The 72,089-nt window shown below is 42.7% G+C and overlaps 1 protein-coding gene across 1 annotated transcript; it reads left to right on the top strand.

Moving 5' to 3' along the window:
* The first annotated feature begins 37,737 nt into the window (after nucleotides 1-37,737).
* On the top strand, nucleotides 37,738-68,593 carry LOC147466191 (serine carboxypeptidase-like 42). The gene is made up of 10 exons (XM_086524572.1): nucleotides 37,738-38,458; nucleotides 38,717-38,824; nucleotides 44,711-44,803; nucleotides 45,031-45,123; nucleotides 66,740-66,825; nucleotides 66,929-67,210; nucleotides 67,317-67,447; nucleotides 67,556-67,654; nucleotides 67,770-67,887; nucleotides 67,998-68,593. Exons 1-10 carry the CDS (start codon nucleotides 38,185-38,187, stop codon nucleotides 68,157-68,159), a joined length of 1,446 nt encoding a protein of 481 aa, XP_086380698.1. The 5' UTR covers nucleotides 37,738-38,184; the 3' UTR covers nucleotides 68,160-68,593.
* Nucleotides 68,594-72,089: the final 3,496 nt, after the last annotated feature.

The raw sequence follows: 72,089 nt of genomic DNA, 5'->3' as shown, positions 1-72,089 counted from the left end.
TGATCAAATCTCACCAAATTAAGACCAGCATAGGGGCAAAAGACTCCACAAAAGGATCACTAGCTATAGGAAGCATCAAAATTTCAAAATTCACAAAGTGGCAGTGACCACGTACATGTCTAAACGAGACAAAAGTGGTGCCTATTGACACCTACCATTCTAAGGATCCCAAATACCCCCTCCATATTCAATTTGGATATGGAAAAGACCTTCAAACTGGCCATGGACTAAAATCCAAGTTTAAATTGTGGTTCCAAAGTGAAACAGGGGCCAAAAAGTGTCCAAACACTTCATATGAGGGGTATATACACTCATCAGACAATGGTCAATAAGTAGGAAGTGACTAGGCAAAAAAATACTTACAATGCTACATTAGAGTAAGAAAATGTACCAATTTCTTTTGAATGACCAATGTTTTTGTCTTATAAGACTATTTCTCTCTTTTTTATTGTGCACAAATTTAAATAGTATGCATGCTTAGAATCATGTTTGTGATGACGACGTCTCTCAAACACCAAGTAGAATGTGTCACTCTACTTGGCAGAATGAAATAGACTAAAGAGCATACATGCTTGCGGTAGCTACATCTCCCAAGCACCAAATGGATTAGTCCTTGATCTTGGAAAGATGTCGTAGGGTAAAAAGGGATCCTCTACCCGCTAAGCAAGATTGACTAATGACTAAGGCTTTATCTCTTCTACCTCATGGTCAAGGAGGACTATGATTTCAAGAGAGAGGTAATGTCATAAAATCTAATATCTAAACAACCCAAATGATTTTCTCATATTAAATTGATCATTTAATGTGGGAGAATAAACGGGAAATGGGGTTAGAATATAGACATGTCCTTACAGATATATCTCAATACGGGACCAATGGTAAAGGGGTCCAAATGAGAGATGGTATGTCAAAGAGCAAGGCTAACCAATGGAGCTTAAAAGACCTTAGGGTTAGCTTCATTAAAGACCTTTAATAGTTAGTGTTAAAAGTCCTTTTACCTTAGGTAAAAGGAGCTAGGGTTGTGCTTGAGGTGGGAACCCGGCCCAAGCTTGAGGTGCTTGTCATGCCTAATGACTGAGATGCTTGAGGTGCTTGAAGTGCTTGATGATTGAGATGCTTGAGGTGCTTGTCATGCTTGAGATGCTAGGGTTGTACTTCAGGTGGGAACCCAACCCAAGCTTGAGGGTCTTAAGGGTTGTGCTTGTGGTGACAATTGGGCCAAAGGTTGAAGGTCTTGAGGTGTCACAAAAGTCAAAGCGTATCCCTACTAGGAGGGGGCGAACCATGCAAGAAGGAGGGGTGGTTGCTTGACCACTCTCTCTCTCTCTCTCAAAGGGCACCCCTTGCCCAAGAGGCAATTAGGACACATGTCAAGCCCCTAGCTAGGTTACCCTCAAGGAGTGTCCAAAGCCTATTGGTTGGCCTCCCAAGGGGTCCAATGATAATTAAGTAGATTTAATTAATTGTTTTTGTATTTATCAATTCCTCTCTCTCAAAGGGGAAAGGGGGACATTGTCCCAAGACTAGCATGCTTTCATGGTATGACTCTTGCTTGTGATTGGCTAGGCCTGGAGGGGTCCAATGTGCTTCAAGCTTGAGCTACAAGGGGGGGTCGACCAAAGCAAGCTAGGGGGTTTCTTGAGGGGTATACTCTCCCACACACACTCACACACTCTCTCATTGTGTATTGTGCAAAGTGCAAGAGCTCCCTCCCCTTCTCTAAGCAAGTAGAGAGGTTGAGAGCCTACACCAACACTCTTGGCTATGGAATGCAAATCCAACCAAGAGCCACGCTTCAATGCTTAAACTTGCCATCTTCATTACTATGATATTATGTATGCTAGCAAGAAGAGTGATGATAAGTGAAGAACTAATTCTTTCTCCTATGAAATGTTTCTTCTTCCTCTTCCATACCCTCATTCCCTACTAGCTCTCTCCACCTTCGAAGGTGTTTGAGGTCTTGGGAATGAGACTTGGGATAGTTCTTTCCACAAACTTTATGTTATGCTTGTGATGCATGAAGCTTTCCATATTCATTGCATCACCTAGGTCACGAGGAACACAAAAATTGTATTGTAACAAGTCTCTCTTGATGCGAGAAACTATAATACATTGGAGGGGGGACCGGCTCCACATAAATCCGATCCTCAATTGTTGTCATGTTCTCTAAATTCTCTCTCTTGCAAAAGTATTGTTCTTGCCAAGTTAACTAAATGCTATGTTTATGTTGCTACCATCAATTAAGTTCACCCGTTATGCACACAAAGTAATTTCACAAAAGTACTTTCTCTAATTTCCACTACTGTCAAAGTTAATAGGCCATTTCCATGACATTGGTATCAGAGCATTTGGTTTCGCTTTTCTTGCTTAAGAAGAGAGGTCCTTAAGTAGCCTATAAATGGTTGATTTTGTTAATTATATTAGGGTAAATGGGACTGGGATCTATTATCGGTTTTGTTGAGTCCACTCTGTGGTATATGGTGCACACCTCGGGAAATTTGGACTTAATAATGGGGTCTTTTTAGACTTGCCTACAACTTTACCAGTATTGAGCCATAAGAAGTCCAAAAGGAGCTAGCCTCAGCAACTCTCGAATATTAGACCCACTACACTCCTCTCTATAATGAACCACTTCGAGCCGTGGGTGTAGATACTTAAGTGCTGATTTTTAAAGGCTAAGAGGAGTGGCAACTAAGGTTTTGAATTTCCAAAGCATATACTAAGTAAGGGCACAAATTTTGTTAACATGGCTGACAATAACTAAGAGAGTAGAATGAACATTGATAGCTTTGATTTTTCACATTAAGGTGCTAATGATGATGCCCCCATGTTTGTCAATTATCTCATTACTAGGTTGCAGCAAGCTATGGGCAACCCTGCTTTGCAAGCCGAAGTTACTCAACAACTTCGTGCTTATGGGATTTCCCTTCCTCTCCAAGAGAAGAGAGAGCTTAGGAGGCCTCTTGAAGAGACCCCCAAAAGAAGGCTCTCTCCCATATGAGACTGGGAGTCCAAAGAGCAAGAAATCAATGAAACTTTCAGTTCCTCTGAAGATGTGGCTCCACGAAGACGGCGGTCTAGATGATCGCCAACTCCTCCCAAGAGGAAACGTTCAACCCATAGTCCTTCTCCTCGTCGCTCCGAAAGGGAAGAGAGGAAACAAAGGAAGAAAAGGGCAAGAAAGAGGTCACCCTCTTCTCCTTCTTCTTCACTTTACTCTTCTTCCGAAGAAAGATATGGCTATTCTCCTAGAGAATACAAGAGGGGAGGACATCGCAAAAAATACCCTGCATGATGAAGGTTACAAAATCTCAAGAAGTTCAAAGAGGGAGGAAAGAGTATTTCTTTTCTCACCTATGATGGCACCTTTGGTGCCATCAAAAAGGTATTGGCCTTCATCTAGCAATTTGATGCGGCCTTTGGAGACGAGGGCTTCACAAAGTCCTCCAAGTTATGCCATGTAGCGATGCACTTTCAAAAATTGGCTCGTCAATGGTGGTCTAGCCTTTGTGGCAACGGTGAAGCCCCAAAGACATGAAAAACTCTACAAGTTTCCTTCATAACGCAATTCCTTGCAAGCGATGCAAAGGACAAAGTGCTTACTAAATGGCACAATTTAAAGCTTCTCTCTCATGAGTCTATCCACAAATATATAGGAACATTTTGGGCTTTACATCTCAAGGCTACTATCTTCCAAAAGATAGACTCAAGGGATAGAAAGCCTCCATTGCTCCCTTGATTGGGAAGTTGAGGCTTCATGTCCAAAGCTATGTTGACAAAGAAGAATTTTTCATCTTTCCTCTCCAACATGAGGATGCTATCCTAGGGGCATCATGGTTTGATCGCATGGCTGACAACATGAAGTTCCTTGAAAGGAGAATCTACTTCACCTACAGGGGAAAGAACATGTATATAGATGCTAGTGAGTGTGGTCGTACTATACCTCTTGTAAATCCTCCTGCTTTTGATAAATCAATGAAGAGCTCAGTTTCTACGTACATGATTTTTATCGACAAAGAGTCCCTAAAAAATCCTAATATTTCATTAAATGTAAATGGTAGGAATCAAGAGTTAGACTTGTCTAATTTTCTAAAAGGATTCTAAGATGTGTTCATCAATGATACCCCTATGGATTTACCTCCAAAACGAGGGGATGATGACCATCACATTGAGCTCCTTCCAGGAAGCTCACCGCCTAACAAGCCTCCTTATCGAGTTTCTCAAGCTCAACAAGAGGAGATCATGAGAAAAGTACAAGAATTGGTTGACAAAGGGATGGTGAGGCCTAGCTCCTCTCCCTTTTGTTCTCCAGTCCTTTTAGTGCAAAAGAAAGATGATACATACCGTATGTGTGTGGACTATCGAGCACTAAACCATACCACCAACAAAACAGATTTCCCGTGCCTCGGGTAGAAGGTATGTTTGATAAGCTACAAGGCTCTACCTACTTCAGTAGGATTGAACTTAAAAGTGGCTATCATCAAATAAGGATATGGATAAAGATATCCTAAAGACCACGTTTCGCACAACGTTTGGTCTTTATGAATATCTAGTCATGCCCTTTGGCTTGATTAATGCACCAGCCACGTTCAATCGTCTAATGGAGAATTTTTTAGACCCTATGGAAAATTCACTAGAGTGTTCTTTGATGATATCATCATCTACTCCAAGTCCTTGGAGGAACATAAGCAACATCTCCAAGTAATTTTTCAAGCATTGAGGGAGAACAAGCTTTTTCTCAACCAAAAGAAAAGCAAATTTTTCCTTCAAGAGATTCAATACTTAGGTCATATTATCTCTCAAGATGGTATCCATATGGATCCATCAAAGTTAGAGGTAATAAAAGCATGGCCTAATCCAAGGAATCTACATGAGCGAAGAAGCTTTATTGGTATGTGTGCATACTATAGACGCTTCATAGTAAAATTTTGTCAAATAGCAAGACCACTACATGACTTAACTAAGAAGAACGTTAAGTATTCACGGACTGCTAAGGAGAAAAATGCTTTTGACAAGATTAAATAGAAGTTTACCTGCCAACCAGTCCTCAATCTTTCGGATCTCTCAAAGCCATTTGAGGTCCAATGTGATGCTTGTGGTGATTGCCTTGGAGCAGTCTTTCTTCAAGAAGGGCATGCCATAGCATATGAGAGTCGAAGGCTCAATACAGATGAACGTGTATTAGGCATTTATAAGAAAGGGCTTTTAGCTGTTCTACATGCCCTAGACACATGGAAGCATTATTTATTGGGGACTCCATTTATTCTATGAAACGACCACCAAAGTCTCAAGTACTTCATGACACAAACCAAGCTTTTCGACAAACAAATGAGGTGGGTAAATTTTCTTTCGCAATTTAATTATTGTATTGCTCACATTGCTGGTAAGCACAATCAAGTGGCCGATGCACTTTCACGGTGACCAAAATTTAATGCGGTGTCTATAGCAACTCACAATGGTCTATCTTCTATGATAAATGAGTATGCTACTGACCCTGACTTTAGAGACATAATGTTAGCCCTTGCTTTGGGGAAGAAAGAGGAACCATTCACCTTGCAGGATAGTTATCTTCTCCACGACAATAGGCTATGTGCTACCCACTCCCTTTGTGAGAAAGTTATGTATGAATCCCATGCTCCTACCAATGCGGGGCATAGAGGCATTCAACCTACTCCCCGAGGAGAAGAAACGTACTTCTATTGGCCTACCATGAAAGTGGACATATAAGAGTGTGTTTTAAAACGTGTAGTATGCCAAAAGACCAAGTATGATAGAGGGAAGCAACCTGGATTACTCCAGCCATTGCCTATCCCAAATTCACCATGGGAGAGTATATCCATGGATTTCATCTTTGGATTACCCAAGTCTATCCATGGGAATAATATGGACAATAGTTGACTGGTTAGCAAGCAAGCACACTTTATTTCTGTCAAAAAGACCATTAAGGCACACCACAATGGGAACTCTCTTTATATCACATATTTTCAAACACCATGGATTGCCAACATCCATCGTGTCAGATAGAGATCCTAGAATGACCAGTAATTTTTGGAAAGGTCTCTTTGAAAATCTAGGAGCAAGATTGAATTTCTCTTCGGCCTATCACCCACAAACGAATGGCCAAAGTGAGATAGCCAATCTTACAATACTCGATCTACTAAAGACTTATGTTACAGAAGTAGATCAAGGCTCACGATGAGAAAAGTACTTACCTCTTGTAGAGTATGCCTACAATAATACTGTACATACTTCTACGAGAAAATCACCTTTTGAAATAATTGAGGGAAGACCTAAAAGTCCCTTGCTACTTAAAGTACATGGGAAGATCTTTGTTGTCGATGAGTATAGCCGTGACCTACAAGAGTCTTTTTAAAAGATTAAGGAGGCTATATCCATCTCTCAACAAAGGCAAGAAGTTGCTGCTGACAAGCACAGAAGGGCCTTACGCTTCAAAGAAAATGATTGTGTCTTACTCAAGTTTCCCAAGGCTCGATTGAGGCAAACGATGGGCAAAAATCCTATGGGCCATCAAAAGTATTATGCTAAGCTAGCAAAAATATATTATGGTCCTTTCCAAATCTTGAAGCCCATCAATGAAATGGCTTATCAGCTCAAGTTGTCTACACCACCTGTTTTGCTATTTTTACCCTATCAGCCAAATCTGATGTGATTTTTGAGTTTTTCTTTCAAGCAAACTTGAGAGCAATGTCCCAATGATGCACAATGTCACTGATCACTTTTTCCCAAAAATGGTCTCTGGGGTACATGGATCGCGATCCATGTTCCTCCATAGATTCTAGCCAAACTTTCTAGATTGCTTCTAAAGAGTCTATTGATGCCCTTGATCCATAAATTTTTGGATTTGGATCACTTTTGAGGTCTCTACCATCAAATTTTCAGAATTTCATAGTTATGGTCATTCCGACCAGAATATGGTTTTCGCACTTTTTCCCTCAATCTTTTAGCCCAAATTTAATGGTGATAGTTCATACTTACCCTACCCCTAAGTACTAGAATGAAACATGAAACAAAAACAAACAGAATGGTACAAAATAAAGTCGAAATGGAAAATAGAACGGCACTCTGAAAGCATAGAGAAAATCGAAGAATGAAATGCTTTTGGCTATCTCACTCACAATCCTCTTTACCTCTTGAGAACAGATCTAGCAAGTCCTCGACTTGTAGACTCTACCAAGCACTAAACTTCGTGGCTAGGTGCTTCACTGCTAAAGTGTAAATGGAATGGAGAGACAAATCTTCAAAAAAGAACGCTCTAAATACGCACTAGGTCACTCACCATCTAAAGATCATATCCCCGACAGCGGCGCCAATGTTAGCGGGTCGCTGCAATTGACGTCTTTAGCATAGCAATCTGGCATTAACATAATGCCAATACTTAGGGAAGTGACTCGGATGGGGCACGGAGACTCTTTGAGGTCGTCAATCTCAAGAAGTGAACCTTAACAAAAGTAAACACACTAACTCAACAAGCAAGCCAACACTCAATGATCATGTAAATCTGCCTATGTCCTTTCTCACAGCTCTAGGTCATCACACCATTTCGACACTCAAACGGACACAAAATGCAACAAAACTTTAAGAGGAGGTCTAGGAATCCTAGGAGCACTATCCTATTAAGTTTGGTCGCAATCAAACAGGGTACCAAAATCACAGTCCATCATAGAAAAAGGTCCTAAAAACTGCAACAACAGATCAATCCAAAAATGTCGCCCTATGGTCTAAGAACACTCTCCTATGGTCAAAACGACTAAATACAATGATTTATGCACTCCAATCTAATGATTAGGCTCACTAACGCATAGACGGAAACCTCCACAAACTAACAATGCTTACACTTGAATGAAAGAGCAAAGAGAGAGGAACCCAATGCACATTTTGGAATTGAAAATGGATTACCCAATCATTAGTTGTGATGATTACAAGTTGGAGCTACTTCATAGCTTGTGCATACGTTTTCAGAGCTCCTTTCTTCTCTAAAGAGAAGCCTCATGAGTGACACTCTCTCTTTCCCTACCCTTGCACACATGATGCCACCATCTCCAATAGGAGGTTCCTTTTGGAAGAGAAGCAGCACATAGTGGACACTAAGGAGTTGTCTATATAGTTGTAGCTCAGTGATCCAAGTAGGAATGGCAGTGAATGTACCCAGATGTTGTTGCGTATATACAAACCCCCCTTATTGTAGGGTTTTACTCAGCGATGCCTTGGAGGCCATAGGCCATTGTCTTGGATCGGTGTGCTGCTTAGCTTATACCTTAGTGTAAGCATAGCACAAACTAAATAGTCGAGAGAGAGCGAGATGCAATGATCTGGATGGGCAGATCTAGCTATTGAAAGGACAAAGAGGAAGAGAGGGCGATCGCAGCATGGATGAAGGCACGGTCAGAATGAGAGGGGGTTGTGCAGGAACAACAACAAATCAGTGGCCTTTCCTTTTACTAAAAACCCTTGGGGGAATCCACTTGTCTAATTAATGTTAAAGTTTAGAATAGACCTAGTAGAATAGGGTGGTACCATTTTAATTTTTTGTTTTTTTTTTTTAAGGGGGGGGGGGGGGGGGGGGGATTTTTAAACTCTCTCTTTTTTTTGTGATCCTTTAGAGAGGCTTTTTATACTTTTCTTTTTAAAAGTGTTCCAAAAAATAAAATCTCCCTCAAAGGGTGTGCACCGTGGCACACCTTTTGAGAATTTTTTTTTTAAACTACAAAAATTGAGAGAGAGAGAGAGAGAGAGAGAGAGAGAGAGAGAGAGAGAGAGAGAGAGAGAGGTTTTAAAAATACAATTTTCTTAACCGGTGAAAATAAGGGCAAACTTGGATTTCTTCTCATTTTTAGATACAAATTTGAAGCTTTTGCCGATAATTACATTAAAACTTGTGTAAATTTTTAAGTTTTCCTAGAAGCAAGCTCAAAATCTAGCCGAGATTTTACAATTTCAATCGTTTGAAATACAATGGAGAGTTTCAAAAAAAAAGTCCATTCACTTCTGTATTTTAGAATGGCTTCTAAGTCTCTTTTCACACTAGGGCGCCTGCCCCACCCTCCTTTTGTAGATGGCCGTTACTATTGCTGTCACACTAGACTTGAAAAAAAAGCTGCGCATTTTTCTCAGTGAATGAGAGTAGCTCAGGTGGTTAAACCTTCGGCTTAGACGATATCTGTCAGGGGTCGATGCCTCTGAAATGAACTCGCATGTGCACTTTTTGCAGTTGGCCACTGCTTGGAGAAATTGGCCGAGGGTACAAGGCCATCCCTTTAACAAGGGGTGGAGGCCAAATTTTTCCTTTTCACTTGCAAATGGCTGGTTTCCACCTCCGCATGGCCTTCGATTCACTGCCCTAATGTGTCATGGACCTAAGAAAAATCACTCTTCTCATTCAAAAGTACTATGAACTCTTTCTCTCTCTCTCTCTCTCTCTCTCTCTCTCTCTCTCTCTCTCTCTCTCTCTCTCTCTCTCTCTCTCTCTCTCTCTCTCTCTCTCTCTCTCTCTCTCTCTCTCTCTCTCTCTCTCTCTCTCTCTCTCTCTCTCTCTCAGATGGAGAAGAGGGCTCAACAATTAGGCTTCTGACAATATTAAAAGTCTAAAAAATGAATAGACATTATCTCAAGGAATGTTACACTTTTGTGAATTTTGAAATTGAATATCACTCAATAATTACGCTTTTGACACATGGCACTTCTCAAGCCCTCATTCTCCCTCTTCTCAAGGCCGTCATTACCTGTCTCTCTCAATTATAAGAGTTAGATACTATGCATAAAATAAATATTCTCTCTCCCTCATTTTCTTGCCTAACTTATAATCCTCACCTAAACGTATGCTTTGCCTAGCTTGTGCAGCACTGCACCTTGAGGCTTGTCCTACTCCTCTAGTAGCTTCCATCTAAGCCTACATTCACGAGAAGATGTACACACACGCACACACACACACAGAGGAGACACAGTTTTGTGTGCTATGGTCAAACAGAGAAGAGAGTGCATTTGTAGCAAGAGAGCAAGAGAAAGGGGATGCAAGAGGAGAGATAGAGAGTGTGCGGCATATCGATGCCCTACAAATCATGGAGTCAAAGCCACATAAGTCAAGTCTCTTGAATAAGGACGTGAAGATAAGAATCGGCACACATTGATCACTATTCTATTAGGCTTTGAAGGTGGATTTGCATATGCTAGAGAGAGAGAGAGAGAGAGAGAGAGAGAGAGAGAGAGAGTATAGAAGAAAACTATAGACATGGTCCCTAGGTGGCATGCCTCCCTTTGCTTCATCCTTGATATTGAGGATGGGACTCAAACCACACCACATAGGACAACATGGGCCTATGCGGTATAAATATTCGCTCGGATATTGATTTGCTCAAAAAATGTCGCTCAATGTATGGTAAGACTCTCGCAATAGATTCCATGTTTCCAAGAAGGGTTTTCAATATAGAAGCTTCTCCACTCATACCTCACTATGCTGAGTGCGTAAGTGTCTTTTGGAATTCCTCCTTCACTTACCACTATACTATAACAACTTCGACTCTCATGCTCACATATACGAGCATGAGTGACACAACGTAATTATGCTCAACTCTTCCAGGTTGAGCAGTACCTAGAATAACTAAGACGCTTAGACCATAGAGAATATTACGTGAAGGTTTGGGACTAAAGTCGCGCTCATTTAGTGGCTTAGCGGCCTAACTTTGACTATTATACCATGTATTTTTAATGGTGACTTGGATGTCATAAAAACTAATATCTAACCAACCCAAATGCTTTTCTCATGTTAAATTGATCACTTAATGTGGGAGAATAAACGGGAACAAGGGTTAAGATATTGAGATGTGCTTATCGATCTATCTCAACAAGGGGCCAATAGAAAAGGGGCACAAATGAGAGATGGTCTATCAAAGAGCAAGGCTAACCAATGGAGCATAAGACCTTAGGGTTAGCTTCATTGAAGACCTCCAATAATGTGTGTAAAAGTCATTTGACCTTAGGTAAGCTAGGGCTGAGCTTGAGGCAGGAACCCGACCCAGCTCAAGGTGCTTGTCCTGCTTATCATGCTTGATGACTAAGGTGCTTGAGGTACTTGATGATTGAGATGCTTGATGGTTGAGGTGCTTGAGATGCTTGAGGTTCTTGATGACTGAGATGCTTGAGGTGCTTGACATGCTTGAGATGCTAGGGTTGTACTTGAGGTGAGAACCCATCCCAAGCTTAAAGTGCTTAAGGGCCAAGCTTGTGGTGGGAACTGGGCCTATGCATGAGGGGCTTGAGGTGTCAATAATTCAAATATTCAATCCCTACAAGGAGGGGGTGAGCCCTACATGAGGGGTGATGAGAGAGAACACCCACACACTCACACAAGGCATGCATGGTACAAAGAAAGCAGAAGGGACACTTGTCAAGTTCCTCCTCATGTTGCCGTCATGGTGTGCCTGAAGCCTATTGGTTGGCCACCCAAGGGGTCCAATGATAATTTAGGAGATTTAATTAATTGATTTTGCATTTATCAAGTCCTCTCTCTCAAAGGGGAAAGGGGGACACTTGTCCCAAGGCTACCCTTGCTGCTTGTAATGACTCCTACTTGTGATTGGCTAGGCCTGGAGGGATCCAATGAGCTTCAAGCATGAGCTACAAGGGGGGGTCAACCAAGCAAGCTAGGGGGTTGTTCATGGGGTATACTCATCCACACACACCCACAAACACTCTCATTGTGTGCTATGCAAAGTGCAAGAGCTCCCTCTCCTTCTCCAAGCAAGTAGAGTTTAAGAACCTACAGCAACACTCTTGGCTATGGAGTGCAAATCCAACCAAGAGACATGCTTCAATGCTTAAGCTTGCCATCTCCTTCTTCTTCATTACTATGCTATTATGTATGCTAGCAAGAAGAATTATGATAAGTGAAAAACTAATTCTTTCTCCTATGAAATGTTTCTTCTTCCTCTTCCCTACCCTCATTCCCTGCTAGCTCTCTCCACCTTCGAAGGTGTTTGCGGTCTTGGGACTGAGGCTTGGGATAGTTCAAGCTTTCTTCAAGTTTATGTTATGCTTGTGATGCATGAAGCTTTCCATCTTCATTGCATCACCTAACTCACAAGGAACACAAAGATTGTATTGTAACAAGTCTCTCTTAATGGGAGAAATCTTAATACAAATGTTTATTCAAGGGGGGACCCGCTCCACATAAATCCGGTCCTCAACTGTTGTCATGTTCTCTAAATTCTCTCTCTTGCAAAATTATTGTTCATGACAAGTTAACTAATTGCTATGATTATGTTGTTATCTTCAATTATGTTCACCCGCTATGCTCACAAAGTCATTTCTCAAAAATACTCTCATTAATTTCCGCTACTCTCAAGTTAAATAGGCCAATTCCATTACATTGGTATTAGAGCATTTGGTTTCTCTTTTCTTGTTTAAGAAGAGAGGTCCTTAAGTAGCCTATAAATGGTTGATGTTGTTAATTATATTAGGGTAAGTGGAACTGGGATCTATTATCGATTTTGTTGAGCCCACTATGAGGGATATTGTGCACACCTCGGGAGCTTTGGACTTAATAATGGAGTCTTTTTAGACTTGCCTACAACTTTACCATTATTGAGCCATAAGAAGTCCAAAAGGAGCTAGCCCTCGGCAACTGTGTTATGTTAGACCTACTCCTCTACACTCTATAATTAACCACTTTGAGCCATGGGTGTAGATACTTAAGAGCTGATTTTCAAAGGCTAAGAGGAGTGGCAACTAAGGTTTTGAATTGCCAAAGCATACACTAAGTACATACATAAAATTTGTTAACATGGCTGACAATAATCAAGAGAGTAGAATGAACATTGATAGCTTTGATTTTGCACATGAAGGTGCTAACAATGGTGCTCCCATGTTTGTGAATTATCTCGTCACTAGGTTGCAGCAAGCTATGGGCAACCCTGCTTTGCAAGCCAAAGTTACTCAACAACTTCGTGCTTATGGAATCTCCCTTCCTCTCCAAGAGGAGAGAGAGCTTAGGAGGCCTCTTGAAAAGACCCCCAAAAGAAGACTCTCTCCCATTCGAGAGGAGGAATCCAAAGAGCAAGAAAGTAATGAAAGTTTAAGTTCCTCTGAAGATGTGGCTCCACGAAGACGGCGGTCTAGACGATCACCCACTCCTCCCAAGAGAAAAAGATCAATACATAGTCCTCCTCGTCACGCCGAAAGGGAAGAGAGGAAACAAAGGAAGAAAAGGGCTAGGTGGAGGTCACCCTCTTGTCCTTGTTCTTCAGCTTCCTCCTCTTCCAACGAAATCTATGGCTATTCTCGTAGAGAATACAAGAGGGGAGGACATTGCAAATTATTTCCTGCATGGCAAAGGTCACAAAAGCTAAAGAAGTTCAAGGAGGGAGGAAAGAGTATCTCTTTTCTCACCTATGATGGCACCTTTGGTGCTACCGACAAAGTGTTGGCCTCCATCCAGCAATTTGATGCGGCCTTTGGAGCAAGGGCTTCACAGAGTCCTCCAAGCTACGCCATGTAGCTATGCACATCCAAAAATCAGCTCGTCTATGGTGGGCTAGCTTTCATGGCAATGGTGAAGCCCCAAAGTCATGGAAAACTTTACAAGTTTCCATCATGAAGCAATTCCTTGCAAGCGATGCAAAGGACAAAGTGCTTACCGAATGGCACAACTTGAAGCTTCTCTCTCATAAGTCTATCCACAAGTATGTATTCAAGTTTTGGGATTTACATTTCAAGGCTACTGTCTTTCAAAAAATAGACTTTGCTGAGCAAAGGCAGCAATTCTGTGCGGGATTACCTGAGGAGATGGCCGAATACATCAACTCTCAACGGCCTGGTACTATTAGCGAAGTAATACATCACAGCATGGTTGCTTCACGCATCAATTTCCATCAAGGGGCTAGACGCAATGTCAAGCCCCTCGAAAACAAAGACAAAAATGATGCAAAGGGGAAAACCAATGTTCAAAATTCTTCCCAAAGCACTTCCAATAACAACAGCAACAATTGGTCCAAGGAGAAGGGAGTTTACAAAGGTAAAAGAAAACTCTCTCGTGAAGAGCTTGAAGCTTTTCGCAAGGACCATAAGTGTTTCAAGTGTGGGAGCAAGGACGTGGCTATCGTTCTTGTCCCAAGAAGAATACTCGCAATGAGACTCCTAGGGCTTCCACCATTGAAGCTCAAAAAGAGGATGCTCATTGCAAAGGATCATCACTTTCCTATGCTTGGGGAAAGGTAAGAGAGCATAATGCCTTCATCTTGTTTGACCCTGGCTCTACTCACAACTTCATATCAACGGGGTTGGCCACCAAGTTGGGCATTCAAACTTTCGAGATAGGAGATATGTAACGATTGACGCAGCTTTCAAGGGACAGCAAGCATCCGTTACTCCCTTGATTGGGAAGCTGAGGCTTCATGTCCAAAGCTATGTTGACAAAGAAGACTTCTTCAACTCTCCTCTCCAACATGAGGATGCTATCCCTAGGGGCGCCATGGTTTGGCCGCGTGGCTGCCAATATGAAGTTCCCTGAAAGGAGAATCTACTTCACCTACTACAAGGGAAAGAACATGTATATAGACGCTAGTGAGCATGGTCGCACTATTCCACTTGTAAATCCTCTTGCTTTTGATAAGTCAATGAAGAGCTCAGTTTCTACGTACATGATTTTTGTCAAAGAGTCTCTAAAAGATCCTCATGTTTCATCAAATGTAAATGATAGGAATCAAGAAGAGTTAGACTTGTCTAGTTTTCTAAAAGTATTCCAAGATGTGTTCATTGATGATATCCCCTATGGACTTACCTCCAAAATGAGGGGATGATGACCATCACATTGAGCTCCTTCTAGGAAGCTCACTGCCTAACAAGCCTCCTTATCGAGTCTCACAAGCTCAACAAGAGGAGATCATGAGGCAGGTACAAGAATTGGTAGACAAAGGGATGGTGAGGCCTAGTTCCTCTCCTTTTTGTTCTCCAGTCCTTTTAGTGCAAAAGAAAGATGGTACATACCGTATGTGTGTGGACTATCGAGCACTAAACCATATCACTATCAAAAACAGATTTCCCGTGCCTCAGCTACAAGGTTTCTTTGATAAGCTACAAAGCTCTACCTACTTTAGTAGGATTGACCTTAAGAGTGGGTATCATCAAATAAGGATAGCGGATGAAGATATCCTAAAGACCACGTTTCGCACAATGTTTGGTCTTTATGAATATCTAGTCATGGCTTTTGGCTTGACTAATGCACCAGCTATGTTCAATTGTCTAATGGAGAAACTTTTTAGACCTTATCGTAAATTCAGTGGAGTGTTCTTTGATGATATCATCATCTACTCCAAGTCTTTGGAGGAACATAAGCAACATCTCCAAGTGATTTTTCAAGCATTGAGGGAGAATAAGCTTTTTCTCAACCAAAAGAAAAGTTAATTTTTCCTTCAAGAGATTCAATACTTAGGTCATATTATCTCTCAAGATGGTATCCGTATGGATCCATCAAAGTTAGAGGTAATAAAAGCATGACCTAACCCAAGGAATCTACATGAGCTAAGAAGCTTTATTGGTATGTGTGCATACTATAGACGCTTCATCGCAAAATTCTCTCAAGTAGCAGGACCACTACACGACGTAACTACGAAGAATGTTAATTTTATATTGCTCACATTGCTAGTAAACACAATCAAGTGGCCGATGCACTTTCACAATGACCAAAAGTTAATCGGTGTCTATAGCTACTCACAATGATCTATCTTCTATGATAAATGAGTACGCTACTGACCCTGAATATAGAGACATAATGTCAGCCCTTGCTTTGGGGAAGAAAGAGGAATCATTCACCTTGCAGGATGGTTATCTTCTCCACGCCAATAGGCTATGTGTTACACATTCCCTTCGTGAGAAAGTTATGTATGAATCCCATACTCCTCCATATGCGGGGCATAGAGGTATTCAACCTACTCTCCGAGGAGTAGAGACATACTTCTATTGGCCTACCATGAAAGTGGACATACAAGTGTATGTTTCAAAATGTGTAGTATGCCAAAAGACTAAGTATGATAGAGGGAAGCAACCTAGATTACTCCAACCATTGCCTATCCCAAATTCACCATGGGAGAGTATATCCATGGATTTCATCTTTGGATTACCCAAGTCTATCCATGGGAATATGGGAATATGGACAATAGTTGACAGGTTTAGCAAGCAAGCACATTTTATTCATGTCAAAAAGACTAATAAGGCACATCAAATGGCAACTCTCTGCATATCTCAGATTTTCAAGCACCATGGATTACCCACATCCATCGTGTCAGATAGAGATCCTAGAATGACCAGTAATTTCTGGAAAGGTCTCTTTGAAAATCTAGGAACAAGATTGAATTTCTCTTCGGCCTATCACCGACAAAACGGATGGCCAAAGTGAGATAACCAATCTTACGATACTCGATCTACTCAAGACTTATGTTACAGAAGTAGATCAACGCTCACAATGGGAAAAGTACTTACCTCTTGTAGAGTATGCCTACAATAATACTATACATACTTCTACAGGAAAAGCACCTTTTGAAATCATTGAGGGAAGACCTAAAAGTCCCTTGCTACTCAAAGTACATAGGAAGATCTTCACCGCCGATGAGTATAGCTGTGACCTACAAGAATCTTTTCAAAAGATTAAGGAGGCTATATCCATTCTCAACAAAGGCAAAAGGCTGTTGCTGACAAGCACAGAAGGGCCTTAACATTCAAAGAAAATGATTGGGTCTTACTTAAGTTTCCTAAGGCTCGATTAAGGCAAACGACGGGCAAAAATCCTACTGGCCATCAAAAGTATTATGCTAAACTAGCAAAAAGATACTATGGTCCTTTCCAAATCTTGAAGCCCATCAATGAGATGGCTTATCAACTCAAATTGCCCAACCATTGGCTCATACACAATGCCTTTCATGTAAGCTACTTAAGCCCTACAAAGGAGAGCCACCAAGTGAACCAATTATTGAAGACCCTCCCGAAGTTGAAGACGAAGAAGAGGTGCTACAACCTGAAGCTTTCCTTCAGCATGAAGACAAGGTACTACGACATGGTAAGATTATCCGACGGTATCTTATTAAGTTTCAAACATTATCCTTTTGAAGATGCTAGATGGATGCAAGGATTACAGTTTAAGGATAGTATGAACCTTGTCAATGCTACATTAGAGTAAGCAAATGTAAAAATTTCTTTTAAATCACTCATGTTTTTCTCTTATAAGACTAGTCCTCTTTTTAAATTATCCGAAGGTATCTTATTAAGTTCAAAAATTATCCTTTTGAAGATGCTAGATGGATGCAAGGAATACAGCATAAGGATAGTATGAACCTTGTCAATGCTTACAATGCTACATTAGAGTAAGTAAATGTACACATTTCTGTTAAATGACTCATGTTTTTGTCTTATAAGACTAGTCCTCTTTTTAATTGTGCACAAATTTACTAGTATACATGCTTAGAATCATGTTTGTGATGACGACCTCTCTCAAACACCAAGTAGAATTTGTCACTCTACTTTGGGAGAATGAAATGGACCAAAGAGCAGACATGCTTGCGGCAGCTATGTCTCCCAAGCACCAAATGGATTAGTCATCCATGATGGAAAGATGTCGTAGGGTAAAAAGGGATCCTCTTCCCGCTAAGTAAAATTGACTAATGACTATGGCTTTATCTCTTCTACCTCATAGTCGAGGACGACTATGATTTCAAGAATGAGGTAATTTCATAAAAACTAATATCTAACCAACCCAAATGATTTTTTCATATTAAACTGATCCCTTAATGTGGGAGAATAAACGAGAACAAGGGTTAAGATATTGAGATGTGCTTATAGATCTATCTCAACACGGGGCCAATAGAAAAGGGGCCCAAATGAGAGATGGTCAAGGCTAACCAATGGAGCATAAGACCTTAGGGTTAGCTTCATTGAAGACCTTCAATAATGTGTGTAAAAGTCCTTTCACCTTACGATGCTAGGGCTGAGAGCTTGAGGCGGAAACCCGACCCCAGCTCGAGGTGCTTGTCCTGCTTGATGAATAAGGTGCTTGAGGTGTTTGAGATGCTTGAGGTGCTTGATGATTGAGATGCTTGAGGTGGTTGACATGCTTGAGATTCTAGGGTTGTACTTGAGGTGAGAACCCAGTCCAAGCTTAAATTCTAGCTTAAAGTGCTTAAGGGCCAAGCTTGTGGTGGGAACTGGGCCTATGCATGAGGGGCTTGAGGTGTCAATAAGTCAAATATTCAATCCCTACAAGGAGGGGGCGAGCCCTACATGAGGGTTGATGAGAGAGAACATCCACACACTCACACAAGGCATGCATGGTACAAAGAAAGCAGAAGGGACACTTGTCAAGTTCCTCCTCATGTTGCCCTCATGGTGTGCCTGAAGCCTATTGGTTGGCCACCCAAGGGGTCCAATGATAATTTAGGAGATTTAATTAATTGATTTTGCATTTATCAAGTCCTCTCTCTCAAGGGAGAAAGGGGGACACTTGTCCCAAGGCTACCCTTGCTGCTTGTAATGCCTCCTGCTTGTAATTGGCTAGGCCTAGAAGGATCCAATGAGCTTCAAGCATGAGCTACAAGGGGGGGTCGATCCAAGCAAGCTAGGGAGTTGCTTAGGGGGTATACTCACCCACACACACTCACAAACACTCTCATTGTGTGCTAATGCAAAGTGCAAGAGCTCCCTCTCCTTCTCCAAGCAAGTAGAGGTTGAGAGCTTACACCAACACTCTTGGCTATGGAGTGCAAATCCAACCAAGAGCCATGCTTCAATGCTTAAGCTTTCCATCTCCTTCTTCTTCATTACTATGCTATTATGTATGCTAGCCAGAAGAGTTATGATAAGTGAGGAACTAATTCTTTCTTCTATGAAATGTTTCTTCTTCCTCTTCCCTACCCTCATTCCTTGCTAGCTCTCTCCACCTTCGAAGGTGTTTGAGGTCTTGGGAGTGAGGCTTGGGATAGTTAAAGATTTCTTCAAGTTTATGTTATGCTTGTGATGCATGAAGCTTTCCATCTTCATTGCATCACCTAGGTCACAAGGAACACAAAGATTGTATTGTAACAAGTCTCTCTTAATGGGAGAAATAATAATACAAATGCCTATTGGAGGGGGGACCGGGCTCCACATAAATCCGGTCCTCAAATGTTGTCATGTTCTCTAAATTATCTCTCTTGCAAAAGTGTTGTTCATGCCAAGTTAACTAATTGCTATGATTATGTTGTTATCTTCAATTATGTTCACCCGCTATGCTCACAAAGTCATTCCTCAAAAGTACTCTCATTAATTTCCGCTACTCTCAAGTTAAATAGGCCAATTCCATTACATGGACATACCTGTTCAAGGAGAGAAAGTTCTAAAAATTTAGGTCTCTTCCATTCTGTTGGTCTTTGGCTGCCACCATTTTTTCAAGTAGGTTGGCAAATTTTGGGTCCTCTTGACTTGCTTGTCATATGTTTACACTGCTTGTGAAACAAGTCCTTCAGCTCTTGTAGGGACTCGTGTTGTTTTTGCTTCATCTCCCATGAGAAGCGATTGTTGATGTGTGTGGGTTCTTTGTGATTGAGTTTCTACTAGTGATTCTGGATCCCACCTTGTCTTTGGACCTTGTGTGATCGTCTTTTGCATTTGCTTCTTTTTCTCGATGACTTGTTGGACACTAGGCTTCAATATCCATAACTGATTGTTTCCGTTGTAGAAGTCATGATTTTGGAGTTGATGACAAGGTATCCATCTGGAGGTCTTAGTATCCTTACTGGTGGCTGGTTGTTGGCTCTACCTACTGATTGTGTGCCTTTGGGTGGAGCCTTGTGCTTCTTGATTGATCGTCATTTTTCCATGTTGAGCTACAATTTTTGGTAACCATATTTGTGTGTTACCTTCATAAAATCCTTGTGCTTCGAGTAGCTTGATTGGAATCATCCACTGCTGCACATGTTTTTCCTGGGTAATTTGACTAGCGATTGACTTTGGCACCCAAACTTGTCGCATTGTTTGCTTCTTTGATCTTTTCTTTTGATGCCTTTTGCGGTTGTTCTTTCTCCTAGTTGACTTATTTGTCTTTCATTGATAGTTTGGGTTGCTCTTTGTAGAACTTTTTTTTGAGGTGAGTAGGTCCAGGCTGTTACTTTAGGCTTTTTGGCCCAAACATTAGCGTTTCCATGGAAGTAGCCATGAGCAGTGATTGACTCGTTTGAAGCTACCCACCCTGTCATTTTATGTTGTTGAGATTCAACTTGTGTCTCATGCATCCAAACTGGATCTTTGACTTGGATGTTCTCTTTGGATACTAGCACTTGGATGGTTCTCTTTGGCTTCTTCCTAAATGCTTTGATGTGATGGAAACTTTGGTTGATAGACTTTTTGTTTCGGGGTCCATTGCATTGTTGATGGTTTGGCTCTTGATGTAGAGGGTACATGGGAAGCTTGATGTAGGCTCGTTGAAGGTAAAGTTATCTTACGAGGTTGATATACTTTAGTGTTTCTCATTTGTTTTACCTTTTTTCGTGATGGTTGGCAATTTCTTCTCTGCATGGATTTGAGGTCTACCTCCGGAATAGACATCACTACTTGTGAGCCCACCCCATCTGTGGTATTGGCTACTTCCCTTGTATCTAAAGGTGCCTCAACTCCTGGATCTTCCTGGTCTTTGTTTACAATACCATGACTTTCCATTTCCTGGATTTTTTTGCGGATTAGCATCTCTGTTTTTGGAGCATTTGGAACATGTGGTTCCATAATAGCTTGGGCCTTCCGGATGAGCTCCTTGCACATTTGCAACCTCTCTTTTTCATACCCTGGATGAGGATACGTCAGCCATCTATGCTCTTGGGTTTGATTGGGTTTTAGCCTAGCTTCATAGGCCTTCAAAATTTAATCTAAGGGTTCAAAGACTTTGTCAACCAAGATTGAACCTCCCGAGTTAGTCTTTGACTCTTTAGGTCCTTTTGCGTTTTTGTTCCTTTCTTGATCTTGTCCAAGCTGTTCTCTTGTTTGATTCAGTTTATTTTCCAAAGAAACTTTCTCATGTAGCCTTTTTGCTTTAATTTTGTCTCGCTTGGCTTTCCAGGATTTTCTTCATGTTCTCACCGATAAGTTTTTGATTTCTGTTTGAACAGGAAATGTGGCTTTCTCCTCAACGATTGCTTTTTTGGAAACTTCTTAAGCTCGAGCTTGAGTCATCGCCTTTAAAGGAATGGAGGGTTCTAACTCGGATCTGCTTGAAGAAGACATCATGCCTACAACGTTCATTATTGCTTGCCCTTTGTAGTATGGATTCTTAACACAGTTTTGGAGTAGATGGTCTCTCCCACAACGTTCACATAATACAAATAATTCTATTTGTGGACCCTTGTTGGACAACTTCGTGCCCAATGGTCACCTCCACACTCATAGCATGGACCTTCTTGTTTCATAGCTGGTGATCCAGCGAATGGTTGTCCTTGTCTTGTGAGGATGTCCTTTGAACCATACTCTTGATTGGCTATGAGCATGAGCGTATTCGCATCCATGGAGTACTGGTTTTTCATGGGTTGTGGCACATGTGTTGGCTGAGTGTAGTTGAATACTACTCTACCATCATTCAAAAGAGGTGGTTGTTGCCCTAGCACTCGTTGTGGCTTTAGCTGAGTGCTACACCGTGGAGTAGGATGATCCCCTCCACAAGTATTACATCTTCTCAAATGTGGTTGGCGTACATTCAAGTTCTGTTTGTAGCCTTGGTTCATTCTTCTAATCACCCCCTTGACCACTTGATCAATGAATTGCATCGTAGGAGTTTAACATCTTTCTTTGTTGTTGACCCGCTCTTCGGAGATGAGGCACTACTAGTCGTATTATTTGTATCTTCACTCACTTCTGACTTGCTCGAATGTTGTGCACCCCTTCAAATGTAGGTCATTTTTGAGAGTTTCATTCCTCAATCCCTCTATGAAGAGAACTAACAATCTCTCATCTTGCGATACTCTCTCACAGGACATCTCTTGATGTATTGTTTGAAGCGACGCAGAGCTTCCTTCACTCTTTCATTCACTTTTTCTTTGAAAGCATAGATTTGTGACACCGTGTTGTGTTTGATCCCCCTTTTTGAGAACTCCTCTACAAACTCTTGTAAGAGTTCTGCTATGTTTGGAAAATCATCTCTATTTAGTGGTTGGAACCAAGTCAAGGTTGTTCCTTCCAATGTCAACCCAAATCTCTCATACTGAGTATGGAAATTTGCAATCTGTTCACCCCTCAAAACTTGTTTGAAGAGTGAGACATGAGCATATGGATCCCCTAGCCCATCGTACTTTGTCTTGACACATTGAGCCACTTGATATGGCCTTAATAGTTGTGGTTCAGTTACCAATCTAACCAATTTGTGGTCTCATGGAAAGACGTCTCTCGTCCTCTCCTCTAGTCTTGGAGAGAATCCTGGTGGAATCCTCTCAGATATGTGCTTTGGCATCGTTATTGGCTGAAAGTAAGTAGAGATTGGAGTACCCTTGTACGTATATCTCTCTAGGTCAATTAGATCAATAAGTTTGTACTCACAACCATACTTATCTACCATCAAAACTTGAACTTCATGGGCATTTGTATATGCGAATGCATAGAAATTCTTATGGAATGGCATCTCTCCAGCATAGGATTTTACACACTTGTAGAAGATATATTGATTCCTATTTGTGAATCTATATATACCCTCATGAGCATAATCCATTAGAACTCTCGTGGCTTCATTGGTTCTGATGAATCTCACATTCGGTTTGTTGATTAGAGGATGCCTCTCCTCTAGATATTCTCACAATCCCCCTGTTGTCGGCATTGCAGCGTTTTTTATGTCTTTGAGTGGAGTAGAGAACCCTGGTGGTGAATGATTTGTTATGGTTAAGACTCACTCAAAACTCTCAAGGTATTCTCTTCCAAGCCCACTTTGGCTTATTGCAACTTATCCCTTTTTGCCCCTGATCAGGTCTCTCAAAAGTTAAGTCTTTGTGGCTTTTTGGTCTCTGGAAATTATTCTTGGGGTACCTTAAAAGTTTGGAATTAGGAAACCTAGAAAAATTAAGCTCTAAAACCAAATTCAATTGTGTCCTATTACCCGCAAGCTTTCTTCCTGGCTATACCTGACTCAATTTGGAGTTGTCAATCAAAACTTAGAGCAATTTTAGTGAACTACACTTGAAACCGCACTCAAAATAGTTCCAGGACCAGAACACAAGAACTTTGGCTTGTATCTTGGTCTCCATAAGGTATTTTTATCTCAAACTTGAGATTTGGGATGTTCTCAAGTATGTCTATAAGATCATCAAGTCAGATACCCCCACTATGTTGAGGTACATGGATCGCGGTCCATGTTTCTCTATCAAATTTTTTACCCAAATTTTTTCATAAATTTTGACTGTGTGTAGACAAGGTCATGTGCAGGCTCTATACCAGTTTTCATCAAATTCTGAGGTTGAGGTACATGGATGGCGATCCATGTTCAACCACATCTAAACTTGATCTCTCAGGAGTTTGTTCCTGACTATGTCCACAAGCTAAATCTGAAATCTTTTTGGATTTGGACTTGTTTTGACAGGTCAGATGGCCAACACTAGGTCTGCCCTACAGTTTTAAGTATGTCACCTATTTGTTCCCTTTCGACCCAAATTTGCTCATTTTTTCCAAAACTAGAATTGGGGATATGTTTCCTTGTGTATCCATTAATAATCTGGAAAGTTTTAGGTTAAGTTGTCACTATGGGTACATGTATGTGGATCACAATCCATGTTTGGAGCCCAAATTAACCTCTCTTGGTACCATCAGATTCAGCATGATTAGTACGTCCTATGGTATCAATTTTTTTGACCTTTGGATTAAAGTTAGGTCAGTTCTGGCACTTTGTTAGGGTACTTGGTAGTTGTGGGCTTTTGGTATGGTTTTTGATATCCAAATTCACTTTTGAAAAGACCGCTAGATTCCTTCTGATGTCCTCTAGCTATGGTGCAAGTTTGGTCTCAGTCTGTGACAGAGGAACATGGATCGCGATCCATGTATCTCTATGTCAGATGGTAATGAAACTTGACTCACAGCTTGCCCTTGGTCTCCTGATGCTAGCTATAGGGTTTTTATGTGATTTGGATCACTTTAGGTCAATTCACAGGTTTGTTTTAAGGTTTTCACCCTTGAACTTCTTTTGACTCTTTTGATGAGTTTTTTGGACTTTTTTGACAAAACTCCTTTGGAGACTTTTGTTCACAATGGTCTCTGCTAACAGGTCGAAAATTTTTTTGTCCAAAAAAAATTTTCAGGGTTACATGGATCGTGATCCATGTTCCACCACTTTTGGACTTGAACTTTGGTGTACTAATAGCTTATGATGTTTGTAGCTTGCTCCACAAATCATTTTGAATTTGAATCAATTTTGCCCAACCAAAACTGACTTCTACAGTCTGTTGTAGCGGTTTTGACAATGTTCTATTTTTTACTCTTTTGACCAACTTTTTTAAATTTTTTGCTATGGTCCCTTTTGGCAATGTTGTTCCACTAGTTATCAGGGATGTACTTGTCAAATATCATCCCCAAATGTCAAAAGGTACATGATCACATTCCATGTTTGACAGCATTTTTTCATGAATTTTGTTATGTTAGTTCTCTATTCCTTGTAAAAGCCAAATCTCACCCCTTTTTGGATCCCAAAAAGTTGAAAATTGACAAATTTTGTGTCTACACTGCTTTGTTTGCTGTTTTTACCCTATTAGTGTTGTGATTTTTGAGTTTTTCTTTCAAGCAAACTTGAGAGCAATGCCCCATTGATGCACAAGGTCACTGATCACTTTTCCCAAAAATGGTCTCTAGGGTACATGGATCGCGATCCACGTTCCTCCACAGATTTTGGCCAAACTTTCTAGATTGCTTCTAAAGAGTCTACCGATACCCTTGATTCATAATTTTTGAATTTGGATCACTTTTGAGGTCTCTACTATCAAATTTTTAGAATTTCAGAGTTATGGTCATTCCGACCAAAATATGGTTTTCACCCTTTTTTCCCTCAATCTTTTAGCCCAAATTTGATGGTGGTAGTTTCTACTTACCCTACTTCTAAGTACTAAAATGAAACATGAAACAAAAACAAATAGAATGGTACAAAATAAAGTCAAAGCGGAAAACGGAACATCACTTTGAAAGTATAGAGAAAATAGAAGAATGAAACGCTTTTGGCTATCTCACTCACAACCCTCTTTACCTCTCGAGAATAGATCTAGCAAGTCCTTGACTGCTAGACTCTATCAAGCACTAAACCTCCTGTCTAGCTACTTCACTGCTAAAGTGTAAATGGAATGGAGAGACAAATCTTCAAAAAAGAACACTCTAAATATGCACTAGGTCACTCACCATCTAAGGATCATATCCCTGACAGCGGCACCAATGTTAGCGGGTCGCTGCAATGGACGTCTTTAGCATAGCAATATGGCATTAACATAATGTCAATACTTAGGGAAGTGACTCGGATGGGGCACAGAGACTCTTTGAGGTCGTCAATCTCAAGAAGTGGACCTTAACAAAAGTAAACACACTAACTCAACAAGCAAGCCAACACTCAATGATCAGGGAAAATTGCCTGTGTCCTTTCTCACAGCTCTAGGTCATCACACCATTTTGGCACTCAAAGGACTCGAAATGCAACAAAACTTTAGGAGGAGGTCTAAGACTCCTAGGGACACTATCCTACCAAGTCTTGTCACAATCCAACAAGGTAGCAAAATCACAATCCATCATGAAAAAGGTCCTAAAAACTGCAACAGATCAGTCCAAAAATGTCGCCCTATGGTCTAAGAGCACTCTCCTATGGCCAAAACGACTAAAAACAATGATTTAAGCACTCAAATCTGATGATTAGACTCACTAACGTGTAGTCGCGAACCTCCACAAAACTGACAATGCTAACACTTGAATGAAAGAGCAAAGAGAGAGGAACCCAATGCACATTTTGGAAATGAAAATGGATTACTCAATCTTTAGTTGCGATGATTACAAGTTGGAGCTGCTTCGTAGCTTGAGCGTATGTTTTCAGAGCTCCTTTCTTCTCTAAAGATAAGCTTCGTTTCACGTTAAGGTTATTGGCCTTTATACCTAGGGATTTCTAAATGGCTAGTGGCCGACTCACATGGACCTTTACAAATATCATTACAACATTACAACTCAAGATATCGATTCACTACTCTGGAATCAGGATTTACACAAAGTATTACTACACTATCTCGGAGAACTAATAGAGTACAAATGTGGTGTCCGACTACGTCTTTGGCCAGGTGGGTGCCCGTTTGGTCAATCCTCTTTGTAGCTTGAGCACACGTACAACACAGCTCTTTCTTCTCTAAGGATAATCCTCCTTTCACATTAAGGTTATTGACCTTTATACCTAGGGATTTCTAAATGGCCAGTGTCCGACTCACATGGACCTTTACAAATATCATTACAGCATTACAACTCAAGGAATCGATTCACTACTCTGGAATCAAGATTTACACTGAGTATTACTACACTAGCTCGGAATACTAATAGAGTACAAATGTGGTGTCCGGCTACGTGTCCGACCAGGTGGACGCCCATTGGGTCAATCCTCAAACATGAGCCTACTTAAGCCCTACAAAGGAGAGCCACCAAGTGAACCAGTTATTGAAGACCCTCCGGAAGTTGAACATGAAGAAGAGGTGCTACCCAAAGCTATCCTTTGGCATGAAGACAAGGTACTACACCATTGTAAGATTATCCGATGGTACCTTATTAAGCTCAAAAATTGTCCTTTTGAAGATGCTAGATGGATGCAAGGAATACAGCTTAAGGATAGTATGAACCTTGTCAATGCTTACAATGCTACATTAGAGTAAGCAAATGTACAAATTTCTTTTGAATGACCAATGTTTTTGTCTTATAAGACTATTTCTCTCTTTTTATTGTGCACAAATTTAAATAGTATGCATGCTAAGAATCATGTTTGTAATGATGACGTCTCTCAAACACCAAGTAGAATTTGTCACTCTACTTGGCAAAATGAAATGGACTAAAGAGCATACATGCTTGTGGCAGCTATGTCTCCCAAGCACCAAATGGATTAGTCCTCCATCTTGGAAAGATGTCGTAGGGTAAAAAGTGATCCTCTATCCGCTAAGCAAGATTGACTTATAACTAAGGCTTTATCTCTTCTACCTCATAGTCAAGGACGACTATGATTTCAAGAGAGAGGTAATGTCATAAAATCTAATATCTAACCAACCCAAATGATTTTCTCATATTAAACTGGTCATTTAATGTGGGAGAATAAACAAGAATAAGGGTTAGAATATAGACATGTGCTTATAGATCTATCTCAATACGGGGCAATGGTAAAGGGGTCCAAATCAGAGTTTGTGTGTCAAAGAGCAAGGCTAACCAATGGAGCTTAAAAACTTTAGGGTTAGCTTCATTAAGGACCTTCAATAGTTAGTGTTAAAAGTCCCTTGACCTTAGGTAAGCTAGGGTTGTGCTTGAGGTGGGAACCCGACCCAAGCTTGAGGTGCTTGTCGTGCCTAATGACAAAGATGCTTGAGGTGCTTGAAGTGCTTGATGATTGAGATGCTTGAGGTGCTTGTCATGCTTGAGATGCTAGGGTTGTACTTCACGTGGGAACCCAACCCAAGCTTCAGGGGCTTAAGGGCTGTGCTTGTGGTGAGAACTGGGCCAAAGGTTGAGGGGCTTGAGGTGTCACAAAAGTCAAAGCCTATCCCTACAAGAAGGGGGGGGGGGGGGGGGGGGGGGGGGGGTGGTTGCTTGACCACTCTCTCTCTCAAAGGGCACCCCTTGCGCAAGAGGAAAGTAGGACACATGTCAAGCCCCTAGCTAGGTTACCCTCAAGGAGTGTCCTAAGCCTATTGGTTGGCCTCCCAACGGGTCCAATGATAATTAAGTAGATTTAATTAATTGTTTTTGTATTTATCAAGTCCTCTCTCTCAAAGGAGGAAGGGGGACACTTCTCCCAAGACTAGCATGCTTACTTGGTATGACTCTTGCTTGTGATTGCTAGGCCTGGAGGGGTCCAATGAGCTTCAAGCATGAGCTACAAGGGGGGGTCGACCAAAGCAAGCTAGGGGGTTTCTTAAGGGGTATACTCTCCCAGACACACTCACACACACTCTCATTGTGTATTGTGCAAAATGCAAGAGCTCCCTCTCCTTCTCTAAGCAAGTAGAGAGGTTGAGAGCCTATACCAACACTCTTGGCCATGGAATGCAAATCCAACCAAGAGCCATGCTTCAATGTTTAAGCTTGCCATCTTCTCCATCTTCATTACTATGCTATTATGTATGCTAGCAAGAAGAGTGATGATAAGTGAGGAACTAATTCTTTCTCCTATGAAATGTTTCTTCTTCCTCTTCCCTACCCTCATTCCCTACTAGCTCTCTCCACCTTCGAAGGTGTTTGAGGTCTTCGGATTGAGGCTTGGGATAGTTAATGCTTTCCACAAAGTTTATGTTATGCTCGTGATGCATGAAGCTTTCCATCTTCATTGCATCACCTAGGTCACAAGGAACACAAAGATTTTATTGCAACAAGTCTCTCTTGATGGGAGAAACTATAATACAAATGCCTATTGGAGGGGCGACCAGCTCCACATAAATCCGGTCCTCAATTGTTGTCATGTTCTCTAAATTCACTCTCTTGCAAAAGTATTGTCTTGCCAAGTTAACTAAATGCTATGTTTATGTTGCTACCATCAATTAAGTTCACCCGCTATGCTCACAAAGTAATTTCACAAAAATACTTTCTCTAATTTCCGCTACTCTCAAAGTTAATAGGCCATTTCCATTACATTTGAAGCCATTAATTGTGCCAAAAGAACATTTTTGCATTTATGGCTAAGTTAGAGAACTAACTTAAGACCACCAGTTTTAAGTGGTGATTTTCAGTGATGCAGGGTGTCATTGAGTAGTACAGGAGGTGGGGAAGCCATTGAAATCATCTAGATCCAAAAATCTTACCATTGTCAGTGATCGCGATCACTGTCACGTGGCCCATTTTCACAAAAGAGATACACTTTCAGGATCCTAATAGTCTGGACAGCAAGGATCCACTTACCTTAAGTCTAGAAGATCTATAGATTGCTAGACCGAGCCAAAATTGTCCATAAGTGGACAAATTTGAAGGTTTTGCGACATTCAACTCATCAAATCTCACCAAATTAAGACCAGATAGGGGCAAAAGACTCCACAAAAGGATGACTAGCCATAGGAAGCATCAAATTTTCAAAATTCACAAAGTGGCAGTGATCGCATACATGTCTAAATGCGACAAAAGTGGTTCCAATTGACCCCTAGCATTCAAATACCCTCCATATTCAATTTGGATGTGGAAAAGACCTTCAAACTAGCCATGGACTAAAATCCAAATATGAACTATGGTACCAAAGTGAACAGGGGCCAAAAAGTGTTCAAACACTTCATATAAGGTGTATATAGACTCACCAGACAGTGGCCAATCAGTAGGAAAATACTAGACTGAAAAATCTTACCAGTGTCAGTGACCGCAGTCACTGCCACCAGGCTCAGAATTAGGGTGTCACTATATCAGCACATAAACCATCTTGCAAGGTTTCCAAAATACCTTGGTTGAGTTAAATATGCTCCAAAATCACACTTAACCATCTTGTGGAAGTTAGGGCTTGACTTTTCATATCTTGACCTAGCTTTCACAAATTTTTGCAATATTTGTAAAATTTAGTGAAGGTTCTGAAGAAAGAGAAATTTGGACTAAGCAGTCAAAAGGCCACTTGGCAAAGTGTTTGATTTTGAGTGTACAGGCATCCAGGTTATCCAAAAAGCAAGGCAACCACCAAGGAGACTGTTGAATCAACAAGTAAGAAGTTTGGGTTGGCAATTTAAAGCTGTGCAAATTGATGTATTTAAGATCGGGTAAGTATCTTCAGAGAGATCATAGAGCAAGTGTAGACCAAGTCAGCCAAGTATCAACAGAAGAGAGCATGAATCAAGCAGGGTGAGGTCCCCTAGCTCCAAGCATAGAAGAGGGTAGTGAGATTGACACCTCTTCATACCAATCTCTCTACTTTATGGCGGACCAAAACATCGTAGCTAATCAATCAACCCAAGTTGAAGAAGGCAGCACCTCCAGGAGTATGTATCAGGCACCAAGGTATACGACCATCTATTTAGAAGGATCAAATGCCCATGGAGCCTTGGTATACTCTGATGCAAGAGGACGTAAAAGTGTATGTATTGAAGAAAAGCTGACCATAGGAGCAGAAATAGTTCAAGTGTATGATGACAAAGATAGGTTCTGAGATGACGAGGGAGTTCATTACCTCATTGTTGGTGATCCAAAAAACTATAACAAATATGGACACAATGTCGCAAAAGGGAAGATAATTTTGGAGATGGCAGTTATGCCGCCTCGTGTACATCTCCCTAATGCCCTCAGGGTGTTTGTAGTGAAAATTCCAACAAGCTAAGGAGACATAGGAATCTATGGGTATACGAATGGTAGGGCCAAATCATATTTCAGATGCCTAAAACCCTATGCGTTAGAGCTAAGCACAAAAATGATTCCATATTTGTATGCTTACAAATCAAACAAAGGGAGTAACATAATGTATGTTGACAAGTATGGATGTGAATATGAGACAATCCTACCTAGGGATGTAGAAAGAGTGATACCTCTAGAAGTGATGATGCATGCTTTTGAAGAGAGGCAAAGGCCCATACATACCCCTAGCAAGTTTACAAATCCCTTCAGATGATTATGACAACACGTCGCATACAAATAGACAACCGTTGCCCAACCCTCAAGACCAGTAAGCAACACTGCCATCATTGCAAGCATGGCTCGAATAGTATGCAACATCAAAACAAAACACAAACAGAGGTGGTTATCAAGCGGTGCTAAGGCTAGAGCACCACCACCAGCACCACTCCATCAGTGGCACCAAGATGAGAATGAGACGAGAACACAAAACACAGTCGAGAAAAGGGGTCTACACCGTGAACAAGAGCAAAGAGAAAGGGTTCAAAGAGATAAACAGCCACCTGTGAGACCAGCCAGGAATTATGGATTAGGAACACCTCTAGGGGCAAAACCCTTACAATACCTTAGACCAAAAAGAGCTCACATAGGAGGACTGGGAGACCCTATGATTAGGTTTGGACAAGAAATATTCCAGGAACAAAGATCCAAGGGATCATGTGGCAGCCTTTGTGTGCATAATTAGAGTTAGAGGAATTCCTAGATTTTCCAACACAATTTGCAGGATTTGGATTGACTCTGAAAGAGGACATTTCCACCTGGTTCGATTCCGTAGGGATTTTGAGTCGATCAAGGAGGTGTTTGACGAGTTTATCAAGGAATTCTCTCAAAGGGGGATAGCTCGTAACAATCTCTCACAAATCCATACATTCAAGTAGAAAGAAGGTGAATCTGTACAAAATGCGGCCTTAAAGCTGAAAAGATATGTGAAGTTTTGTCCAATAGAAGAACTACCAACCTAATCAAGGTTAATGCTCATTTTTATCCAAGGACCGAGGAATGCAGATCTCCAGAAAGAAATGAAAAAGAGCACTACATTGAATGAGTTAACGAAAGAAGCTCTCTATTTTGTAGATGCTTGTCTTGTCTACATCGAAAGTGATTACAAGGATTTAGATGATGATTCCTCGTAACAGCATAGTGGATCCAAGTTTGCCAAGTCAGTACAAAAATCTAAAGCTTTGCTAAATCAAGAGCGGGTCATCGAAGAAGTGCTTAGGAGGAATAATCCATTTGTTAATCCATAAGTTAAGCAACCTAAGTGGTGTGTGATAGAGTAGAAATGGACAAATCATGCAAATGAAGAGTGCTATTACAACAAGGGCTACTTAAAAGAACGTTAGTATGGCTCGCAAGCCCAAGTAGAACGAGCACAAGTCCCACCAATGCCAAGATACACAACAAGAATTCTTTCGGGACAAATAGGAGTTAAAAGACCACAACCAGTCTTAGGACAAGAACCTCCACTATCAGGAATGAGACCTGTAGGAGTCAGATATGCACTAGCTATATAAGAGTTTGAGGAGCAAACACTTGTGCCAATCCATGCATATTATGAGGAGCCTATTGGATATATGACCAATACGAGATATTATCCACTTGAAGAACTTTAAGCGCCAGAACCAAGAAGCATGATTGTATTTGTTGGACCACCATTGCACACACTTTAGGAGAAGGTAGATACAAATTGGATGAATGTGCATTGCTATTCATAGCTAATGGAGGATTAGCGGGATCAAGACAGTGTAACTTTTAATGGTCTAGTAACTTGTGTGTAGCGGAAAATAACATAGACATAGTGAGCATTTCATCAAGAATAGATTCCTAATGAGCATAGCAAGAGTGCTGGGATGGAGAGAGCAACAAAAGCATAACACCTAGTTAGATAGGCATGAACAATACTTCAAAAAGAGAGAGAAATTAAGCTATTGACAACATTTGAGGACCGGATTTACATGGAGCCGGTGGTCCCCCCTCCAAAAAGCTTTGTATTACAGGTTCCCCCATCAAGGGAGACATTTTACAATACAATACTTTGTGTTCCTTCAATAACTTGTTGGTGCAATGAAGATGGAAGCTTCAAGCACCAAGCTTACACTTGAAAAGCACAACATCAATTCCCTCACGGTCTCAGACCCAAGACCTCACACACCTTCGAAGATGGTGAGAGCTAGCGGGGTATGAGAGTAGATCTAGAGGATGAAGAAGTATTCTTACGAGAAAGAAGTATTTCTCCTCACATAATCACTCTTAATAGCTTAGCATATCTTAGTAATTAGCATGGTAGAGGAGATGAGCATGCATTGGAGCTTGGCTCTTGGTTGGATTTGCATCACAAAGCCGAGAGTTTTTGGTGTAGGCCTCCCTTCTCACAAGCTTGGAGTAGATGACGAGCTTTCCATTAAAGCTTGAGAAGGAGATAGTCTTCTTTACTTCACACATGAGCTTGTGTGAGTGTGTGTGTGTGTGTGATAATGCCTTGCAAAAATCAGCCCCCTCTCTCTCTTGGTCGACCCCTCTTGCTATTTCCTCTTGCTGGCCCCTCATTGGCGCATGCCAAGGTTAGCCAATAGGAAATTAGAAGCATAATTGCTAGCCTTGTGACATGTGTCCCCCTTTCCCCTTTTGTGAGAGCTTTAGGTATTTAAATAATTCAATTAAACTCTCATTGGACCTCTTAGTTGTCTGGCCAATAGGGAATCAGGCAAGCCATTGGGCTGTTGAATGCTCATTGGACCCCTTAGTAGAATGTCCAATAGTCTTCTAGAGAGCTTAATTTCTATTGGTTCTTTTATCGAGTGTTTTTAAATAAATTAAACTAAATTTACTCTAGCCTAATTCTCATTGGTCCACCTCTATATATGGCCATCCAATAGGATTTGAATGCACCTTGGGGGCAACTAGCCTAGGAGCCTAACATCTGTCCACTATGCCCTTTGTGTAAAGGGAGCTTGGAAGTGTGTGTGTGTGTGTGTGTGTGTGTGTGTGTGTGTGTGTGTGTGTGTGTGTGTGTGTGTGTGTGTGTGTGTTTCTCTCTCATCCCCTACAAAAATGGCTCGCCCCCTCCTTGATAGGGATGTGGGAAGACTTTTGAGTCTTCGCACAAGCATCCAAATTTTTCTAAGGCTTGACCATTGAGCATTTCATTTAATTTTGGAACCTAAGCTTTTCGGAAGTCTTAATGGGCTAAACCCTAAGGTCTTTGAAGCACCATTCATGCACATTGCTCTTTTGCAGATGGTCCCTCTTTGGTTCCCTATTTTCCCTCCTTTGGATCCCTATTGAGACCAGTCTGCCAGTCTTACCAATATTCTAGCTTTTTCTCCCCTAGTACTTCCTCATAAGAAATGATCAGTTTAACATGAGAAAATCATATAGGAGAATTAGATATTAGTTATTATGACAACTTGCATTTGAAGACATGTGGCATTGCTCAAGACACTGATACACGATGATATTTTTAGTCCAGGTCTGTTCAAAAAATAATTCATGCTTGGAAATGCCTTGGTTGACATATACGCCAAATGTGACTTACTTCAGAAAGCTTAGAAAAGCGTTTGACGAGTTTCTTGTTTGGAATGTCGTTTCTTGCAATGCACTGATTACAGGAGCAGAGCAAGAAGCTCTGGGCTATTTTCAGCAGATGCAAAGCGAGAGCATTTACAGACCGTCCTTGTTGGCATTGCCTTGATCGACATGTATGCCAAGATAGATCATTGGCTGGTTTTTCCATTTGATCCCATCGTATACAGGTATTTTGCAAAGTTGAAAACAATGGACCTCATGCATCCCAAACGGCCACTCAGTATCCCACAACTTCTCCATGGCCACTGCAAATGAGTAGTGCTGGACTCAAAGCCAGATAAGGAGAATTCATGATAAGATTGCTAATTATGTACATGGATTCCACCCAACTCCATTATTGCAAGAAAGCTTAGATACAAAGTCAGAGTTCTATGGTTGACATTTCAGTTGCTATAAAAAACAACAAAGCTATGTTGTGAAATAGCATTGTACTTGGATGCAAATACTCGTGTTTCAACTATAAAACGTTCAAAATTAGGAAAATGTTTCATACATCCTCCTTAAATTTCAAACCTTCCTGATGTTATTATGTTTCATTGCAGCAATCAACATATAAAGAAGCCTGGAACAACTCTCATACATTTGGAGACGAGAGATATTTGAGTGTGTGGTGAGTAAGAACTACCACATTTTACTCTCGATTGCTAAGAACACAGTGAAATGGACACACTAAAATTTGCACACTATCGTCGGAATGGAACGTTCCCTCGTATTATAAAAATTGGGGAGGAGTGTGCAAACTCCCCTGTGCAAGGAGACTTACACATTTTCTTTTTTTTTCAATAACAAAAGAATGGAAGAACACATAACAATAATGAGAGTACTCTCAGAGCCTTCAATACTATACTATTATTTTTGTAACCATTTGTAATGGAAATGGCCTATGAACTTTGAGAAAAGCGGAATTAAGAGAATTAGAGTGAGCATTTTTGTGAGACTACTTTGAGAACATAGAGGGTGAACTTAATTAGTTGGTAGCAACATAACCATAGTACTTAATTAACTTGGCATGAACAATACTTTTGCAAGATAGAGAGTTTAGAGAACTTGACAACAGTTGAGGACCAGATTCATGTGGATCCGGTCCCCCCTCCAATAGGCTTTTGTATTATAGATTCTCCCATCAAGAGAGACTTGGTACAATACAATCTTTGTGTTCCTTGTGACCTAGGTGATGCAATGAAGATAGAAAGCTTCATGCATCACGAGCATAACATAGACTTTGTAAAAAGCATTAACCATCCCCGACCTTAGTCCCAAGGCCTCAAACACCTTCAAAGGTGGAGAGAGCTAGCGGGGAATAAGGGTAGGGAAGAGGGAGAATAAACATTCATAGGAGAAAGAAATAGTTCCTCACTTATCATCACTCTTCTTGCTTAGCATACATAATAGCATAGTAATGAAGATGGAGAAGATGGAAAGCTTAAGCATTGGAGCATGGCTCTTGGTTGGATTTGCATTCCATAGCCAAGAGTGTTGGTGTAGGCTCTCAACTTCTCTACAAGCTTGAAGAAGGAGATGGAATTCTTGCACTTTGCAACTCACACAATGAGTGTGTGTGTGTTTGGGGGGGGGGGGGGGGGGGGGGGGGGGGGGGGGGGGGGGGAGTATACCCCCCAAGCTAGCCCCCTCCTTGCTTTGGTCGACCCCCTCTTTTTGCACTTGATTGGACCTCCCCAAGCCTAGCTAATCACATGCTTAGTGCATATCAAGCAACAAGGGTAACCTTGGGACAAGTGTCCCCCTTTCCCCTTTGAGAGAGAGGACTTGATAAATGTATAAGCAATTAATTAAATTAACTAAATTATCATTGGACCCCTTGGGAGGCTAACCAATAGGCTTTAGGCACACTATGAGGGCAACATGAAGAGGAGCTTGACAAGTGTCCTATTTGCTTTCTTTGTACCAAGCTTGCCTCGTGTGAGGGTGTGTGTGCTCTCTCTCTAGCTCCTACAAAGAGGGCTCGCCCCCTCATGAGTAGGGATGTGCTTTGACTTTTGAACACCTTAACCCCTCAAGTACCTTAGTCAGCAAGCATGACAAGCACCTCAAGCGCCTTAGTCAGCAAGTACAACAAGCACCTCAAGCATCTTAGTCAGCAAGCAAGACAAGCACCTCAAGCACCTTAGTCAGCAAGCACAACAAGCACCTGAAGCTTGTGGCCGGGTTCCCACCTCAAGCACATCCCTAGCTTGCCTAAGGTCAAAAGACTTTTAACACTAACCATTGGAGGTCTTTAATGAAGCTATCCCTAAGGTTTTTAAGCTCCATTAGCTAGCCTTGCTCTTTGACAGATCACCTCTCATTTGGACCCCTTTACCATTGGCCCCGCGTTGAGATAGACCCGTAAGCACATGTCTATATTCTAACCCTTGTTCCCGTTTATTCTCCCACATTAGATGAACAGTTTAATATGAGAAAATCATTTGGCTTGGTTAGATATTAGATTTTATGACACCATTTGTACCTGTGTTTTGCAAGGCACACCTTAACAAGCATCATCTTTCACCTCTCACCTCTAGCCAGTTGCAAAACCCACAACAACGAGATCAAGCATCAGGTACATAGTTGTTTCATATGCTTCCGTTGTTTGTTGCTTGCACATATGACTAGCGAGTGAACATCACCACCTTCTCATTGTAATGAAACTAAATGCAAAAGATTGAATATAAATAAGCCTCCAATAGATCAAGTTAGAAAAAGTAGGATACATTTCAATTGAACAAAAGAAAGATATCGCACTTCAATGAGAAATATGCTCAAAGATACCATATAGATTGAAGACATACTTCGATTTATTGCGACTATATAAATAAATTACTCTAATGTGATCCCCATTCATCTTCAACCGACACAACAATTTGTTTCGCGCTATTTTTCTATCCCCTAGCTACCTATGCACACATGCTAAACTGCTAACCCTTTATCCGACATCACCCAATGTTTCTACATCCACACTTGCTTTAAAACATCAAGTAATTTATTAATATGTATAATTTCAATGGTGTGTCTCTCTTTTCAACCCAAATTATGGATGTTCTATAGTAAAACGTCCATTGCCTAATAAAATTGAAGGTCTTTCAAATTGTATCTTGCCTTATTCTGTTTTCGATTCATCAACATTCTTTTTTCGAGCTCAAATGGTCGTTAAATCATGTCAGTGACTTCTACTCACTCTACCCCTCCTCTCCTTCTCATGCAGCAAATGAAGCACCTATGGAGTCTGAATTCTAGTTTCTCTCCCTTATATTGGTCACTTGCTAGCCTAAACTGGTGCTTATCGCTAATCCCCACCCCTACAACACACTCTTGTGGCCATTCCTCGCGTGAGTAGCTTCTTAGTGGAACAGGGAGAAAAACCTTTGAAATTGTCAAGGTTTAATTGACCTTTGAGCTGTTAGTGAGACTAGCGAGTCGCGGGCCTTTGGAAAGTGTGCCCTGCCGAAGTTGATTACGCAGCAGTGCAGCACGCTGGACTTTCTTCGGTGGTACAAATTTGATTCGAGAGGAAAAGTACAAGCTTGCAAAGCAATGGTCAAAAACAAGCACATAATAATACCTTCTAAGTTCTATACTACGCACAGCTACACGAACCTACTTACTACGTACTAGCTCCAGCCAACGTGGCCCAGTGAGCGCAAAGCGAGAACACGAAGAACACCTGACGCACACAGACTCCAGAGAGACGGAGGGAGAGGCTAGAGCCTAGAGCACAAGGAAGCGCACAGGCTCACGAGTCACGAGTACTTTTAAGCAGAAAGAGTGTAGTCGAGTAGAAAATCTTGAGTGTAGGTTTGGATTTTCCCCTGTCGAGGACTCTCCCCCCTCTCCCTCCCTCTCTCTCTCTCTCTCTCTCTCACACACACACACAATAATACACAGTACTGATACATACATCCCTTCGTTCTCTCTCTCTCTCTCTCTCTCTCTCATACACACACACGCGCGCACGCGCGCGCTATCTGCTGTCTCTTTTTCTCTCTGTCCGCTTGAGCTGCTGCTGGCCATGCTGATAGATTGAGCAAGGGCGATCAGCTGGGCTAGAGAATGAGGAGCTGGAGAGTAGTGTGGAGGGCGGCCATGGCTGTATTGGTGGCGGTTAGTACAGTGGTGAGTATGATGAACGGCTGCTGTAGTGGGGCCGCGGAAGAGGACCTGATCGAGGGGGGCTTGCCGGGGCAGGTGCCGGCGCAAGTGAGCTTCAAGCAGTATGCGGGGTACGTGGTCACAGACGCCGCTGCAGGGCGAGCTCTCTTCTTCTACTTTGTGGAGGCGCAGTCGCATCCCTTCTCCAAGCCGCTCACCCTCTGGCTCAATGGGGGTACTGTATCATATTCTCTCTCTCTCTCTCTCTCTCTCTCTCTCTCTCTCTCTCTACCTGTGTTGCGCCGAGCTGTTTCTCTTTACTCTCTCTCTCTCTCCCCCTCCCTCCATCCACTGTATTTCTTTCTCTTTTCATTCTTTTCATTGGCTGTTACATCTTCTCTATTAAATTAATTCTTGCATTCAACAGTAAGATTAATCGCCCTCGCCCTGAATCAGTTGGCTGATTGGTGAGAGTGTACACTTTGCTGCACAGGGCCCGGTTGCTCATCGGTGGGAAATGGCGCATTCGAGGAGCTTGGCCCTTTTCGGCCCAACGGCACTGCCCGCGGCCTCGTCTACAATCGCCACTCCTGGAACAAAGGTGCCTGCCCCCTTTCTCTGTGTATCTTTATCTTTACTGTCTTTCTTTCTCGCCCTCAGCGCGTGAGCGCGCCCCATATGTTTCCATTAGAAAACTTTGTGAGAGAAAGACTAGAGTGTGGGGAGGTGACGCTGTGGAGTCTGACCGGCCATAACAGCACGATGGCGAGAGGTGTCAATGACAAGACAGGGCCCAGGCGCAGGAAGAAAAGAGAGAGAGGGGGAGAGAGAGAGAGAGAGAGAGAGTCCACTCTCTCTGGACTTTTTCGAGAACGCTCGTCGCTCACGAGTCACAGGCTACTGGCCTACAAAGGGTCAAATTCTGCGAAAGACATGCACTTTACTACTTTGAAGTTTTAATGTTGACGTGTGACGTGGAAGTCGGGAACTTACTTTTTCACTCTTTTACACATAATTTATTAATAAGTTATATATTTCAGAGAGGATTTCACATGATTGCATTGACTTGAGTCCCGTTCTATCCACTTGGGAAAAACCTTTTTCCAAAACTTCACAAACCTACCTACACTAAATATCTCCTAATTTTGTAAGTTTTCCCACCTTCAAATTTAAAATTTATAGGTAAATCTCAAATTCTGTAGGTGGGGATTACACTAAACCTAGGTTTTTTTACAAGCAATATTCAAAATCCTATGTGTTATTTAGTGGTTCACATTATGCCCTTCTTGACCATATAAATACGCCCAAGCCTAAAATGCCCTCTGCATTTTCGGTGTTCCTTATTGAGAGCTTTTAGGAAGGTCTTCATTAAGGAGATTCACCATCGACGTTTTCAACATTGATGACCAGCGTTTTCAACTAGCCTGATGAGCATTTTCAGCCAAGACAACCAGTGTTTTCAATTGTGAAGCACCAACAGATTTCAGCCTAGCCTCGTCGTGGTTGTAGATCCCTTGCCATCGACATTGCTAGCAGATTTCGGCATTCAACCATAGCGTCGTCGTCATCGTTGTCTACACAATACCCCAGTACCTAGTACTCCTTGTGCCTTGGCTCGGCATAGGGATCCACAGAACCGCGTCGTCGACATCAGCTATCTTTCGACATAGGCCCATTAGTACCTCGTCGTTGACATAGAACCTCTCAGAACCTCAGTACCCGTTCTACCTTGTAGTATCTCAGCAGTACCCAACATCAATACCCATTAGCATCAACATCTCAGCAGTTAGTCATTGTATCAACATTGTGCAAGAATAAAGAAAGTACTTGCTCTAGCAAAGCAAGGGGGCCCTTGAGGGTTTGGGACCCGACATATCGTCTCTCTCTCTCTCTCTCTCTCTCTCTCTCTCTCTCTCTCTCTCGTGTCTCTCTCTTTCTATCAATTCAATTCAGTTTTTTCAAGTGAAGTAAAGAGTCCCTTGTGTTTGTGCGGAGTACTAGATCCAAGCTAAATCCTTAAAACACTTCCGCTGCACTTGACATTGGTATCAGAGCTCTGTGCATGCTTCGAATTCACAAACTCAAGGGAAGAACCTAGAGAAGAACCATAAAGAACCAAGAACGCCAAGAACCCAAGAACCATCAACCACCCTAGCAAAACCAAGAACCCAAAGAACCTCTCCCGGTTTTTTTTGTTGAAAGAATCTTTGAGTCCCGATCATGGACTTCTTAGCTCCCATCTTGACTGCCATGTCTTTGAAGGAAGATCGACGTCGGATGCACGGAAATCTAGATCTTGATACCAAGGTCTACTTGCCTCTTATGCGGATATGGAAGGAATTGGAGACAGGATTCCTAGCATTCGCATTCGCATGTAGCGTGCATCCACTTCCGCCGACAAGAAACCCTCTTATGGTCAGTGATTACATGGCACCAGACATACATTTGCAATATCCATCAATTTAGAGGAGTTTTCATTGGTTATGCATCCACAAGCATCAGAAGCAGTCAGCATCAGAAGTCCAGAAAGAATCCAAGAATAGAACTTCAACAATTGTGCCTCACCTTTAACAGGGGGATGTTACGTGTGCATTTCACTTGTGCTACGTGGACATGCTTCTACTACAATCTAGCATGAGTTTTAGCTTAGGACCTATCATGGCACTTTTGTGAGCCTCTAGTAGGACGTGCATCCCCAATTCGGTCATAGTTGCATACCCTTGCCATTGACATCGCTTTCAGATTTTGACATTCAACCATAGCATCGTCGTCGTCGTCGTTGACATAGTACCCCAACACCTAGTACTCCTTGTGCCTTGGCTCGACATAAGGATCCACAGAACCTCATCATCGACATAGACCCATCAGTACCTCGTCGTCGACATCACCGTTCTCGACATAGACCCATCAATACCTCGTCGTCGACATCATCGTCGTCGACATAGAACCTCTTAGCACCTGAGTACCTCAATACCCCGTAGTACCCGGAGTAAGTACCTTTCAGTATCTCAATAGTACCTAGCATCAGTACCCATTAGCATCAACATCTCAACACATTGTATTAGCATTGTGCAAGAATAATGAAAGTACTTGCTCTGGCAATAGAGCAAGGGGGCCCTTGAGGGTTTGGAACCCGACATACTCTCTCTCTCTCTCTCTCTCTCTCTCTCTCTCTCTCTCTCTCTCTCTTTTAAGTTCAATTCAGTTCTTCCAAGTGAAGTAAAGAGTCTCTTGTGTTTGTGTGAAGTCCTAGATCCGAGCCAAATCCTTAAACACTTCCGCTGCACCTGACACATGGAGCTTAGAAGCCACCAACATAGTTGTCTCCTTATCCCAAGCTAGCTTTGGAGCTCTCAACTTTAATGTGCGATCCTTTCTAGCAATCCATCAAGTCGAACAACAATTTTTGACTGGGTTCGAGTGTGTGGATGCCTTAGATAGTGCGATAGATGTCAATGCAATCATTTTAGCCTCTCTTTTACTCAATTGGTGAGGATCCATGGAGGAACTTGTTTGGGGTAGCTTTGGAACATTAAAGAGAAGGTCAAGAAACTAAAAATAGTACCAAGTTTTATACTATTAACTCATGCGAATATAAAGCTACCATTTTAATTATGGCCGTAAGTCTCTTAGCCAAAAGGTTACAATTACACATGGCACACATTATGAGAAGTGGTTTTTTTTTTTTTTTTTTTTTTGGGGTGTGCAAAAGTCACAATTGTGAGTAGTTGTCACAAAGAGAATTACAAAGAAGCCTTAAAACACACCCAAGAACCCATATCCCTTGCTCTTGTCTACATCTTGAAGACCATGGATGATTTATACTAGGTTTTCCTAGTCTGATCATGTGGCATCTATGCTTCCTTTTCACACAATTGTCCTAAAATTTGTGAGGACAATTGAAAAGTAAACCATTAGAGACCACCGGAGCTTTGTGTTTTAACAAAGACCATGTTGTTTCCATTCGTGATTCAATAGTAAATAAGAGCTAACCAATTTCATTTCTAAATTTCCATATTTTCAACATGTTCCTAATCTAAGTCATTTTTCAACATCAAGGTTCTTCGTTGAGTATCCCAAGATATTTATATAACCAAGAAAGCCAAAGGTTAGCAATTAGTCAGTAAAAAATTTATAGAAGCAATTAGACGTGTCTCCTTGCATAAGAGACTCCAAATTAAATTCTATGTCCACTTTGTATAGTACACTTGGGGGATTCACGGTTCAGTACCCCCCTAATGAATAAAATGGTCCCTTATTTTAGGATTCCTTTTCAAAATTGAATGTAAAAACTCTTTATTTTAATGTATCTCTACTAAATTGCCTAAACTTTTTGCATTTTAAAACCCCTCCTTTCGAACTCACGTTATACATTAACATGATTACATGGTGCACCCCCCGAGATAATACATAAATCCTTGGTACTCAAGATTTATGCTTAATCAATTAAACAGTACAAACAAAAATGTGGCACAATTGCTTATGTTTCCCACTCATCTATAAGTCACAATTCCCTATTTGAAACCATTTCAGGCCACCTACAACCCACATGTCTTTTAGGGGAGAGTACTAAATGTTAGATCTCAAGTTGAGATCAATGAGAAACTATACTTTGAGATTCTATGCAAATATCCATTGCTTATATGTACCTTGTATCCACCACAAATGGCATCAAAAACATATAAATGCTCCTAAAAGCATTTTGTACAATTGTACATATCTATGTATTGAATTAGGTTCAAATAAGCAAACTAAATGAACCCACCAGTCATCGTATATGAATGTAAAACAAACTATGAAGACCTCAGAACCTCAAGGTTTGCCTGAATCAAATCAAAACCTTAATATAATCTTGATAAAGATACAAGGTTATGATAGAAAAAACAACAAACCAAATAGGGCATCAAGTTTTCTATTTTTAAAAATGGTAGGATGGCCAACTCTAACCCTAAACTCCATACACTATGTTTAAGCCATAATTATTAGCATGTATCTAAGCTCAAGCCACATCAAAGTAGATGATTTTGTGAACAAGGGTGTGGGTGATCACTCACATGTGATTGATATTAGAAGCATCGATAGACTACAAGTGTTTTCGAGATCAATCAAATTAAGATAACATCTCATCTATTCAATTACACAATTTTGTAAAGCAATCTACTGGTGTGTAAGTCTTGGATTTAGTACGCACCATGTCAACAAAAATCCTTCCAATAGTTCCCAACGTGTTTTGCAACCATGTTAAATTCGTAGCCCACAAAATGAATGATAAATCATATGCAAAACCCAATGATTCAGTCAGTAAACTATATCAACTAGCAAGCTTAATTAGGGATCTTGAGCGTAAATCATAATTACCAAAAAAAGTCAGTAAACTATATCAATTAGCAAGCTTAATCAGGGATCTTGAGCATAAGTCACACTTTGCCCCAAAAAAAAGGGCAACATGTCGTTTGTTTTGTGAATAATTTTTCAAAAACTCAACCAATGCCATCTCATTTGAGACCCTTACATGAGGATTATGGCTATCCAATATATCGACATGTTTCTTCGGTCAAGTTATTCCATTTATAAGTTAAAGATATCCTGATACTCCCATAGCCCAAATTCAGATCCCTTGGATATGCATAAGATAATGCATAGCACGTATCAATGGTTACCTCCTAAAGTTTAAATCCAATGAACAAGCCCAAATCACAATATCCGCAAATTGCAAAAGGCCACCAATTCAATAAAGCTCATTCTAAAACATAAATCCAGCTAGATTTCAAAGCTACCCACTAATCAAGTTTACAAGTGTCACCATGTGCCTCAACCGGAATTTCAATTTAATTTTCTTATCCTAAAAAAATATGCTATTGGTAGATAAAGAGAGACGTCCCATTTTCTCATGCTAAAAAAATATGCTCTATTGGTAGACAAAGAGAGATGTCCTTGATATGGCACAATGCAATCTAGAGGGACATTATGGGAGGGGGGAATTTGTAAGATCTGATTGGCAAGACATGATGTGACAAGGTAGACCACACACACACACACACATACATGCAAAAAGAGAGGGTAACATGCCCATTTTTTATTGCACCCTTTTGAAGTGTAGTTAGTGGAGGGAGGGACGCATAATCCATAACGATTACCTGGCCTCCCTCCGTGTGGGCATCACCTTAGTTGATTGTACATTGATTGGTACAAAATGAAATATCTAATTAGTGGTTTTAGCAGTGGACATTTATTGCATCCACAAAGAAACTGTATCCATTGTGCTTGAAAGTTTTGACAATAAGTTGATGGGTATTCACGTGGCTATCTCTCGGAAGCCACCTGAGAGAGAGAGAGAGAGAGAGAGAGAGAGAGAGAGGCAACTGTGTGTGAAAGAGAGGTAAACCCAGCAAGAAGGGCGGGCGGCATGAGGGTAAAGAGCAAAACAAGGTCTTGGATTCTTTGCAGAGAGCCAAGCATGATACTGACTTTCGATTGTGCTGTTCAGTTTCGAACCTGTTGTTCTTGGAGTCACCTGCTGGAGTTGGTTTTTCATACTCAAACACGACTGCTGACCGCGTGACAGATGATGCTAAGACAGGTATGCTTATTGCAGACATAGAAAAGCTGAACTCTTGTGGCAACTACTATAATGCTGCTGGTAGCTGTTCTTGATAGGTTATTTTGAATAGGCTTGGAACACCTCTTACATATATTTTGATTGTTCTAACCTGAATTAATTACAAGACCAGCACACAGAAGTTGACTGTCTTAACAATTCACAATTTGGCAAAGCTTTTTAAATGTATTTATTGATTGGTGTTGCAGCTCAAGATTCCCTAAGGTTTCTCTTGGGATGGTTCAAGAAGTTTCCAGAATATACATCCAACAAGCTTTTTCTTACTGGTGAAAGCTATGCAGGTACCCTTGGACACTTAAACTAGTGCAGAAAGGGTCAAGTGAAGAGTTCTGTTCCGTATAAGCATGTCATAGGAAACATAATGTCCTCGAGGGTACTTGTATTAAACTTTTGGTTATATACCCCCGTGCAAGGGCAAACATACACTTGTACATGTTAGCACAAAGGAAGAACAAAAAAGAGAGGGAATGGTCTTGTATGTAGTATGCACATAGTGCTTGCGTACATGATTTGTCTTTACCCTACTTCTAGAGAAATGCAAAGAGACTTTGTTAATATAAAGAGATTCACTGATCTTAACAATATAAGTGGCAACCGTTAGAGCATTTATAGTCAAACAAGAACTGCCATAGTGGTGTTTATTAAAAAATGGAGACCATGCTCTCTCTCTCTCTCTCTCTCTCTCTCTCTCTCTCTCTCTCTCTCTCTCTCTATAAGCAGAGGGCTTGCTTGTAATATGCAAGCACAGTTGGTGCTTGCTTAAGGCAAACACGGGGTTAGCTTAGCAACCAGGGAGACGGCTTGCGCTCCCTCTCTTGTTATGTTTTAGACGGATGGGAGAGGGAAACACTCCCGTAAAACAAGAAGATGGCAAAGGATGATAGAATGACGAGGGATGAGGTGGAGAAGGCCATTAAGCAAGCCATTTTGACATGCAAGAAAGAGATGGATAGTGCCCTTGACATCGTCTAGTGCCCTCGATATCGTCAAGAGGCCTCTATCGAAGAAGATTATGGCTCTAGAGGCAGATTGTGCCTTTCTTAACAGCAAATTGGAGGCACGAGATGAAGAAATCAACAAATTGAAGGAAGACTTCGCTCCTGTACCACGCTTGAAGGAGAAATTCAGCCATCCATAGCAGAAGAGTTCAATACCATTAAGGCGCAAATGCTCACTATCCAGAAGAAGAAGAAGGCACGGGAGACTTTTGCATGGGTAGAAGTGCTCATCCACACCAAGAACCAAGATCCAAGTGGCCAAAAAAGGTAAATAAATCCCCACTCCCACCTTTATCATGAACATATATATAGAGGAAGAGCACAGGAGGAAGGCACCTACTCTACATGTACACGTCACGTGTTATGTCTCCAGACATCAAGGTGGGCGTTTGAGCTATGTTCGGCGGCCAAGTGTGAACGTAGCCCTATGGTAAGGGTGGTTAAGGAATCCTATAAATAGGACCCTTGGCTTATTGGTGAGCTATCTTGTGTCATCATCACACTTGGACTCTAGGTCCTTGGCAGCTCTACTGGCAAACTGGTTCGGTGTGGGCTTGATGGTATGGGACACCGGCCCTTGTGGTCGAGGCTTCCATTGGCTGCAGGCTCCTAGGCTCGGGGGTGAGCTTGTATTGGCTCTATGGTTGGGAGGTGAGTATGATGTTCGCTCTCTATGCTCGTTTATACATGAGTATGGCTTGTGTCATGTCATGTTTGTAGGATGGATCCAGCGAGGGACTAACATTGGTATCGGCGCTTCTTTCTGCTGGTGCATTCGACATGACAATGTGCACAAAACTATTAGAGCTCATGGGGCCGTGATGGCCTAGTGTGACCGGCTCTCTACTCTCTTGCATAGGGTGTGTGGGACGCTACTAGCAAGTGAAGAGAGCAGGGGGGGCACATGCAAGCCGATGGTGGGAGTTTATGGTAAGTTTTTCCTTGTTCATTTTGCGCATAAAACTCTCGTGTGTGGAGGTTGATACTAGTTGTCACATGGATGCTTGGTGTAAGGTGCAGTGGAATGAATGTTGTTTTTTCTCAAGATTAGTGGCTGAAAATGACTGTTTTCGTCAGGGTCGAATAGGTGATGAAAAACGCTGCTGTCCTCTGCTTTTTGGCTGCGTTTTTGGGGCGAGATTCCTTGCTGAAAAACGCTGGACAGCAGAGGGGTTCTGGCTGAAAACTGCAGGTTTTCAAGTGCTACAGAAAACCTTACCCGGCTATGATGACCTGCTGAAATCGCTGCCTTGGCTGGGATTCTCTGGCGTTAGTGGATGGCAAAAACGCTGATGCTGTCAATGTGAAAAACGCTGGCCTTTTGCTACTTGCTGGCGATTCTTGCATGAGAGGAAACGCTAGGGCAGCCAGAGGGATGGCGATGGCAGATCTTGTAAACGCCGGCGAGGGAGAAGTGCTCTATGGCGATGGGGGTCATGAGGGGTGGTACTGCTGAGAAGTTGCCTGTTGAGCGGGAAGCTCCTGCTGCCTCTTCTGCCAGAAAGTGCTAACTTGGGTTTGCTTATATATTAACTTAGCAAAATTGCCCTACCTACTTTTGTTGGAAGTCACTTAAAAATAATAAGTGAAAATCCCAATAAATAGGAAAATAGGTTAAATGCATTGGAAAATTCCCCTAACTAATGCTAATGGATTCTGATGGGAATTCCGATGATCATGTTGTGTGCAACCGGAGGATATGCATCTATGCTAAGTGACTGGACATGCACGATCTAGGAATAGACTCACAAAAGTGCGAGATCACTGCTAATCTAAACTGACTGAACCCTGCTGTGGTGTAGCTTGTCCATGGACACATAGGGTTGGGATGTATCACGTGACATCCCCTCCTTTTCAAAGTGAGGTACTGGTACCGAACTGTATGGCGTCGAGGGAGATCGCCAACAGCATCCGGAATCCTGGAAGGGACTCTTCGCCGGCCCACTCTACTGTGTGGGTCGAGCGGTACTTGAACTTCATAAGGTTTGCAACGCTTGCTTCTTTGGGCCGCGCCGAAAGCAACAAAGTCTTCTGAATCTCCTTTCTTGCTTCAACTTCGTCTAGAGTCCTGCTTCTTCTGTCTTCAAGAATCTCCATGGCTGAAAATTCCTGAAAGCATCTTCAACACAAAACCATGAACATACCCATTCCATGTAAAGTGAAGGAAAAAAATATTGTCTTCTCTAAAGACTGTGTATGCAATGTAGATGAACATAGAGATGGAGTGACAAACCGTTCATCAAACACATGCTAAGAATGAGGTCGAATCTTTTTTGTTTGATCGAAATCAATCAATTGTGGCAAATCACAATGGAAATGCCCATGTTTGGTGCTCATACTATCATGTGCTCTTTCGGAAACTGTGTCATGCCACGGAAGAGACATGGAATGCGACTTCCTGACATACAAACTTTTCAACTTTTCATGCACAATCCGCATACATTCGTGCTCATCCATGAGAGAAACGTGCTCAACATACAATATGTCATGCCTAGAAAAAGGGATCACATAACGATGCTGACTAAAATACAGGAAACCTTCACGAATGAAACACTCGAACAATGCTTGCGTATCAATCATGCGAACACACAATACTTCTTGTGAGGGTGCTTTTGACCAAGGCTCGAGAGCCAAGATCGGTTCGTCGGGATCTATCGAATCTTCTTGTGGGGGATCTGTGGACCTTGACTCGAAAGCCAAGATCGATTCTTGGTGATTGATCGAATCTGCAACAAGGTTAGCTTCGCTAGAAAAAGCATCCACTAACACCTCATCCTTGGGAACAATCACATCTGCTTCATGCAAATCATCATGCTGGTCTTTATCATCCAAATCATCGTGCAAATCATTATCCTTCAAATCATCATCATGCTTCACACAATCATGCAAATCCTGTGTGTCATGCCGTGGAGAAAGAGAGACTGAGAGAATCTCCTTATCCCGAATCCTTTCAATCTTGTCCTGCATATTAGCAATGAGAGATGGAGAAGGAGAAGTATCCACTCCATGAAAGACAATAGGAGAATCACTTTTGGCATTGAGAGTTAAAGTGCTAGCCTCCCAATCAACGAGAGGGTTTATTTCATGAAACCATTTCATGCCTAAAATCATATCACATCCTGAAAGAGGAGAAACAACAAATCTTCTAGTGAAGGCAGTCTGTTGAATTGCAAACAACACATCAAGGCACTCCTTCGTGATGAGAGCGTCCATACCGGGACGAAAGCCAGAGACCTCGATAGGAGATCTCGGACTAACTTCGAGGCGGGCTCTCTCAACAAGAGAGGGGCTGATCACATCATGCATACTACCTGGGTGAAACAATATGACAAAATGGTGCCCCGACGTGCGACCATAACATTTAATGAGAGAATCATCAATGGGAGGGTCCTGAGAAACTTTGGGCACAATCGTGTTATCATTCATTGCATTGACAGATGTAGTGGGTGCTGTGGGTTCTTTAGATTCATTCGATTCAAGCTTAGGACATGTTCTTTTTATGTGACCCTTAATGTGACAATGAAAACAACGACCTTCCTTAGAATAAGTGCTTTGTTCTTCCGAAGTGATGTAACCTCCTACAATTCCTTGTGCTACCTTTTCATCTGGAATAAGCTTAGGTTTAGCAATTGTGTTAGCCTTATCCTTGGATTCATTGGAAGAATTCTTTGATGAGATACTGTTGGAAGATTGGTTCGAAGAGTTATCATTCTTACCGTTCTTACCGTTCTGCGGGTTCTGAGAAGTCTGCGAGGTACTTGTGGAAGTCTTGTTCTCCTTAGGCTTTCCTTTGTTGTGCTTCATCATCTCGTGGGCGAGAGCAATGGCTACCGCTTTGTTGAGATCGATTGGATCGAGTACCTCGACATCATACTTGATATACACGTCCAATCCGTAAAGAAATGCCTCCTTGCGCTTCGAATCCGATTTGCGTAATTGAGTGCCGAGCTGCAAAACCCGATTAGAGAAAGACATAACCGGTATACCGTTTTGCTTGAGAGCTCGCCAATCGTCCTTCAGTCGTGCAAGGTACTGAGGTGGCATAAACCGCACCTTGAGCTTGTCTTGGAAATCAGCCCAACTAAAAGAGAGGGGCGCGAAATCGTCGGCTGCCTCTAGGTGCGCGGCTAGCTGTGCCTCTTGCCAAGCCTGATACCAATTTATGGCATCATCGGCAAGGTACATAACTGCCGTCAAAACTTTGCTATTGCCTATTTTCTTAGTTGTCGCAAAATAAGCATTAAATTGATGCAACCAAGAATGAATAACAATAGCATCCATCTTACCGTCATACTTACTGAAAGTCAACTTCTCTGTGACTGGATTGTGTGAATCCGCATCGTGGCTTGCGCCACTTGACGAACTCCCACGATCTTTGGGTGGTTCGGTCTTCGAGGCTAGGATTTGGGCTATAAATTCTTGATTGCGAAGCTCCCTTTGAGCTTCACGCTCTGTCTCCTTTTCTGCTTTGCGTTCTTTTCGTTCAGCGCGCTCGCATTCGAGAGCAAGTCGCTGTTCTTGTTTTGCGGCAAGTGCAAGGCGCTCACGTTCCTAAGCAAGTCGATTTTCTTCTTGTTTTGGAGCAAGTTTGTCGTTTCTTTCATCGCGCTCGCGGTCCTTGGCTTCTTGTGCACGGTCCTTTGCTGCTTGTTCTTCTGCTTTGCTTGCGAGCTGTGCCAAGGCAACTCGATTCGTTTCTTGTTGTTGTGCCATCATGTCCAACATCGACCTGACCATCATCTCCATAGGAGTGAGGACAACTCGAGTGTAGATGGCGAAGGGGGAGGGTTGGAAAAATCTCCTGGTAGGGAGAATCCTTCGTCGCCTCTCTCATGCTCATCACCTGAATGCGAAGTATCCATGCCGCTTCGGGTGACGACCATGCACTAGGATCTTGGGGTGTTAAGCTCGCGAGGAACTTGGGTTCTTGAGGGTCTTGAGGTTCTTGAGGTCCTTGATTCGTGAGAATCCTGGGTTCTTGAGTCTTGAGGGTCTTGGGTTCTTGAGGTTTTCTTTCGCTTACAAATCGCGTTGGAGAAGGATCTTCTCTTCACCCAAGCTCTACTCCTTTTTGCCGGCGCACCCCTTGGCGGTCTTGTGCTGACACCAAGCTTGCTTTTTCCCACCTCACGTCGATTGGCCGGCCGCTAAGTGCACGGTCCGCTCTCAATGAGTGAAAAGAGACACAAGGGGAGGCTGGACAAGCCCTTCTTTCTTGGGATTCCTGTCACTCTTCAACAAAACACGATTAGGAATCGCCACGCCCAAGTAAACTTGGGTTCATGCAACCGCAACAAGCAAAAAAGATTTCTTGTGGTTCTTTCCTTGAGTAATGCAGAACACTTCCAAAGCTCTTATACCAATGTAAGGTGCAGCGGAATGAATGTTGTTTTTTCTCAAGATTAGTGGCTGAAAATGACTGTTTTCGTCGGGGTCGAATAGGTGATGAAAAACGCTGCTGTCCTTTGCTTTTTGGCTGCGTTTTTGGGGCGAGATTCCTTGCTGAAAAATGTTGGACAGCAGAGGGGTTCTGGCTGAAAACTGCAGGTTTTCAAGTGCCAAAGAAAACCTTACCCGGCTATCACTTTTTGGAAACACCCCTCGGGAAATCTAACTGCCCTGCATTGCATAGCTAGTGTGGAACTGTCCAGAGGGAGTCCAGGCCTGAGGGCAAGAGAGCACTAAGGTTGGACAAGGACTATGGTTAGCCAAGTGGGGTCATTGACTAGCCAAAGTGGAATCCTTTGCTATAGTGACACAAGAGAGGGAAAGCAAGCACTCCATAGCTCTTAACCTGTGACAGGCTGAAAATGAGCCTCTTTTCTCTTCAAATTCAGCGCCCCCTTCTCTTGCATGAGGAAAGTGCACCAGGAGGTGCCACTTGGCACATTTATAAGCATTTTCCCGTTTCGGGGTTGCCGTCTAAAAATATCCCAACCGGTTGCCCAGCTGACTTCACAGCAGAGTAAGAAAATGTTCCCCTTGTCATTCCGGAGGTAATGACGTCAACACATTTTCAGGTCCCAAAATAGCAGTTCCCTAAATTTTAGGAGATGCTGCCATTGTATCTTTCTAGGTCATCCGACCCTCTTTGTACACTACGGCCACATCCAGAATTGAAATGTAGCCTCTGTAGCAAAGGATTCCACTTTGGCTAGTCAATGACCCCACTTGGCTAACCATAGTCCTTGTCCAACCTTAGTGCTCTCTTGCCCTCAGGCCTGGACTCCCTCTGGACAGTTCCACACTAGCTATGCAATGCAGGGCAGTTAGATTTCCCGAGGGGTGTTTCCAAAAAGTGAAAGTAAATAGATAATAAGAAAGAAATCAACAAAAAGGATAGATAGTAGTCACACGTTGGTGACAATGATGACCTGCTGTAAATGGCTTGCTGAAATCGCTGCCTTGGCTGGGATTCTCTGGCGTTAGTGGATGGCAAAAACGTTGATGCTGTGGCGATTCTTGCATGAGAGGAAACGCTAGGGCAGCCAGAGGGATGGCGATGGCAGATCTTGTAAACGCCGGCGAGGGAGAAGTGCTCTATGGCGATGGGGGTCCTGAGGGGGGGTTCTGCTGAGAAGTTACCTGTAACAGACTTGGACACTCCAAGTCAAGAATCAACCGCGAAAGCACCAAATAACCACTTCAAAACAATTCACAGATCACAATAGATTTGCTGGCCCGGCGGAGTTCCGTGCCTAGAGATATTGGCCCCAAAGACTGGCGCCCCTTTCGGTATTTCCTTTTGTATTAATCAATCATCAAAGTACAAGAGAGCGGTTAGGGTTTCACTCTCAAACTCTGCGTCCAGATGCTCTGAGAAGTGAAGCCCTCACCACTTATTTAAAGATACAAGGGATGCCCAAAAGCAGATGATCTCTGTGTTCTGCCAACAAATAGCCTGTACTCTCGAGAAATCCTATCCATCATCTGGTTAAATGTCGCAAGAGCATTGGTTAAGCCAAAAGGCATCATCAAAAACTCAAATAACCCAAAAGTCGTCCGAAAAGGTGTCTTGTAGACATCTCCTGGCGCTATCCTGATCTGATGATATCCACTCTTGAAGTCAATCCTGCTAAAGCACGAGGATCCCTGTAACCTGTCGAGTATATCATCGATCCTAGGAATCAAAAATCTGTTCTTGATGGTGACTTCGTTGAGAGTGCTATAATCGATGCACATTCTCCAAGATCCGTCTTTCTTCAAAACCAACAACACTGGAGAGCAATACGGTGAAGTACTAGGCTGGACAAGACCCTTTTCCGAGAGGTCTTTCACTGGGTTCATAATCTTTTCATTCTGTACTCGGCTCACGCGGTAAGGTGGCCGATTCAGTGGCGTGCTTCCGGGTATCAGATCAATGGTCTGATCTTCAGGCCCTCTGAAAAGCAATCGGCATGAGTGTGGAGAAAAATCTTGGCGTTCTTTTGATCAGGTCAAAACATATTCAACCTTTATCCATCGTTCAGTTTTCTCCCAAAAGAATGAGTAAGACACTGAAGTTCATCAAGTACAATCTCTAAGCCCTTCATTTATCAAAGTCGCTTTCTCGGCCCGGTAGTCAACCACGGCGTAGTTCTTGTGGTGCCAAGGGATCTTGAGTAGAACGTCACTCGTGTGCCCTGAACACCCTGTCATTGCAAACGAAGTTTGCCAATGCTCGGTGTAATGGAAACATCCCATCCGGGTGCTAGTCGAACTACCTCCGCCTGTGGCGTCAGTCTGTCGGGCGTAATTCCAAATCGAGCCGCCAATTCCAAGTGAAAAGAAGTTGGCCTTGGCTCCTTCAAAAGAGCTTCCTGATCCTTCACTTTGCCCCAAAAGCGGCAAAGTTTGTACTTTCATTCATTAGATTCGGTGCAGGTTCCACGCCATGTGGTACCAGTTCTGCTTTTCTATCTTCCTTTTCTACCACGTTCCTCAGCTGCTCTCGAACTCTCAGGCCCGTTGTCGTCTTTATCATTCTGTTCTTTCTGTGCCTTCTTAGGGCACTTCGCAGAGATATGTCCATGTTCCCCGCATCCAAAGCACTTCCCCTCTCTGATGAAGCGAGCTCTCTCCTCAGGAGTAGGCTTGGGTCGTGGATCCTTTTTCTCTGGGTTGCTCTTTTTTCTTTCTACTTTCATTCCCAGAAGCTTGTTCGGCTCGTTGTGTCATGGCCTCATCTGTGGGGTAGGTCAGACTGCCAGAGTGAATGGCAAAGCCCGGCTTCGCATGACTCATCAACTCCCGGATAGAAGCTGACTTCTGTTCCAAGCAGTGATCTCGGATCTCTGTAGGTAGACCCAAGGTAAACCGCTCAATCTGTTCTCTGAACGAGATCTTCTTGAATGAAGAGGCGGGTAGAAAAGAGCTCCAGAATCTTTCACAATAAGCATTGATTGTATCTTTCTTGGTCATCCGAAGATGGTTCCAAGCAGCTCGTACATCTCGTTCATATTCTTGCGTCAACAAAGAAGAAATGAAAAGCTTCTTAAATTTCAGCCATTTAACTGGTGCAGTCTTGTTTAAAAGAAGCGTGGACCACCAAGTACGAGCATTCCCCTTAAGGTAAGAGGTAGCTCTCCGAATCTTGGAGTGCTCTGAAAAGCATCCTCCCGCGAAAGCGATGTCAAACTGCTGTATAAAAGACAAAGCCTTCGAAGCATCTAAGTATCCTGAAAAAGTATCAAACTTGATCGAGTGGCCACCTTCCTTAAACTCTCGGACTTTCTTGCCTTTATCTTCGAGAAAGTCATACTGGTCGGCTTTGTAAAAATTCTTCTTTTCGCATAAAAGTTTCCGTTGTCAGAGTCTGAACTGTCTGTAGACGAGTCCTCTGTAGAAGTGTCACTCACTGGGCGAGACTTAGACTTCCTTGCCTTTTTCTTGCCCTTTCCGAAGCGTTGTTTCTTGCTTCGCTTTTTGCTTTTCCTGTCTTCTTCGCTCGAGTCTGAAGAGCTAGAAGAACTGTCAGAAGAAGAAGAAGAAGAAGAAGAAGAAGAAGAACTGGGTAGGCCTTCAAACTTGACGCACTTCTTCAGTTTCTTTGCCTTGTCAAATGTCGACCGACGACCCAAATGTCCTGGGAAGTCAGTGCCTTTCTTCTGCATTTTGCCGTGCTTTTTGTCTTTCTTTTGCACGTCGAAAAGCTGAGCAATCCGTGCATCAACCACGTTCTCCAATTCCTTCTCCGTATATTTCTTGGAGGCAGAAGGTTTCTTGAGAGCGGGTTTCGGGAGTGGTGTCGTGGTTCTTTGCCACTCCATCTGTACCTCTTCCAAAGAGGTCTGATTCATATATTTTGCCATCTTCGGGTCCTTGGCAAAACTGAGCATCATCTTCGTTGCATCGCCGATCAATTGACGACGTGTCATCTCTCTTTGCTCCGCCTGAGTAGGCCGAGACGGGCCATACTCTGCCAAAATCTTTGTTGTGATCCTAGCCCGCATCTCCAGATGCTGAGGGAGTCGACTGATCCTTGCGTGAAGCCATAGGTGCCGCGGAAAAAAAACTGGGGATCGGATTTCCCGTAGAAGAGAAATCGGCCGTGCTCTGATACCACTGTAACAGACTTGGACACTCCAAGTCAAGAATCAACCGCGACAGCACCAAATAACCACTTCAAAACAATTCACAGATCACAATAGATTTGCACTGGCCCGACGGAGTTCCGTGCCTAGAGATATTGGCCCCAAAGACTGGCGCCCCTTTCGGTATTTCTTTTTGTATTAATCAATCATCAAAGTCCAAGAGAGCAGTTAGGGTTTCACTCTCAGACTCTGCGTCCAGATGCTCTGAGAAGTGAAGCCCTCACCACTTATTTAAAGATACAAGGGATACCCAAAAGCAAAGCCCCAAAAGCTTTTAAAATAAAAAGCATCAGTTCTTTGTCTCTCTTAGAGAGTCTTTTCTCTTTTTTTATAAAAAAAAGCAAAATTCGCGTCGCTCTTCATTTTTCAAAATTAAAAATTAAAAAAAAAATCAGCCTTCGCGATTTCCGGAAATTAGGGTTTCTTGCAGAAATTAGGGTTTGCAGGAATTTTAGGGTTTTTGCTGTCCGCCACGTCATCACTTTGTGACATTGCCTGTTGAGCGGGAAGCTCTTGCTGCCTCTTTTGCCAGAAAGTGCTAACTTGGGTTTGCTTATATATTAACTTAGCAAAATTGCCCTACCTACTTTTGTTGGAAAGTCTCTTAAAAATAATAAGTGAAAATCCCAATAAATAGGAAAATAGGCTAAATGCACTGGAAAATTCCCCTAACTGATGCTAATGGATTCTGATGGGAATTCCGATGATCATGCTGTGTGCAACCGGAGGATATGCATCTATGCTAAGTGACTGGACATGCACGGTCTACGAATAGACTCACAAAAGTGCCAGATCACTGCTAATCTAAACTGACTGAACCCTGCTGTGGTGTAGCTTGTCCACGGACACATAGGGTTGGGATGTGTCACGTGACACTTGGTGTGTCAATTGTTTGCATGGACGCCTCGTGTGTCTATCGCTTTATTTCCCTCTCCGTATTTGTTTGTGCATGAAGCTATCTTTCGGAGCTGGCCACTCCCGGGCAATAGTAGTCCTCCATTTGCACACCCGGTGAGAGGCCTTTGCTTTCTTGGAGTGTGTTTTGTAGGATGAGTTTAGAGAAGAGATTAAAAAAAAAACATTGTTTTATGTTGGTCGGATGGAATTACAGTCCATGGAGCTAGCCTTTTGTTGTTTTTAGCTGCTAGTGCACGGCAGGCTGGCTTGTATGACTCCCTTAGGCATTGCGCACGAATCGCGTATTTTTTATTGTACTACTGCCGTCGAGGAAGTCGAAGCCTCTCCAACTCGCTTTGGACACTTCCTCCAATAATGTCCTTTCTCACTACAATTGTTGCAATGCTACTTCGCGTTCAAGGTGTCATGCTTGGCATCACTCTTCTTGTCTTTGCTGTTGGTGCTTTTCTTCTTACTCTTCTGTTTCTTGTTGTTGTTGGAATGACCGGTCAAGACTTTGGAGCCTGACTTATTCCCCGTTTTGAATTGCTCCTCTTGATCCAAAAACCATTGGAACTAACTTGTCCCAAGTGATGGTATTCATGCGTCCACTCGTAATCAAGGAAGAGCAGAAGTTGGTGTACCGAGGAGGCAATTGGGTCAAAAGCTGAATGGCCTTGTCCTCCGAACTGATAAGCGGAAAGAAGCTGAATTAAATGAGAGACTCGTCTACAACCGCGATCAAGACACCTCTCTGTGTGACGGGCAGCCACTAGATCTCGTATCTATCGTAGACTATCAGGTGCAACAGAATTGAAATGGTGAAGAACTAGGATTTGCACTTCCACAAATCTTTTACTTCCTTTCCTTGCGTTAGTGATTGCTTTTAGCTTGTATGATGGTTCCTTTTACTTTTCCCTGAAGTGACGGAATGAGAGAGTGGTAGAGATGTGGAGAGAGAGAGAGAGAGAGAGAGAGAGAGAGAGAGAGAGAGAGAGAGAGAGGATGACACCCGATGGGGTCCCAATTAACCCTCTCAAGGCCCCCCACTCGGTTGCCGGTGGTATTTGCTTTTGATTGCGCACATGGAATGTACACACATGCAATATCTCAAGTGAAGACTACTGACGCAAATGGAGAATGTTGCCGTGGTAACTCCTTAAAACGAGGGCACCTCCGGGGCTGATTTGATGCACCTTTGGTTCCTTCTAGATGTGTGATTGCGGATGGCCACCAAGGGTAGATCAGGGGCTGAATTGTGTTGTCGATGTGAAAGGAACAAAGGGCTGAAAAGTGGCTGCAAAAACGCAGATTTGGCATGCAAAACACAGCCGATCTGTCGTGTAAAGCAGGTTACGATGATACAGCAATGGAGCTCTCGATGCTGGCGAGGGAATGGCCGAGGGGAGGCTCGATGGGCTGCCGAAGTATTGGACTGCAACGGCAAGCTTGCGAGAGTAGATCCGAGCCACTTTCCAATGAGGGAGAGGACTGAAATCTGCAGGCGCTAGGGCTGATCTATTGGAATCTGCAAGCGCTAGTGCTGAGCTACAGTTGCATCAACGCCATGCTGAAAATCTAAAAATGCTGGCAAATTTGGTTTCATGCTGGTCTGCTTTATCTCCAAAACGTTGGGCTGATCTTGGTGCTTGTTGCAATCCTTAGAATTGTTGGGCTTGATGCTCCCTTTATAGGCCCAATCTGCTAGTTATAAACTCCTTCAGGTTGAGGTAGGGAAAACTGTCCACCAACCCAACAAATTAAATCATTTAATGATTTAATTTATAAGTTTTTGACAAGGGCTAATTTTTGGGTGAAACTCTTGTACATGTGCTGATCGGGAATCCGATTGGTGCGGGAAATGGCTCGTTGGATTCCTCTAACCTAAACTTACATGCACTCATGCCAGATGCCCCTTGTAGTGTAATAATATCTATCAAAACGCGTGTACAAACCATTTATGCAAGAGGGTTCCAAATTTGGAAAACCCAATCTAATGGACTCGTCGGGACATGCAGGTCCTGCGAACAAGCTCATAAAATTGCCGGTGCTAATCCTCCTAGGATTCTAGACACTTCTATCTAAGAGGAAGGGGAAAACTGGCTTTGGAAGTGGATGAAGCATGTCCACATGGCACATAGAGCTATGTGCACATGACATCCTCTTCTGCTTAAGGTGAGGTATTGGTACCAAAGTCCATGCACGCCATAAGATGGTCTCTGATGAAGTTCCTTCTAGATGATGTCCTCCATGGCAACTTTTGAGAGAGAGGCTCCCCTAGGTGATGTGGAAATGTCCAAAACACAAGGATGGTGATGATTCATCTACTCGCAAACAGTGGATTGTCTCTTGGATCAACGATGCCCTTGTTGGTTACTCGCAAATAATAACCTTTGTTGCCCCAACTCAGATAGTATGAACCAAACTGCAAACCAGATGGATGCCTGTAGAGAAAATGGCTGGATATGCAAAACGTTGATGCTCACGAAGGTTGTCGGCCAGCCTCTGCTGCCCCTACGCGGAAAGATTGGCGAGAGCAACGCCGGATAGGAGATGGAGATGGATATGTTCTTTGGGAATGCCCACAAACCATGGCAAGTCCTCTGTATGATGTCTCATGAAACCGCGAAATAACACTTGAAGGTAGAGGCTTCTCATGGGGCTTCGACTCAATTGCCATATGATGGAAGCTCTAGTTGAATCCTCGTATGTGCAGTGGATGTAGGCTCACTACGCTTGCGAACTCTCGCACTGGTTGCCTTGGATTGGAACCCTTCGGCTTCAGATTGATGGCTACCGATTGCTAAGAAGATGCAGATGGTGTGGACCCAATGTTCTTCCAAAGATGTGTACATATCGATGAAGATGCAATGCCTCTTTTGGAATGATGGAATTCTCCAAGCAAATGGGAGAGATGGTTGTGCAAACAATGCCAAGACTCCAAAGCTAATAGGCTGATTTGGCGCCTTCCTTTTGCTTCATAGGCCGCTGACAAATCGTGATACTGGCAATCCACATCTTCATGTTTGCAAGACCTGTCTTCAATGATGTGATGTGTCATGTTGAAGAATTTATGACTGCAAATATCTATGCTAGGAGTTCTTATGTCGAGGTGGTCAAGCGCGTACACCAAGTCGACTACCCTCTCGTAGGTGCACCACAATTGTAAACCCCGGTGTATAGTGTTTGCATTTCCTACGCTCAAGGCGCACGGTCCTACTCGCATTTCAGAGATTAACGGATTGGTGCAAAATCACAAAGCTCCAATACCAATGTCAGGTGCAGCGGAATCGAAATGGTGAAGATCTAGGTTTTACACTTCCACAAATCTTTTACTTCCTTTTCTTGTGGTAGTGATTGCTTTTAGCTTGAATGTTGGTTCCTTTTACTTTTTCCTGAAGAGAGGAAATGAGAGAGAGCAGTAGAGATGTGTAGAGAGAGAGAGAGACCCGATGGGGTCCCAACCAAATCTCTCAAGGGCCCCCCACACCATTGCCGATGTGATATTTGCTTTTGATTACGTAAATGGAATGTACACACATGCAATACCTCAAGTGCAAACTCTACTGACTCGAATGGAGAATGACGCCGCGGTAACTGCTCAAAACGAGGCACCTTTGGGGCTGATTTGATGTGCCTTTGGATCCTTCTAGATGTGGCATTGCAAATGGCCACCAAGGGGTAGATCTGGGGCTGAATTGCGGTCCTGATGTGAGAGGAATGAAGGGACGAATTCTGGCTGCAAAAACGCAGATCTTCTGCGCATAACGCAGCCAATCTGTAGCGCAAAGCAAGTCTGAAATCGCAGATCTCAATGATGCTGATTATGGACAGCAATGGAGCACTCAATACTGGCGAGGGAATGGTCGAGGGGAGGCTCGATGGGTTGCCGGAGTACCAAACGGCAACGGGAAGCTTGTGAGAGCAAATCCGAGCTACTTTCCGATGATGCCGATGATGGACAGCAATGGAGCACTGGGTGCTAGCAAGGGAATGGCTGAAGGGAGGTTCGATGTGCTGTCGATGTACGGGACCGCAACTGGAAGCTTGCAAGAGCAAATCCAAGCTACTCTCCGACGAGGGAGAGGGCTGAAATCTGAAAACGCTAGGGCTGATCTGCTGGAATTTGCAAGCGCTAGGGCTGATCTATAGTTGCACAAGCGCTAGGCTGAAAATCTGAAAACGTTGGCAGATGCTCCCTTTATAGGCCCAACCTGCTAGTTATAAACTTCTTTAGGTTGAGGTAGGGCAAACTATCCACCAACCCAACAAATTAAATCATTAAATAATTTAATTTGTAAGTTTTTGACCAAGGCTAAGTTTCAGGTGAAACTGTCACTCATCTGCTCAGCCGGAATCTGTCACCAGGAGGTGTATTTCTCCTGTTGCCTTCCGTAAATAAGTATTAGATATATTTATTTTATTTTTACTTGTTTGTCCCAAAACCCTTGAAAAGGTGCAAGTGGACATTGCATGGCCAGTGTGAAACGGCTGCAGCCAAATGGGTTTCTCACATCGAGGATCTAGGTCGGTCAGACAGGGACTGCCCGGGCCAGTTAGCACTGAATTCTGATGAGTATGGAAGCTCGTGTGTGCCAAACTGGAATTTGGGCCACTCGTCAAGTCACTGCAACTTTATAAGTTGAAAGGGGCCAGTAAATTAACCCACATTGTAGATGGTGGTCAAATGGTAGTCTTCAATGATGGTCAGGAGACCGATAGGGACGCCATGGAAGCATCTCCTAAAATTTAGGGAACTGCTATTTTTGACCGGAAAATGTGTTCGCGTCATTAGCTCTCGAATGACAAGGGGAACATTTTATTGCTCTGCTGCCAAGTCAACTGATGCACCAGTTGAGATATTTTTAGCAAGGAAAGCCCAAACTCGGAAACTGGGCGACGTGTCAGCCTGTGAGCGATTCTGCCACTCTGGGAGGCAAAAACGAGCTGCATATCAACAAAGGGGGCACCATTTTCAGCCTGAGGTGGATTGTAGCAGGTACAGAAGCTATGGAATGCTTACCTTGCCCTCTATGCACAGTATGGTGACGGGAGTGATGCCCCGCACGCTACATACTGCTCTCTTTCTCCCCTACGTACAGTATGTTATGCCCCACTAGTGGGCTTCTCATTTGACCTATGTACAGTTCTGGGGGTTTATGCGCGTTTGCCAAGGCAAGAGCCTTCTGAACAGGAACCGGATTAGCTAATTGCTAATCCCCCACAGGTACGCACAATTCCATCACGAAAGATTGCGAGTTTGGAGAGTTTTCTCGCGTGAAAACTCGTCCAATTCACAGGGGAACTGTCCCATTGCGTGCGGGAGCCCTTGGGACACGCGTAGGCGTGTTCGCTCCGCTAAAAACGATCCGAAACAGGGAATTACAGCCTGCTGTGTTTTTCTGCAGGTTTAGGGTTTCGCACCTAAACTGCAAGGGAACATCGGGGGAGCCTCGTGAGAGCCTTGGGATGCGTGTACAGGCTTTTGGGCTCCCGGCAGTGAAAAACAGAGAATTACAGCCCGCTGAATTTCTGTGACAGCTCACCAGAAAGCTTCCAGATATCGAGGGAATCTGTCCTAGACAGGTGTTTTTGACCTACAGGGGTTTTTGCGCCGTTATGTTGTCGAAATCCGGTCGAAAACCTGTGTTTTCAGCCCTCGCCAGGTTTGGACAGCTTTGTGAAAGCTTGTGCTAAGTGGTCGGATCGTCTACCTTAATTTGAATAAAGAAATACCGAAAGGGGCGCCAGTCTTTGGGGCCTACAGGGTGTCGGTCTCGTGTGCGCAGTGACATTCTAGTCGCTGGACGCAACTGTGTTCTCTTCCCTTCTCAGAGCTCTGTGTAAAGTTAACAGGTAATTGAAATAGTAACGCCCTCTACGTTGTACAGGCCGGTCATAGAATCCAATTGACGCGGGGAACCGCTCGTTGGATTCCTCTAACCTAAAACTACATGCACAGCATGCCAGATGTCCACCGAAGTATAATAACATGTATCAAATGTCACGTGACACATCCAACCCTGTGTGTTCGTGGACAAGCTATAACATGACAAGGGTTTAGTCAGTCCAGCTTAGGAAGTGTTCTAGCACTTTTGTGAGTCTGTTCGCAGACCGTGCATGCCCAGGCACTTAAAGTAGATGCATATCCTCTGGTTGCACACAACATGATCATCAACATTACCATCAAAATCCAACAGAATCCATCGGGAGCATTTTCCAGTGCATTAAACCTATTTTCCCTATTTTTGACATTTTTCACTTATTATTTTAAGTGACTTTTGTTGGGAAGTGAGTAGGGCAATTTGGGTAAGATAATATATAAGCAAACCTAGGCTAGCACTATTGGGCAGAAGAGCAAGGAGAACACAGGCCAAGGGTAGCAGGTTCCCCCTCTCTCTCTCAAGCAAGACTCCCCCTCTTGGTGGCGATTTTCCCCAGCAAGACCAGCGCTCCACATAGCAATTCCCTTGGCGTTTTCAGCATTTAGCCTTATCGCCATAGGCTCAGCCTGCAGCGTTTTTCAGCCAGCTTATCAAGCGTTTCGGCACCAGCAGGCAGCGCTTATAACCAGCAAATTCAGCAAGAGCATAGTCTCCAAAGCCAGCGTTTTTTCCCACAGCATGGATTCAGTGGTTTTTGGCAACCTACACCAGCGTTTTTGGGCTTGCCATTTCAGCGTTTGAAGCCACAGTTTTCAGCCACTCATAGCGTTTCTGGACAGCAGTACCGCAGTGGATTTCAGTTGCATTCAGAGTACCAGCAGATAGCGTTTTTGCAGCCACAGTATTCAGCCAATTCAGCGGTTACTTCAACACCATTTTCAGCCGAATAGAGAGTCAAGTCGTCGTCGTCGACAGCACCCTAGTTGCACATTGCATCGCAGTCCTCAAGTACGTTAGAGTCTTGAACCGGTTGTGCAATCAATAGTAGACCACTCTCGCCATCGAGAGTGGGGCCTTCGGAGGAGGGTTCTACGTCTCTGTTCTCGTATTCTCTTCTCTCTCTATCTCTCAGTCTCATGCACTTTCATGCACAATGTCCATTCACTTTGTTGGTGTCCATTGACTCTCTCGTTAAGAATGGAAGGCTCTCCCTTGCTTAAGTTAAAGGAACCCTTGAGCACAGTTCGGAGCACTCATCTTGAGCAAAGTTCATCATTCATTCCGCTGCACCTTGCATCAAAAGTCGTGTACAAACCATTTGTGCAAGAGGGTTCCAAAACTGGAAAATCTAATCTAATGGACTCCTCTGGACATGCAGGTCCTGCGAAGAGACTCGCAAATATGCCGGTTCTAATCTTCCTAAGATTTTACACTCTGGCTCGGGAAGTCGACGAAGCATGTCCACTGGTACATAGAGCCATGTGCACGTGACATACACATACCTCAATGAGAGTATTAGCCATGTATTAGCCCACCCGGTAGGCTGGCATGAGGTAGGACCCCTATTCCTAGGGATTCCTCGGGTCAGAGTCTTAATTTCTATAGTTTGCTTTGATTATGTTTGATCAAGGACCAGATTTATTCCCCTAGACGAGTTATCGTCCTATTTTTAGGTGATGTGACAGTTTTCTACCACCACCCCCCCCCCGCCCCCCCCTCCCCCCCCTTGGTAGTTATATTGTTGAGTGCTTGCTGATAGTAGCCATTGTTTTGGAGATCTCATCTTGCTACCGTTTTCTCCTGTGATCATCTCGGTCTAGCGTTTTCTCTACGCACCCTCTCTCTAGCGTTGCAATGCATTGTCTCTCTAGCATTGTGATCTCACTTCACCTCTCTCTAGCCTCCTACTACAAGTGCTTTGTGTGCAAGTATTGTAGGTGTGTGTTGCCTGTTGCTTGTTAGGAGGGCTGCCCTTGTTTGGAGGCTAATTCACTGGAGTTTTGTCATGAGATCAGACGGCTGCCTGTGTTCGAGAGGAGGTTTGCTCGGAGGTGTAGACTTGCCGATTCACTTTTCTGCTACGCCTGTGATAGGAACATGTATATGTTGTCAAAAGCATACACTAGATTTATCTATGAATGAGCTCTTTTGTGAAGTTTCTTGGCACAAACCAACGTTGGATTGATGTATCAAATGCACCGACTTACCTAGGGACAAATTATCATTGAATTGATGTTCCAGACCTCTGTTCTATGTTAGCACATGTAAATTTATTGCAATAGGATGTCTGTCAAGGCGACCCCTCTAGAGACTCGGGGTTTACATGAGTAGAGGGATAAATGCCTGCAACATTCTATCTCTCTGTGCTTCTGGAATGAGTTTGATGTGAAATATTGGATTAGGATGGGGACCGTCTGATCCTCGATGTGAACTAACTCAATGTGAACTCATTGTGACCTAAATGTGAATAGTATGTGAACTATGCATGTATTATGAACATGTCTTATTGTGTACCTTCTGTGAACCAAATGTGAACCATGTGTAAACTATGTCGGCTGATTATCGTCTATAACTATGTTTGTGCAATAGCATAATAGTAAGACATTAGGTGGCACAGGTGGTGCAAAGTCAGACAGTGCAACCATGTGTCGTAAAACCCCCCCAAGAGGAATAGAAGCTTTTGTGGGCCGTTGAGAAGGAACCCTTGCATTGTTTGGTGCTGGAGGAGGGAAAAAGAATCAGTGGTAGCAGCATCTAATTCAAGGACTGTTGGAAGCTCTGCAGGATAGGTAAATTCTGTTGAGGATGCTTTGAGAGAATCTCGTGAAGCATTGAGGAGGAATTGCAAGTACTCGTTGGAATCAACAAACGCCATCTTTGTGTGTTCTGGTAGGATTGGTTTGCTTATCAACACAACAAATGGCTGAAGCTCTAATACCACTGTAATAGACAGCCAGGAAGTGTGAACTGAAAAGAACAGAACTGGAACAGACTTCAGCAGTTTAACACAACTACACACACACACACACACACACACACACACACACACACACACACACAGAGAGAGAGAGAGAGAGAGAGAGAGAGAGAGAATCCAAACGATAGACACGGAGTGGCAGAGTTTCACTCCTAGATGCACTGGCCTTAAACCCTGGCACCCCTTTCAATATTTCTTTTATAGTGCTTTGAACAAGGTACAGCTGCCGGAGATAGATGCTTTGCATGTGCAACTACAAGTCCTCCAAAGCTCTCCCCCAAATTGCCCCAATGCTCATATTTGAGTCTCAGGCCTAAAAGCAAAGTGGGTGTCCAAAACAGTCAGTAGATTTGCCATGTCTTTACTTTTGTTGTAACATACCACCCAATTAAAGGAAGAGTGATCGCTCCTGATTACACCTGCAAAATTCAATCCGATTCTTTAGTAGACATTGCCTTCATGCATACATGCCAATGAACATCATTACCCGACAACAAATTCTCTAGAATCGGAGTGAATTTTGCAGGCGTACTCATGGGCGATCACTCTTCCTTTAATGGGGGGGTCTGTCACAAAAGAAATGACATGGCATTCCAATGAAGGGGAGAGCAAATAAAAAGATCGCAGCCGATGATGTGGCAGGCTGTATGGCCCTCCACAAAACAGCCACAAAATTACGGATTGCTGATGTGGCCCATGCTATGGGGAGGACATTAGTCCAGCTCAGGCTCGAGAGAAATGCTGCATACCCTGTAGATTGAGGCCAGGAGGGCGACTGCGTTGGTGTTGGGAGGATTGTACATGCAGGGAGCCTATTTCGCAACCTTCCATGTACTTCATCTTGCACCTGTTAAACTCCCTAGACTGGACACCTTACAGCTTGCTTCTTGTGCATTTATAGCATACAGACATAGACTGCATTGGGCACGATGAGATTGTTGCCAGTGATCCTGTGAGTGAACAGCACAGTTGGACTTCAAAAAAAGTCTCTTGATTGGTATATGGATTACTCAACATTACGAACTGTCTTATAGGCAAGTTTGGCCTTTCATAGGTGTGCGTGCGTGTGCATGTGCCTGTGTGTGTGTGTGAGATCGGTGGACAGATAAGTAGTATCATGAATGCACATCGGAGAAACTTGGGATAGTCCTGATTGCACTTTAAATCGATACTAGGGCTACCAATCAAAGAAAGGGCATGCGCTTGCTCGAATAAATTGCATTATAATTTTTAGAAGGGGAGAGTCTTTCAACTCTTTCACCAATCCCTCTGTGAAGCAAAAACTAGCTTATTATGCTTTGTAGGACGCAGACACGATGGTATTTGGGTATCAAATGCTGTGACATGACCTCAGCCATGTTAGGAAAACACTTTCACCTTCTGGACCAAGCCAAGCAGGCACATGCACACGGCCTTCACACACGAATGCTGATCTCCACCTCATGCATCTGTTCTTCAAACGAAGTTATACCCCAGGATCAACATCTAAATCTCCTGCATCTTCCCTTAGCATCTCCTTTACGATTAACAAATGAGAAGCGGCTTTCTTATGTGATCAAATTATGCAGGGCATTATATACCACAATTAGCCTCACTTTTGTTGGACTACAACGATAAACAAGGAAGGCAGGTCTTCAACCTTAAAGGGGTAGCTGTAAGTATGCAAGCGAGATGAAGTGTCTTCAGCAAATACAGTTTTTGTTAGTTTGGTCGAATGACCTGCCTAAACTGCAATTCTTCACTTCTTGGTTTTGTAGCTAGGAAATCCACTTTTGAATCTTGCTATAGACACATATGCGACCTACTCATATTTGTGGTCGCACGGGGTCTTGTCAGACGACACCTTTGATGGACTCACGACCCACTGCAATTTTGATGATTACACTGATACATCAGCATATCACAACGAGTCAACAGCCTGCAACAGTCTTATCAGTAAAGCCTCCTCAGAAGTGGGGAACTTTATCAACTTCTATGATGTTCAACTTGATGTGTGCTATTCATCCATGGCTCAGCAAGAGATTCGGCTGAATAAACAGGCATCTCATCTCCATTAGTCTCATTGTCATCTTTTTCTTAAGTGAACTTGAGATAGGGTAATCTTGTGAAGCCATCATATGACTCTCATGTGTATGGCACCAACAGGTACATAACTTCAGCCTTGGAGTTGATGTATGTATGGATAATGAAATTGAGTTCTACTTAAATCTTCCGGAGGTGCAAAAGGCACTTCATGCAAATACCACTCAATTGAACTACAACTGGACGTTATGCAGGTATTTGTATCATGTAGTAATCATGATTTACCACTTTGATTTTGTTGTTTTCTTGTATGTGCATGAGTTCCTGTACACTAATCTTCTTGATTCTTTTCTTACATGCAGCCATTCCTCCTTGAACTACTCTTATGCTGATCAGAGCATCGACATGAAGCCTTACCTCACAGATATTCTAAACCATGGAGTGCAGCTATGGCTTTACAGGTATTTTCCAACCTTTCATCCGCACAAAGTACACTTTACCAACATGGCACACCATCTTTCCTTGGGCCCCTTGTTTGCTCCCATGAATTTTGATCACTTTGTATTCTAATTGCAGTGGGGACCTTGACTCTGTGATTCCTCTGACGGGCACACGAACTATAGTCAACCAACTAGCTGCCAGAATGAAGCTTACAAAAACGGATCCTTACAGGGCTTGGTATAGTAAAGGACAGGTACATCCTCTCACTATTGGAATGCCAACACTCTGCATGGCTGGTTTTCTTTTAAATGCACTCAAAGCAGGTTGCTTGAGAAGACAACTTTGGATGATGAATGTCAACAGGTTGGTGGATGGACAGTGGCGTGGGGAAACCTGACATATGCCACGGTGAGAGGAGCAGGGCATATGGTTCCAATGATGCAGCCTAGCCGAGCTCTCGTCTTCTTCAAGAGCTTCTTGGTAGGTGAGCCCCTGCCTAAGAACAAAGTGGCCACTCCAAATTGATGGCTCCCTCCTTAGCTCAATCAAGGCTGTATGTCGTATGTGTTGTTAAGCTGGAGCATTGGAAGGCATTCTTTGGGTCCGAGAGATTCTCGACTCTGCTTGCTATGGGACAAGAGGGGTTGATTGTAGAGAGTTTTGTATCTAAACCATTTGCATGTGTTATTTGGGGCTGAGTTACATACAAGAACAATTCTTGCTCTGCGGGGAATATCATTATAGAAAGTGAGACGAGAGCACCTGAAAGAGTGCTCTCCACTTTCTATTTGATATTCACATGTACTTTATTCAAGACTTGAAGCAGCAGTACCTTTGGCTTGCCACATGGATATGGTGAAGCTATGGTGAAGCAAATGTACTGTGTCTGTTTGTTCACTACATGCAATTTGTGCTCTTACACTTTGGCCCTGTTAAGCAAGCTGATTTGTAGGACATAACTCATCTCTCTCTCTCTCTCTCTCTCTCTCTCACTCAATGCATGCTTTTTGTAAAGTTACACTTGTGATATGCTTGAAAGTTAAAGCCCTATTTTCTCATGTTGAGGGTGCTTTTTTATTCCCACCGTGACTTGAGGGATGGGATTTGAAAGTGTCATATTATCCAAGAGCGTTAGTAAAGGTCGATTATTCCCACGTTAACGGTGCTTTAGTGCCTACATCATTTCGAGAGCTTTGAGTGAGTCTTAATGTTTGCCAAATGGGCATAAGAATTCCCTAATAGAGAAAATTTAAAAAGTGGTAAAAGTGAGCATTCTACCATTGTTTGATAAGTAGACGTTTCAACATTCATTTGGGTAGTAGATTACTTTGTATCCTATGAACTTTGTTTGAATTTTTGTATGTTTGCTCATGCAGCTATATAACCCCCACCCCCCCCCCCTTTATGCGCGTGGGCGTGTGCCCCAAGACTAATAATAAAGGAAGGGAAAAAGTTGCAACTTAGTCAATAATGAAGGTATGCTATTGGTAGTGTCCTCTTTCGTTGCATTAGCAATGGTCCAAACCATGTGTTGGCAAGCTCGAGATGGAGGAGGAGAAAGCTTCAAATCTTGCAAGTGTGCATAGACATGCATATTAATCAATGGCCATACAAAGACATGCACATTAATCAATGGCCATACAAAGACGGAAGCTAGAATCTCCCCTATTTTCTCCGTTATTTAGGGGACAAGAAAGGGCAAGAAGTCATTGAAGTGTATCATGTGTTGAGTTGTAATCTCGCACTTCCACTCAAGCTCAACATTCTCTCGTGTCCTCCAAGCATTGCTCAAAGTCTTCAAAACTTCAAGCAAACTTCATTGGGCCTCATATATATTGAGTGTTCTTGATTGGGTCGGACCACACCCAAGTGGCCTTAATTGAGCCCAATTTGACCAAAGTTTGGTTTGATTGCACTTGATTAGACTCAACAAACATTAGTTATTTGACTCAATTGTGCTGAAGTGGCATGAGTTTGCTCCAATGGTAGTTCATTTTGGCTCCTTCCAACTCAATTAGCCTTATGTAGACTAACTTGGACTCAATTTCTAGGTCAGAGAGACGACACAAAAATACAAATCCACTTTTTCTTGATTAAATTGTCCTGTTTTCTTTTCGACGTACTAGAGGGCCCACAAGGGGAGGTGTTTATCCCTTCGAAATATTAGCCATGAAACATGGTCATGCAAGGGTCTCGTACCATCGGGGAAGAGCCACATGTAACCATCACCATGTCCGCCTCATTAATGCACCACGTGCTTGGAACGACGGAGAGAACTTGTAGCAACCAGCTAGGAACCTCCTCCTAAGGTGACCCACCCCAAGAGGAGGAAGCACTCGTGAGTCCAAGGGCAAGAGCCTTGGCAATGTGAAGACCGGGTAAACTTTCCTTTTATGCCCACCATTTTCAATTTTTCTTGTTTATGGTAAAAATGAATCATGTTAAGTTGAAGTTTATCAAGCTGTGTGGTTTTTTCATGAATCAATTTTTGTTTTTATTTAAGGAAACTTCGATATCCTAAAAAACAAGGATGGTTTAATAAGTGGGTGTGAGGGTTATGATTTGTTTTCGACATTTGCAATGGCTCATAATATTATATTCTCCTACTTAAAGACTATGGTTAACCTAATCAATTGCTTGATCCATCTTATTTGGAGTGTTGATTTTTTTGCGATGTAGAGAAAAAAACTTATCTAGGGTTCATAATACACAGTTGAGTTTTTCACCAAATAGTGTTATCTTGATATGGTTTTAACTTTTTTTGGCAGCCTGATCTTTAGTGTGTGTCCATGGTACTATATAGCCATTATAAGGATTTGCATAAGCTTTCACAAAGCTACAAACATGCATACGTTTTTCTTTGGCATTAGGTCTCCCTAATCTCGCAAAATTAAAAAATTCTTTCAAAACATCCTAAGTGCATAAGTGAAGGGTGAGTTCAGGAAATGAAAAGACCCATGGAAGTGGAAACTCAAAAGATTTTATTGTGCTCATATAAATCATATAAAGAATAAAGAAAGATGGTTGAATGCACGTTGATACATTTGAGTTTTCCTTTGCTTATTTTTCTTTTAGCGTTTTCTTCATTTTTGAGCTAGTAAGTTGGCACGCATGTCTCATTAAGGGGAATCAATCAAGATATTTTAGTTGGAAAAGCAAAAGAGGAAAAGAAAACCTCTTTCCACGTGCAATCATAGGAAAATTACCAAATTATTCCTCTGGTTTGTGTGAATTCCCAAAACACCCCTCCAGCTTCAAAAATTCCCAAAATAGCTTCGTATCTATTTTGGTTGGATTTCTTTTTAGTCAATTAAGATATCGTTTTGCGTGTTGAGCAAGTAATTTGTCACAGATTACCTCACAAAGAATGTAATTATATCTCCTAAACCTACATAACCAACTCAATTTTTGGAGTTCGCATGTTGTATTGATAGACAATCAGTCTCCTTATGAAAAGCTACAAAAAAAATCAATCTCTGGAGAAATTTAATCTGGCAAGAAGGGATCTTTTGGGAATTTTGGAAAATTTAAATTTGAAGGGCATTTGGGGAATTTATGTTGGCATCTGAGCCTGGGAAGGCAGAAGATATTTCTCTCCGTCCCTCGTATTCTGTACTCGTGTCCTCTCTCTCTCTCTCTCTCTCTCTCTCTCTCTCCTTCCTTCCTGTTGCCTTGCTATCACGACGATGATGATTGTCTAACGAGTGGGGAAACCCTGTTGGAGCACCATAGTAGCAATGACGATGACAGTGGATAGAGGCCCCAACAGAGGGAGGAAGGACTGCTGAATGAATGTGTCGACGAGGCTCTCTCTCTCTCTCTCTCTCTCCCTCCCTGTCCGTTGCGAGGCACTCTGTCATGATCAGGAAACTTTTCGTGCAAGTTGATGGCAAATCAGCAGCGTGACAACAAAGTAGAAGGATGCCGTTGGATAATAAGTGAAGCATGGAAAGGGGGTGCAGAGTAGCATTGTCATGCCATCTCTCTCTCTCTCTCTCTCTCACACACACATTCAACGCAGACCTGCAGTGCCAACTTTCTGAAGGAGTCTCTCTCTGTGCGAGTGTCGAGGGCTTGAAACGACGCCACAGATCTCGGGTAGCTGGATAGGGGGTGGAGGGTGACAGATGGCACGACTGCAAGCATGGTTTGCGAGTACTTAGGGTTAGGGAGGACGCGGAGTGGTATGGTGTAGCAGCACAAGAGATCAAGGGGGCGACAGAGACAGGCCTTGAAATTAAACTTTAATTTTTGGCATCTTCGTGAGAATCCGTTTAATGAGAAGCCAACGAATCTAGACTGCAAGCATGGTTTGCGAGTACTTAGGGTTAGGGAGGACGCGGAGTGGTATGGTGTAGCAGCACAAGAGATCAAGGGGGCGACAGAGACAGGCCTTGAAATTAAACTTTAATTTTTGGCATCTTCGTGAGAATCCGTTTAATGAGAAGCCAACGA

Source organism: Adiantum capillus-veneris, chromosome 1 (genome assembly GCF_014529385.1).
Source record: "Adiantum capillus-veneris isolate H3 chromosome 1, ASM1452938v2, whole genome shotgun sequence".
Classification (NCBI taxonomy): domain Eukaryota; kingdom Viridiplantae; phylum Streptophyta; class Polypodiopsida; order Polypodiales; family Pteridaceae; genus Adiantum; species Adiantum capillus-veneris.
Note: the sequence above shows the minus strand (reverse complement) of the source record. Positions and strands in the feature narration are given on the sequence as shown.

Coding starts and splice junctions, on each gene's coding strand:
- LOC147466191 (XM_086524572.1), top strand. CDS start 38,185: ATGAGGAGCTGGAGAGTAGTGTGGAGGGCGGCCATGGCTGTATTGGTG. Junction 66,826..66,928: donor TCAACCTTAAAGGGGTAGCT/GTAAGTATGCAA, acceptor TTGGTTTTGTAG/CTAGGAAATCCACTTTTGAA. Junction 67,888..67,997: donor CTTGGTATAGTAAAGGACAG/GTACATCCTCTC, acceptor GAATGTCAACAG/GTTGGTGGATGGACAGTGGC.